The 68,296-nt window shown below is 52.7% G+C and overlaps 3 protein-coding genes, 3 pseudogenes and 1 gene segment (V, D, J or C); 3 read left to right on the top strand and 4 right to left on the bottom strand.

Moving 5' to 3' along the window:
- Positions 1-10,101: 10,101 nt before the first annotated feature.
- On the bottom strand, positions 10,102-13,654 carry LOC104020974 (trypsin II-P29-like; annotated as a pseudogene).
- Positions 13,646-17,363, top strand: LOC148055594 (trypsin I-P1-like). 2 transcript variants are annotated; one of them, XM_087757142.1, is made up of 5 exons: positions 13,646-13,969; positions 14,404-14,572; positions 15,182-15,435; positions 16,228-16,364; positions 17,109-17,363. In XM_087757142.1, exons 1-5 carry the CDS (start codon positions 13,930-13,932, stop codon positions 17,256-17,258), a joined length of 750 nt encoding a protein of 249 aa, XP_087613268.1. In that variant the 5' UTR covers positions 13,646-13,929; the 3' UTR covers positions 17,259-17,363. The 2 variants fall into 2 exon arrangements, with proteins under 2 accessions (XP_087613268.1, XP_087613267.1); XM_087757141.1 differs by lacking the exon at positions 13,646-13,969 and having other exon boundaries at positions 14,102-14,572.
- An 8,081-nt stretch (positions 17,364-25,444) lies between these two features.
- On the bottom strand, positions 25,445-34,995 carry LOC148055593 (trypsin II-P29-like; annotated as a pseudogene).
- LOC148055592 (trypsin I-P1-like) lies at positions 34,987-38,704 on the top strand. Its single transcript, XM_087757168.1, has 5 exons — positions 34,987-35,310; positions 35,745-35,913; positions 36,523-36,776; positions 37,569-37,705; positions 38,450-38,704. The coding sequence occupies exons 1-5, from the start codon at positions 35,271-35,273 to the stop codon at positions 38,597-38,599; spliced, it is 750 nt and encodes a 249-aa protein (XP_087613294.1). The 5' UTR covers positions 34,987-35,270; the 3' UTR covers positions 38,600-38,704.
- A 7,260-nt stretch (positions 38,705-45,964) lies between these two features.
- Positions 45,965-46,731, bottom strand: LOC148055591 (T cell receptor beta variable 14-like). The segment is given in 2 exon segments: positions 45,965-46,278; positions 46,689-46,731. Coding segments are annotated over 2 exon segments (357 nt in total).
- An 11,206-nt stretch (positions 46,732-57,937) lies between these two features.
- On the bottom strand, positions 57,938-61,910 carry LOC148055590 (trypsin II-P29-like; annotated as a pseudogene).
- A 537-nt stretch (positions 61,911-62,447) lies between these two features.
- LOC148055589 (trypsin I-P1-like) lies at positions 62,448-66,321 on the top strand. The gene is made up of 5 exons (XM_087757180.1): positions 62,448-62,927; positions 63,362-63,530; positions 64,140-64,393; positions 65,186-65,322; positions 66,067-66,321. The coding sequence occupies exons 1-5, from the start codon at positions 62,888-62,890 to the stop codon at positions 66,214-66,216; spliced, it is 750 nt and encodes a 249-aa protein (XP_087613306.1). The 5' UTR covers positions 62,448-62,887; the 3' UTR covers positions 66,217-66,321.
- The last annotated feature ends 1,975 nt before the right edge of the window (positions 66,322-68,296 follow it).

The raw sequence follows: 68,296 nt of genomic DNA, 5'->3' as shown, positions 1-68,296 counted from the left end.
GGAGGAAAGTGAGGGGCAGAGAAATGAGGGAAGGCAGTGAGAAGAAGAAGAAAGGAGGGTCAAAAGGTGATTCAGAGATGGGAAAGAATAGGAAAGAAATTAGTGGTCAGGCAGAAGACAGACAGAGGATCCCACCACTTTCCTTAAGTAGACAGAGCTGCGGGGCAAGAGGGAAAAATGGGGTAGTGTCAACTACAGGGCTGTGTCTGTGCTGGGGACAGATCCCTGTTTGCATGGAAAGCTTTGGGCTGTGCTGCTCCAGCTTTTGAGTCACTGTGGGTCTTGCTCAGCACAGAAATATGTGCCTGAGTCGTTGAGTAGAGCGTGATCTGTCGCCACAGATAAGCGGGAGCCCTTAGTCCCATTACTCTGGAAGTGGTTGCTGAATTCCTTCTCAATCTCTGCCTTGCCACCTTCCAGTGAGTATACAACCAACTGCAGAGTGGCACCCTTCCCCGTGGGCAACTTGTACCAGTACATATTGGGGAATGCATTCCCTGTTTGGGAACAGTGCAGAGTCACAGGGTCTCCCACTCGGACAACTGTGTCTGGCGATTGCTGAAGGGCCTGGCCTGGAAAGCGAAGGGAAGAGATGTTAGAAGTGAAATGCATTGAAGGGGACATGAAAACACATCCTTGAAGTAAGACATGGGATGAGGTGGCATAAGGATGTCAGCAAGCTATGGGACAGTGTCCCGTTTCTCTGAGAGAGACACATAGGAGAGAAAAAACCCCCACAAACCAGCTTCAAAGACACTAATAAATCTGTTTTGAAATATAACGACTCCAGTACTCTCAACTGATGTATTAAAATGGGACAGAAAAACCAGATTTGTAGCTCTCTAGAGTCTTCTGCGTTAAGAGGTTGAGGAAAAGCTCACCTGTTTATTGCCCATCCTCCCCCTAGAATCTGCCTTGGGGAATGGGGCACTGCCAGCAACTGGGCACACAGCTGAGGCAGCAGCAGTGGCTCCAGTGCAGCTGCTGAAGGGGAAGGGAAGCTCACTTACCCACGGGGGCCAGGATGGCTACAAGGAACCAGTGGAGAACCATGGAGAATGGCCACCTCCTTCCAGCAACCTGCCTGTGGTGGCAGCACAGGCACAGAGATGTGTGAAGAGGAACGGTTGAGAGAGGAAGAGACACATCTCTTGGCGGGTGGGCAGGGCAGTGAGAGAGCGCCTGAAATGTGAGAAGGCAGTTGACTGGCTGGGAACAGTGGGGAATGGCACCTGCATGCAGGCGTGAGGTGCATGTACCCTGCTCCACTGACTTCCTGCTGTGTGGGAGTGTGTGTGTGTGTGTGTGTGTGGGAGTGTGTGTGTGTGTGGGAGTGTGTGTGTGTGTGTGTGCGCCCCTCAGCTGAGTTTCCTCTCTAGACACCCTCATGCTCCCAGACTCCCAGCCCTGCAAGCTGCAATGTGGAATCTTCTCCACTTATTGCAGTGCTGATCCTCATGTTGCCCAGCTATGGGGAAGACTGCTGACCTGTCATCTTCATGTTCTGGCTAAAGGGCTATTCCATACCATATGACATCATGCTCAGTAGAGGAGCTGGGGGGGAATTGGCCAGGAGGGGGGAGCCGCTGCTTGGGGACGTCTGGACATCGGTCGGCGGCTGGTGAGCAATTGCCTCATGGATCACTTGCATTATTATTACTCCTATTACTACTCTGCTATTTTATTTTACTTCAGGTATTAAACTGTTCTTATCTCAGCCCATGAGTGTTCTCACTTTTACCCTTCCAGTTCTCTCCCCCATCCCACTGGGGAGGGGGAAGTGAGCAAGCGGCTGTGTGGTGCTTAGTTGCTGGCTGGGGTCAAACCACAACAACTGGCACTGCCTCTTGGGAGACTGCCCAAGGGAGGGATTTCTGAGGAGAAGGGTATTCACTGTGGGATATGCTGGCAGAGACTTGCCTTCTCCTTGCCAGAGAAGAGCTGATGCTCTCCTCTTTGTAGCGTTCTGCAAAGGAGCAGCAGGACGAGGATGGACAGAGCTGGAAAAAATCCTGCCACCTTGTCTACGTGGGGCACAGCCTTGTTCACCAATGCAAGGCTGTGGGAAATCACTGCAGGCAGGAAGTGAGGCTTGCAGTTTGTGTCCGTGGACACACTCTCTGTGTGTCAGAAGCCTGACAGAGCCTCTACACATCTGTGCTGTGCTGTGCTGTGCTGTGCTGTGGGCCTAGCAAGGCACGGCAGCGGGAGGCCGGCCCATAGGAGAGAGCAAGTGATCCGGCTGCTCAAGGCTGTCATGGGCTTTGCAGTGAAGCTGTTCCCCTGTGTCCTTTTAGCAGAAGGGTGCAGCAACTCCTCCAGCTCCCAGACCCTCTGTTGCAGGTCCAAGAGTGTCCCATTGCATTCATTTCCTCAAACTGCCTAGAGGAGATTCAGGAATGACCCCAGATTCCTCAAAAGAAAAGGGAGAAAGGAAGAAAGAGCGTGGGCTAAGTAGTGCAGGCAACAGGAAGAAACCCCTCACAACACCCCCAGCACTCCAGCTGAGAGGAGGCCCTGCTTGATGTGTCCGTGGGAAGGGTCTCCATTTCCCATGGGGTTCCCTGGGACGTGCAAGTGGCAGGGCAGTGCTTTGGGAGCCTTGCAGAACACATGGTATTCGAGGAGTTAGTGATCTCGAGCAGGCCATGCCTGCTCTGTTAGGCCTTGTGCTTAGGGCTTGAGAAGCCCGTATGTTAGCATGAGAAGCTGCAGTGTGGGAGCTGCTGGAGTGCCTGTCGTGGTTTAACCCCAGCCAGCCACTAAGCACCACACAGCTGCTTGCTCACTTCCCCCATCCCACGGGGGAGAGAACTGGAAGGGTAAAAGTGAGAACACTCATGGGCTGAGATAAGACCAATTTAATACCTGAAGTAAAATAAAATAACGTAGTAGTAGTAATACTACTACTACTACAATAATAGTATAGAAAGCAAGTGATATGCTCTACAATTGCTCACCAGCCACTGACTGATGCCCAGCTCATCCCCGAGCAGCGATCTCTGTCCCCTGGCCAACTCCCCCCAGCTCATCTACTGAGCATGACGTCATATGGGATGGAATAGCCCTTTAGCCAGTCTGCCTCAGCTGTGCTGGCTATGCTCCCTCCCCGCTTCTTGTGCACCGGGCAGAGCATGGGAAGATGAAAAGTCCTTGACCAGTGTAAGCACTACTTAGCAACAACTAAAGCATCAGTGTGTTACCAACATCATTCTCCTCCAAAATCCAAAACACAGCACCGTACCAGCTCCTAGGAAGAAAGCTAACTCGATCCCAGCTGAAACCAGGCCATGCCACATGCCAGCCTGTGCCGCGCACTGGTGCGTGTTAGGAGGGAGGTAACACTCTAACCTGCCAGGAAACTTTCTGTTAGCCGCACAGCTGGCTGACATAATCTGTAATTGATACAGTATCTTTGGGAAAGGTAACCTGTATGTGGCTGAAGGCGTGGAAGGTAGTGATCCTGACGCAGAGACCACTGTGCCTGGGGGAGTTAGGGATCCACACAACAGTTAAGCCGAGTAGCCTGTGCTGTGCTGTGCTGCATGTGCCATGCGTCCCTCAGGCCTGTGCTGTGCTGCACATATCCCTTGGCCACAGGATAACCTCAGACAGGTCATTGTAACGGGGGAGCTTGTGGGCAGCTCCCACTTGGCAGCGGCTATTATGCCACCTGCCTGGCCTTGCCTTTATGTAAAGGTGCCCCAAGAACTTCTCACGTGAACATCCTTTCTCTTTGACAGCGAGAATGATGAGCAGGGTTGGCTGGAGTTAAATGAGAGGACGTCTGTGGAGTGCAGGTGGAAGAGAGACAGCAGGAAGAAGGTGGGGAGAGAAAGGGAGGCAGAGAGGGGAAGGAGGGTTGACGGAAGTGAATACAATGTAAATGAGAGTGGAACGAAGAGGGAGGCAAGGAGGAGTGGGGTGGCAAGGAGAGAAGGCAGGACAAATAAACTCAGAGAGTCTGAGAAGCGGAGGAAGGGAAGGCTAGGAAGCAGAGGAGGTACTGAGAGGAAAGGGGTCATCCTGCCTTGCACAGCACCGGCAAGGAGGAAAGCAGGCCCCTTCTGTGCAGGGGGAGGTTTGTGCTCAGCTCCCTCAGCAGCCTAGCCACTGTGTTTTACTCTCAGCACAGTAATACATGCCGGAGTCATTGAGAAAGGCATGCTCTATCAAGAGGGTCATCCCGTCTCCTTGTATCTCGCTGCTCTTGAAATGGCTTCGGAAATCCTCCTCAACATTTGCTTTACCACCTTCAAATGCAAAAGCCACTAGGCTCAGTCTGGAGTCCTTCCCCAAAGGCAGCTTGTACCAGTCCATAGCTGTGTTGGAGGATTTCTTCTTGGAGCAGCTCAGATTCACAGACTGGCCTTGTTGTATGACTGTGTCTGGGGACTGGTCGAGAGCCAACGCTGGAAGGGAAAAGGAGGAAGGTTGAGGAGGAGGAAAAAATGGGAAAAGGTGAACTAGGCACTGTGGGTTGGTAGCGAAGAGGGTGAGAAGGAACAGGACAGGCTAGGGAGCAGCGGGAGGGGTGGGACAGCTCTTCAGATCATCAGGTGCGTTTCCACTCTCTCTCCCATAGACAAGAAACATTCCTGGGCAGTTTGTGTCCACCAGAGGAAGCATTTGGGAGTTGTGCACAGGAGAAAAACCAGACAGCCATTGGTGGAGCTTCAGGGATTCCTGCCCACCTCATTGATTGCCCATCCTCAGCACAGGAAGCTTTGGGGAAGAGAGCGCTGCCAGCAATGGGGTACGCGGCTGGGACAGCAGCAGTGGAATCGCTGTAGGTGCTCAGGGGCGAGTTGAGTTCACTTACCCATAGGAGCCAGCATGGCCACAAAGAACCAGCAGGGAACCATGGGGGAAAAGCCCCTGTCCTTTCAGGGACCTGCCTGTCGTAGCTGCCCAGAGATATGTGAAGAGGAAGCACTGAGTGAGGATGAGACACATTGGGGTTGGGCAGGACGTGAAATGTGAGAAAGGATTGCCTGGCTGAGAACACCGGGGAATGACGCACACAAGCACATGAAAGTATAAGCCCTGCAGAGGTGTGTGTGTGGGGGGGCAGTGCGGAGGGGAGAAGGAGGTTGCATGGACAGAACTATGCTGAGGTTGCATGGGAGTCTGAGTGTGCGCAAGGCAGAGGGATGCTGAGAGTTGCCCTTCTCCTTCTGAAGTCCTTGAGAGCTGGAGGAATGAGGTATGAAGGACACAGATAGGTCCCTTGCATTTCCCCATGTATTTTCCTTTGTTCCCCCGGCCATGGCTGGTTCTTTTTTTTTTTTTTTTTTTTCTTTTTCTCCCCTGGCTGGGTGAGGGCTCTCTTTCTCTCTGCAGTACTGTGAGCACAGCAGTTAAGGTCAGTGAGAGGCAGGACCAGGAAAGACACCATACCAGCGCAAGCGTTCTGCCTGCTGAGGACTCTCACGGGCTTTGCAGTGAAGCACTTGCCCCATCCCTTTCTCTGAAGAGCAAAACAGTGCCTGCAGCTTCCAGCTTCTCTCCTGCAGGGAACTGTGAATCCCACGGCAGTTAGTCTCTCTTACTCTCTGCAGCAGAGCTGGGAATGTTGCTGAACATCACAAAGGAAAGAGTGCGATGGGGGTCTCAGCTGCCAGACACTCTCCCTACCCATAACCCCTCTCATCCTGGGACCAGGACGGGTAGGAAAAAAGCAGGCCAGGACTCCCTTCACTGGCTGCTTTCCCCAGCTCTCTTTCCTCCAGAGAGGGACTGCAGGGACAGGAGCTGCTCCACGTCCTGAGCCTTTGCCCACTCCAGCCAGGCTGGTCACACACATGCTTGAGTACTGGAGGTGCCACAGGCTGGTGCAGTGATCACTGTGACGGGGATGGGAGCTACGTGAGGGGTCAGTGTGTGTGTGTGTGTGTGGTGCGTGTGCGCACACGTGTGTGTATGTGCGCATGCATGCATCTCTGTGTGTGTGTGTGTGTGTGTGTGTGTGTGTGTGTGTGAGTGTGTGTGTGCGTGCAGGGCTCCCTCCAGCCCTGGCCCAGCAGAGCTGGTGAGAGGGGTAGGAGAGGAAGGTAAATGCCTGGGAAGAGCCCAGGGACAGTCAATGTGCTGGCGTGGGAAGGAAGGAAGAAAGAATCGCATGTGGCCCAAAGGGGGAGGCCCGAGGGAGAAGGGGTGCTGAGGATTGGAGCCAGGGTGGCCTCTCCCTCCGCCTTCCTTGCTGACAGGCAGTAGCCCACGTTCCTCCAGAGATGGTTCGTCCCTGGGACCTGGGGCCTAGCTGGGGAGAGCCTTGGGTGTCTCAGCCTGGTGCTGCCTCTGGGGCAAGGGCTTCTGGCAGCTCTGCTTCAGGAGCACACTTTGTCTGGCAAATTCAAGGAGCGCTCAGGGACTGAGAGCATCTGTGTCATCGCCCCCTCTGCCCTGTGAATCAACCTGCCCAAAGCGGTTTCCTTTTCTGGCAGGATTGAGCTTGTCCTCCGGAGGGGTGTGGGGGTGCCGCTGGGATGCAGCCGCTGAGACCACTAGGGTCTTGAAAGCAGCTGTACAGTGCAATTTCATTGACTCCTGCTCTACCCGTGACCCCTTTCCAGTGAAAGGCATGGGGAAAACTGTACGCAGGTGCTAAGCAGGAGACGCTGGATCAACAGGTGGAGACTGTGGTGTTGCACAGTTGTCTTGCGTGCCAGACAGCATCTCCCTCTCCCCACAGCTCCAGCATGAGCTGAAGCACCCGTGACCGCGCCTATGCCTCACACTCCATGAAGGATATCTCAGCTGCTCACCTTGGTGGACTGTGAAAATATAGCCGAGCATCAGCTTCCCCTGGGGACTTCCACTCTCTTTTGCTCTTCAGCACCACTGGAGCTAAAGCAGAGTAGGCAAGTCAGGGCAGCCCTCTTGTCTTGCGACAAGCAGCAGGGGATGCAGTGGGTGGGCCAGGCCAGATGCTAGGAAACAGCAGAGCTTCCCAACAATCCCTTCTGAAACCTCTCGGGGACTTTCTCGTCCTGGTCACCAGGGCCATCCCATGGCTCACCTGGGATGTCTGCTGCTGTGGGCAGGGACAACTCACAATGTAGCTCCTCTTGCCTCCCTCACCCCTTTAAGCCACAGACCCCACTGCCTGCCAATACAAGGCAGGTGGAGAGACAGCCAATGCGAGTGACTCCAGGGAATTCCTGGGTTGCCTCCTCCTGGAGGTTTGTGATCTTGATAAGCCCGTGTCCCAGATAGCTGGCGTTGTGGCTTGCAAGCTTGTGACTCCCACAAGGTTCCCAACAAATTCAAATGTAGAAATTGCACATCAGCCCTCCTCATCCTCCCCCCCCAACCACACCACCCCCCCCCCTCCCGAGTTGCTCTGGTCTCTGTGCTCACCAACGGGCCTTGGTTTCCCATCTGTGGTTCTGCGCAAACTCAGAGCCCCATGGCTCCACGCTGAAGGGAGTGGAGAGCTACACATGGAGGAGGCGGAGGCCTGAGTTTGTCTTTTGGGGATGAGAAATGGGGAGGCAGTGGCATAAAAGGGATGCATCCCTGTTTGAGCCATGGCTGTTTCAGCCGTGCACATGAAGACTCCTCAGATGTGTTGCATCCACCCCTCCTTTCCATTGAGCCTGAGAGGCCTGGCCTCCAGTGCCCGCCAAGCTTATTTACCTCATGCTGCAGTGAAGTGGTTATTTTTCTTCTTTTCTCTGAGGATTTTGTGGATCTGGGAGTGGGAAGGACTGCCTCGATGCTGTCTTTCTCAGCCTACTCCTGGGAAGGCAGGCGTGTCTGCAGATTAGAGCCAGGGCAAGCGGCCCAGACACCCACCTGCTTTTTCTTGGAGGGCAGTGGGTTTGGGGAATTAGCGCAGGGCATGCCTGGATGTCGGGTTCCCTGAGGAGGAGGGGGTTTGCAGCCAGCTGAAGGAAAAGCCTCCCACAGTCACTTTTGGGGAAAGGGTCGGGGGCTATTTTTTAACTAACCAATGGGGTTGAGGTGGCAGGTGAGCATAGATCCCCCTCTTGGCTGGGGGAGCTTATGTCAGGCGAGGGCGGCAGAGGGTTTTGGGAACCTAGGGGTTAATGGGTGACCAGGGACAACGGTTTGGCGGGGCGGGGGTGGGGCGGGCGTTGTGCCTGGGACTCAGCTTTTGGAGCATCTCAGTGAGGTGCCGGATGCCTGCTGAGCCGGGGCTGGAAGCCCCTCCGCACACCTGGGAGGAGCTGGGTGCGGGTCGGGGACGTGAGGGGAGTGACAGGCACACAGGGCGGCAGAGAGTCCTGCTCTTGCAGCAGTTACCGGTGCTACCTCGTGGCCAAACTCTTAACTGCACCGGTCCAACCATGCATTCGCTTTCCTGGGGTTCAGTTATGGGACAAATAAACCGCCCGGTACATTAAATGGGAGAGTTGTCTGCACTCCGCCTCAAATCTGCAGCTCTGCTGCAGATTTCAGTTCTCCTTCTGCAGATTTTAGTTGTCCTTCTCTAAGCCTATACTCTTTCCCCAGCAGACTGTCAGTAGCTTTGACGGCAACGCCGGAGGGTCTGGTGGATTCTACAGCATAGCGTAAGTTGAAACGGAGTTTCTGCTTGGGTTAATATTAGCCAGTGTCCCCACACGCAGAACGCAGCCCAGAGGTAGCCAAGCAGTGGCGGAAGAATGCACAATAGCTGGATCAAGTCAGCTCCAAAACGCTAACCTGCTTGGTGCAAAGCTTAAATGGGAATGCTCCAGAAAATGCTGGGAGAATACAGCTGACTCCTCCACACCTCTCTGGAAAAAAAAGAAAAAATCCCCTGGAGAAGCTATTCTGTGCAGAGGCTGAGCTTCTGGTGGAGGGGGACTGAAGGCATGCGACTAGGGAACTGGAAACCTGAAAGGCACGCTACTTGAGGTCTGGGGACCCTAGGGACACAGGACCTGAGCCACGGGCCTCATGGAGAAGGGACCCAGGCACACGTGACTCCCGGGATCACGGGATCCGCGGATATATTACCTGCAAACACGGGATCCATGGGCAGGACTATGCCATTTCCAACCGAGTGGTCTAATAAAAGCCCCCTGATTCTTCATTCCCTCTGTCCCATGGCCGCAGAGCAAGAACATGTCTTTCTCTCACCAAGAACGGCTATGGAGAAGCCCAGATGTCTGTGAATATGGACGACCATCTGCCCCTGCGCTTGGTTTCAGCCAGCTGCATCGCACCTGGAGTGAGTGGGGGACCCCACTTCTGAAACTGGGGAAGAGCTGGGCGGTCAGAGGTGCAGGTGGGAAGGGACCCTTGGCAGGTCCCAGTCTTGGAGCGGGCTCTCTGTAGTGTTTTCAGCCTTGTCCCCTGGCATCTGAGTTTTGCCTGCTGCCCCTTGCTCCGTCACTCGGAATAACTGAGCTCTGGTGTCTCCTGAGTTGATCCTGGATCTTCTTGGACCCTCTGGGCTACAATGACCCACCTCAACCACCCCAAAGCCTCTCCCTCTCTCCTTCCCTCTCCCCCTCCCTCTCCTTGTTTCCCAGTCCCTTCTCCACCAAAACCGGATGCTGGATCTTAGGCGCCACAGCCTCCCTTGGCCACACTCCTCTCTAGATGCCCGGGTTCTGGGCGTTGGACAAGGAAGAAAGAGGAGGGCAGGAAAAAAAAAAATCTACCAAGGCAACTGGAGAATTTCCAGGACGCAGGGAAATTTCACTCAAAGGCTGGAGAAGGGAATGTGCATCACCGTAAGTTGCTCTCTGGATCAGATTTAAAGATTTATCCAAGCAACACAGGAACCAGCTATAGGGGAAGGAAGGCAGAGGGGATCTCTACCTGAGCATCCTTTCTGGGAGATCCTCGTCCCTGAACGCAAGAGGAGCCATCTGGAACGAGGTGCTCTGAGGAGTCTTTATGTTGCCTAGGAAAGCTAGGTATTTGGCTTCCCAAGCAAGCCCCTTCCAGAACTAGGGACCATTAGGGCCAATGTTCCCATGATTAAAGCCCCACCCTCGCTTCCCATCTCAGCCTGCACAAGAACAACACAGCAGCACTGTCCGATAAAGCCACCTTCTAACAGACGTCTTTGACAGGTCAGCCCTGACCTGACCCTTCCCATCCTGCTCAGAAAGGACTGAGCTCCTCCCAGGACGCCCTCTATGCTCCAGCAAATGAAGGGATGAGCTTGGGTACCTCTCCAAACTGTCTTGCAGGACTTTGGCAGCCCTGACTATCCCTCTCTGGGTCGTGGGAAACACCCTGGCAGAGGCATGGGAGCAGAGAAAGACAGCACCCCTTCTTTGCTGACCTCCCCTACCCCCAACAGTTCACTGTTACTGCAGTCAGTGCCCAGCAGATGTGGCTGGACCTGCTAGTTTGGCTGAAGTCCGCTCTCTATCAAAACTCTGCTGGAAGGGTACTGTGTCACAACAGAAAACCTGGAGAGGAGGAAGCCTACGCACACTCTGCCAAGCTCTGACTTCTTACACTGTGCAGCCTGAGGCACCCTGCGGTGTGTGACCCAGGGCTCTGTGCAGACATCAGTGCTTACCTGGCAGGAGTCTTTCCCACCATCCAGGAATCCTACACACATCGCGTTGCTAGTGATCTGGCCTGGGTGAGCCTCCTGGCACTTTTGGTTACTCAGAACTGGAGCTCTCAGTCACCGGAGAACCTGAGGGAAACTGGCTGCCGGGGCAGCAGCGAAAATTAGGTTTCCTCTTGGGACTCAGCACTGTCAGCGAACAGAAAGACCTGTAGACCTATATGCGAGAGCCATCCAGCAAAGCAGGGCAACCCTTGACGTGCATGAGCAAATGCGAAGGGCATTGTTGACTGAGGCACACTGGCAGGGCAGTTTGGGGAACTCACAGGCAGAACATGGAAAGGCTGCAAAGCAGGAGTGAAATGTACACGGAAGTCATGAACGTGGCGCTGAAGCCGGAGAAGTGTGACCAGGTACCTGCAACATGCACTGATACTCACAGCCACTGCTCAGTGTGTTTCCTCACCTTGAAAAAGGCACTCGGGACCCTCCTTGGCACAGGAGCTGGGCAGAGCTGTGGGTTGAATGTCAGCACTGCAGTCCATGGTGGTGGCCAGCTTGATCAACACAACGCCGGTATCAAGGCTTCTTGAATCGTATCTAGGATGGTGAATGATTAACGCGGCACGCCTGACTAGTTCACTGTCTTCCTTCACGTAATGTTGCGCTCTCCCATCCTGCCATACTTGCGTATGGCTGCAAAATTACCAGCAGGGAAGAGCAGCAGTTAACCATGGGTAGAACAGCTTGGTGCCACACGGGGCCTGGCAGACCCTCGGAAGAGAGTCAGGGAGCGTTGGCCTAATGAAAAGTGTATGTGTCACAGAGCTCTAGGAGCTTCCCGATTTTATGAAAGACAGAGTCTGGAGAGTCTTGCTAGTTGGCGTCCTGTCCGACGGATCCCCCGCTGGCAACCGTGGCAATGGTGCGAGCATAGATGGATCACCTCAGACACCTCGAGCAATGCTTAGGGAAAGAAGGTTACATTTCCTATTGCAGAGGAGCATGATCCTTGATCTGTGCTCTCTCTGCAGAGGTATGCCCGAAATTCAGGACAAGGAAGATCCATGGAGAAAGTCTGGAGGAATGAAAAAGAAGGGAATAGTAACGGTAAGCCACGTGGGCGTGCAAGTATGCACAGAAAGGCATGTTAGGATGCACAGAAAAGGATGCCAAGACTGCAGGACTATTGGAAAGATCATGTAACGCAGTGAGACACAAGGCAGTGTTTCGCCTTTGGTGTCAGGTACACCATGCATCGCCACCTTGGATTCTCTTCTTTTGCTAAGCACCATATTGCAAATCGGGTGGCTTTGCAAGGTTTGACTGGAATCCAGATACACGACCCAATCCCTACGTATGATTTCTAGCAGTGAGCAGCTGAGAGGACCCACTGGCTGTTGATGAACGAACCGCCACAGAAGTGATACCCGGCATTCAAGGACACTGGTAGGGAACGGAATGCTCGAGGCAATTGCAGCCTCCCACAATCTTGTCATCACCGGCATCCCCAGGAAAAGCAACTGAGAGAAAGAGGACTGAGTGTCACGGCACCAGGTCTGAATCCCTTCTCTTGAAGTGTAGCAGCAGCCAATGAGCTACAGGGGAATTAGCAAGAGCCAAAAGAGTGTGAAACTTGAGAAGCCTTCACAGCAGCTCCTGAAATATCCTCCGGAGTTCTCTCTGTGCTACGCTGAAGCAGGAGGCTTTGTCTTTAGCACCCGGAGTCAGAAAGAGAACAGAAAAGCAGAAGCTGCCAAAGAACTTCACAAACGAAAAGCGCGCAGCCTTCACACGGGCACCCTCACTTCCGTGGCACCTTTGGAACAGGAAGCAACAGCTGGGTCATGGTGGGAAGCGCACGGCGCACATTTGCGTGGGCTGGGAAATGGAAAATGGCCAATGCAGTTGGGAGTGCCAGCAGAATTTTAATTTGCTGGGGGGAAGCCAGGGGTGAGCAAGAGGGGAAGGAAGCCCTGGTAGTGAAGAAATCGGAGAGAACATGAGGGCTCTGCCGAGTTGGAGGCTGACGTTATAGCAGAATGTAAGAAAGAACACGAAAGGGATTTGTTGAAACCGCTAGAACAGTGGCCTCCAAGCAGTTTGCATCACGCACGCCTATTGGTAAAACATTTTTGAGGATGCACCCCCAGTCCAGGTGTATTTAGTGACTGATAATTATATACGTATAGTACTGAAGTTCTAATGTTTTCTTCCCACACCCCAGTGCATCGTCTTGCGCACCCCCAGGGCTGCATGCACCCCACTCTGGAGACCGCTGCACTGGAACATGGTAAACCGGGAGCCTGTCTCTGACCGTCGACTACAGATGCAAAGAGCAGAAGATGCAAAACCCTTCCGCACACCCTCCCCTGGCCTCTAGCAACTGGGGACTTGATGTTCCTAGGTCAGACGGGATGTCTTTCAACCAGCTCCCCCCAGGCAGGAGAGACTTGGGAAGAGAGAATCAGCGGTCCCTCCCCCAGCGAGCTCTGTGAGATGTACGAGGACTAGCCGCAGAAACTCCTCCGCTTTATGCTCCTGGGAAGCTTTATCTCCGTCAGCCCACGGTCTCACCAGGTTTCCCTTTCCCAGGATCTTGCATCAGCCTGGACAAATGTATTTACTTGATCTGAGTCCAGTGATGATACAGCTGACTGAAATACTTGCACTAGGAACATGGATTCCTAGAAATGCAAGCTGCCATTGCTTGTCCATTGATAATATCTCATGCCATTTCAGCATCTCAAAGCATAGGGCTTCTGTTTACAGTCACTTGAGGTTATCCCACGTCTTGCAGGAGCTAACATGATGAAGTTGGAAGCTGCTTGGGAAACGATTATTCCTCAAACGCATTAAGCGCTAGCAAACCCAGCATAATGACAGAAGTTAGCACTCCTTCAGATGAAGGATTTGAGAAGATCTCATTAGTTGTGTTCACAGGATTTTTGTTCGTACGCATTACATCCATAAACATCGATGTTACACTGAAATTCGTCTGCTGCAAGAAGCGTCTTACAGTCCGTTACCTCCAATAGTCAGCTTCCGGTAAAAATATGCACTTTTAAGAATGACACCATGAGCACAGAGGAATCTCCAAGGGGTTTGAGGGTTGCTCTCAACAGGTGCTGCGTACAAGACCGAGACAGGCAAACACCTACACATCTTGCAAAGCCCAAATGTATTTTTAAATGGAAGGCTGCCCTCTGAAATAATGTAAAATACCTCGCTGTCTTAGGAAAGGTTTATGATTAACCGATACATTATTTGTGCTTTCTACCAGTGGCTGGTAAAGCCCACTTTTGGATCTTCAAATTTTCCACTGTGTACTTTTTGTCTGGAGAAAACCTTGGACTAGAGATAAGGCCATTTCAAGAAATGTATTTCTAGCAGCTCACGCTTCCAGTCCCCCAGCCTGGGCTTGAGGCTGTGTCAAGATCATGAAATACATACTGTTTCTCACCTTTGTTGGTGTGGCTGGTGAGTACATTTCTTCCTTCTATTTGTGTACTTTATAAGGAAGCTCGTTTTCTGAGCAAATTTGCAAGGTAGTCTGTTGGGGGAAAGTGAAGTCCAGTTTCAACTAGCAAAAGTTCTAAGGCAGAGCACTGCAACTTCTTTTGACTGCTGCCTGGTCATAATTGCTTGTGTCACAAAATGCCTTCATAGCAGCTCTTGAGCCAGGAACACTGACATGTGTCCATAGCTTCAAAAAAAGCCTTAAGGGCTGTGAAGTCTAAAGATAACACCTCTGGCCCAGGAAGTCCCAAAGCTGCTGTACATTTTTGGACTATGGGCGAGTGCTACCGTGAGTTTTTATAGAAGGAGAGCCACAAGTGAGATGCTTCCGTCGGTCAGAGGGGCACAAGATTCCTTATGCCACGTGTTGACATATGCCACTTCTTATCTCCCAGTTGCCTTCCCCCTCAACGCTGATGATGACGACGACAAGATTGTGGGAGGCTACACCTGTGCAGCGAACTCTGTCCCCTATCAGGTGTCCCTGAATTCTGGGTATCACTTCTGTGGAGGCTCCCTCATCAACAGCCAGTGGGTCCTGTCAGCTGCTCACTGCTACAAGTCGTGAGTGGAAAACATATGTTCTTCCGTAACCTACTTCTTTCTTCCAGTTTGCTTCTAGCAGGGATTCTGAGCTGTGGGATCCAAATCCGTAAGTGGCTCCGTTCTGACAGGACACAAGCAAGGAATGGGTGGCTCGTTCAGGAAGCTGGGCTGAGGCATCATAAGGGGTTTTCCACTTGTGCCAATGCTTCTGCGAATGCAGAGCAGTGTCTGAAAGGACAGCGTGATAATCTAGCAAGGAGTTATGGGCTGTGATTTCTTATAAATTGCATTAATCTCGCTACAACTTAGTCACTGGAGAACAGGGAGAGGAGCGAGGTCAGGGTGATTGCAGCTTGCCTTTCTCCAGACTGTTTCTAGAAAGCACTGTTATCCATTCAGCTTGTCCCAGCTCAAGAAAATAAGCCTGCAGAAATTCACCACCACCTGCACTGGGAGTGGGTAAGATGTCAGTGTAGATCCGTGGGGCTTATTGCAGGGCAAGAAAGACAACCTGCATGGAAACAGCTACTACCATAGCGATGTTGAAGCGAGTGCATACAGTGACAGGGAGGTTCCTCATAACCTCTCGGTAGCAGTAAAGTCTGTGCCATTCCTTCTCTTTTCCAGTCGCATCCAAGTGCAGCTCGGGAAGCATAACCTGGCACTCACAGAGTCGTCACAGCAGTTGATTAATTCAGCTGAAGTCATCCGCCACCCTGGCTACAGCTCCAGAACACTGGACAATGACATCATGCTCATCAAGCTTGCCAAACCAGCCCGGCTCAACCGAGCTGTCCAAACAATTCCTCTGCCTACCAGCTGTGTGACCCCAGGCACCACATGCCTAATCTCTGGCTGGGGCAACACACTCAGCAGCGTCAGTGAGTACTCTGTGGGAACGTACAGCATCACGAGGGCCCGGGAGACACTCTGAGACCTCACAATTATCTCCAAACAGTACAGGGTAAAGCAGAGAGAAGCGCTGTGGGACAGGCCTTTTGGAGTGACCGGTCTCTGGCGGACGGTAACCATTCCGCTGCTTCAAAGGCAAGCCTTTATAAGGTGCTTCCTCTTGTTCTGTCTCACGAACGTGGAATCACTTCAGTCATCCATGTGCCGCTCGCCAGGATGTTCACGCTGCCATAAATTTTGTGGCCTGGCGCTACCAGCTGTGCCCCAGCTGGTAGCATTGCCGAGCACTAGCGATGTAACTAACGTCAATGGAGTTGTCAGTGCTCTGAGAACAAGATCAAAATCTGTGACTGTGGATCTAAGAGATCCATTCTCTTCCATCGACGGTCAGAGGTGTGGATGGTGGCTGGTGTCTAGTCCGCTGAGGACAACTAAACCTGCACCAGAGGAGAGGATGGTTTTCCCGAGGCTCAGGTTTCCTCCAGCATACGTGCTATCAGAGTAGCTCTTAGCTCCACACTTGCCAACTGATGATTGGTATCAGAAGAATTAACGTGGCTGCAGTGTAGAACGGGGGACCCATGGGTAGAATCTGTTCCGTCTAAAGAAAAGGAATCCATGCTGCAATTACCATTCAGAGGAAAAATGACGCCTGCTAAAAGAGGATGTTCAGGGATTACGTTTCTGCTAGGAAAGATCTTCTCCGGGCTCTGGAACGAACTCAGAGGTGTCCTCAACCATCTCTCCCTCTTTTCTTGTAGATCCGTATCCAGATACCTTGCAGTGCCTGAAGGCTCCTGTACTCACCTCAAGCGAGTGCACCGAAGCCTACCCTGGGCAAATTACCAAGAACATGATATGTGTAGGATTCATGGAGGGAGGGAAAGACTCCTGCCAGGTAAAACATCTGCCTCTCCTTTCCCATATGTTTCTCTCCTGCCTGTTGCTAGTAGAAGAGGCCATCATAGTAGAGAATCTGCGGTATTCACTGCACTGGCACGTCCGAAAGCTCTTTTCTTGAGCAACAGTGGAGGCTTAGGGGGAGAGTTGCTTATTGAGCGAGGCTAGGTTTTTTCCACTCAGTTAGTCATTGTCCCTTTTTTGAGGCAGCGAAGACCTCTGCCCTAACTCTCCACAAGCAGACTATGCCACCTCCTGCGCCTTAGGCTATTTAAGACGGAGGAGTGCTGCACCAGAGAGTCAGTAGTAATGACGGTGACTTCAGAGCTTCGGGCACAAATGTTAGTTTTGGACTGACGGAGAATGAAATAGCCAGCATGCCAAGATCCAGGCAGCCTGGAAAATGAACACACCTGACAATTGCTCTGCATTTTACATGCGCCTAGCTCCGTGGCAATATTTGGCAGAATAATGGTTAAGACACACCTATCCTAAGCGTCTGCCAAGGCCTGCGTCCCTCAGAACCAGGCAGCTTACTCATCCTTAGCTGCGGTGCCCTTGGAGCTAAAGTAAGGCACAGTAGCATCAGGTGTAGAGCGGTAATCAGAAATGACCTTTGTAGAACTTCCGTGTAGAAAAAGCCCAGTGGAGCTCCCTGGAATGTTCTGGGATCTCTGGGATCTCTGGCTCATCACCTAGGCGGACACCATTTGCTGAATATCCGTATCCTTTATGTGCGCAGGGAGATTCCGGCGGCCCAGTAGTCTGCAACGGGGAGCTCCAGGGCATTGTGTCCTGGGGTATTGGATGTGCGCAGAAAGGCTATCCCGGGGTTTACACTAAGGTTTGCAATTATGTCTCCTGGATTGAAGAAACCATGTCTGCCAACTGAGACACTCTTGTTCTGCGTGACCTGCTGCTTCTCCTCATCTTCTTCTTCTGTTTTGGGACTGGACATACAAAAAATATCAAAAAGTAAAGGCTTTCAGGCACCCCTTCTTTGTGCACCGTTTCTCTGGGTACTTCCCTAGGCTATGGTATGGAGGACAGAGGCAGGGAATGTCACTCTGCGGAAGACATTTACTCTTTTCAGCACCTCTCAACTAGCAGGATCTCGGAACATTTTGCAGCAACTTTTTTGCTCAGGTAACTGGTCGTGCTGGGCTTGCTTCGTTTTCCTGGAAGAGTCAAAAGGACAGAGGTGTTCCTGGGTTCTGGTTTTCACTTCTCCTAACCCCAGCTGGCACTGGAACAGAGAGTCCATGAAAAAGTTGGCTGCCAAAGTTGCCAATGGGCTGTGTAGCTGTCTCCTAGAGAAGAGAAGGGAAATAGAGAATTTGAGTGAAAGAAAAGGATAGAAAAAGCAGCGAGTAGGTGAAACGGGGAGAAATGTAAAAGAAATCGGACACTGGAGGAAAGGGAGGGAGAGAAGGAGAGCAGGGCATGAAGGAACAAGTGCCATTTGCCTACCGAGAGGTTTGTGCCCGGCTCTCTCAGATGCTTAGTCGCTGAGGTATTTCTTAGGAGAGTGATAGGTGCCTGAGTCATTGGGATAGGCGCAATATAGGAAGAGGATCAGACGGTAGCTTTGTGTCCCATTGCTCTGGAAGCACTTGCTGAATTCCTTCTCGGCATCTGCCCTTGTCCAGAAGAAGCCCTGAGCTGTAGCCTGGCATCCTTCCCTTCAGCCTGTTTTCACCTGGAGACAGAGTTCTCACCCGGGAGCAGCTGAAAGTCACAGGCCCCTGACCTGTGATTCCCTCACCCTGTCTTCCTCTTCAGAGTTTCCGTGTGCTGTGACTCACAGAATCATAGAATCGTTTGGGTTGGAAGGGACCTTTAAAGGTTGTCTAGTCCAACCGCCACCCTCCCCCGCAATGAGCAGGGACATCTTTAATGAGATGAGGCTGGTCAGAGCCCCGCCCAACCTGACCTTGAATGTTTGCAGGGATGGGGCATCTCCCGCTTCTCTGGGCAAGCTGTTCCAGTGTTCCACCACCCTCATTGTAAAAAATGGCTTCCTTGTCTCCAGTCTAAATCTACCCTCGTTTAGTCTAAAACCATTACCCCTTGTCCCCGTTGCTGGGGGAGGAGTGGCTGGAGAGCTGTCTGGCGGAAAAGGACGTGGGGGTGTTGGTTGACAGCCGCCTGAACATGAGCCAGCAGTGTGCTCAGGTGGCCAAGAGGGCCAATGGCATCCTGGCCTGGATCAAGAATAGTGTGGCCAGCAGGACCAGGGAGGTGAGAGTGCCCCTGTAGTTGGCACTGGTGAGGCCGCACCTCGAGTCCTGTGTTCAGTTTTGGGCCCCTCACTACAAGAAGGACATGGAGGTGCTGGAGCGTGTCCAGAGGAGGGCAACGAAGCCGGTGAAGGGTGTGGAGCACACGTCTTATGAGGAGCGGCTGAGGGAAGTGGGGTTGTTTAGCCTGGAGAAGAGGAGGCTGAGGGGAGACCTTATTGCTCTCTCCAACTACCTGAAAGGAGGTTGTAGCGAGGTGGGGGTCGGTCTCTTCTCCCTAGTAACGAGTGATAGGATGAGAGGAAACGGCCTCAAGCTGCGCCAGGGGAGGTTTAGGTTGGACATTAGGAAAAACTTCTTCACCGAGAGGGTGGTCAAGCATTGGAACAGGCTGCCCAGGGAAGTGGTTGAGTCTCCATCCCTGGAGGTATTTAAAGAACGGATAGATACGGTGCTTGAAGACATGGTATAGATGGACTTGGCAGTGAGAGGTTAATGGTTGGACTCGATGATCTTAAGGGTCTTTTCCAACCTGGACGATTCTATGATTCTATGATTCTATCACAACAGGCCCTGCTAAAAAGTTTGTCGCCATCTTTTTTATAAGCCCCCTTGGAACCCAGATTTCACATTCTCTTTGTGCTGAGGAGCGAACAAACTTGTGCCTTCCTCCCCCCAGGCTGAGAGCTCTGGATAGGATCATGAAGTGGGGCTAGGGCTTCTCCACCAAGCCCAGGTGAACACACACACATGGCCCAGGGCAGGATCATGGGATCTTCCCAGGGGGATTATGGGATTAATCCCCAAGTGGATTATGACCTCTCCTCCTCTGGGGAAGCTATCTGTGCCCTAAAACCGGGTGACATGAGTGCAGAGCAGCCAGTTCGCAGGCTGGACCTGTGTGGGCAGAGGTTTGGGCTGATAGCTGAACATTGGCCCTGCGCAGGGGTCTCGAGTGGCCCCTGCTTCACACTGGGCAAAGGGCGACATCCACTTGCCTTCCCAGGGCAAAGGCAGGTTCAACGGCAGCATGGTGGTCAACAAGGCTTTGAATGGCCAGGATGCAAGTGGCACGTGGGAGGGACCCCCGGCCTTGGTTCCTCCTCCTGCCCCAAGGGGCACAGAGGGGGCACCCATCCCATCCTGAGCTAAGGAGAGAGGGAAGAGGGGGTGCGGGCAGCCAGGCTGGGTTGGTCTGGTCCAGAGAGGTCCAAGTAGAGTGGAGTGCAGCCCCAGTGGCTGAAAGAGAGCTGAGCTCTTGTGTGTGGTGGAGTAAGGAGCACTGGACGTAAGTCCAGGCTTGAGGACACTCACATTGGACAAATCCTGGGGCCCTGATCTAAGACTGGAATCCTGCGTGATGGGACCCCACTAGGATAATCTCTTTGAAATCACAGGGGGTTTTTAAGAACCCCAGAACTGGTTTCAGCAAAGGTGTTCACCTCTAACACCTGAACCATGACATGGTCTGCGTAGGGAAAAGGGAGAGCGGGCACCTTCCTTCCACAGAGAGTAACTTTCTGTCCCCTTCTTCCCGTCACCAGACAGGGTTAACACACCTTTGTCTGTCTTGGCAGGACTGCAGTGGAGAACCAGCAGTCTCGGTGAGTAAGACAAAGACCCTCTCATCCCAACATTCCCCCAGTCTTCTTGAAAGCTGTACTGCCCTGGGGAATGCACCAAAGGCTCACAGAGGTACTTGGCGAGGGTGGTATCCAAGGGTTTCCAGTCTGCCCTCCGCTCAGGTAAGGGCTGGCTCTAGAACTGGAGCAGGTCTCCCCGGGCCTGGACCAGGGCAGTCTGGAAAGTTTCCCCAGATGCAAACCACTCCTTTGAAGACCAGGCCCTGTCCCAGGGCTGCCTCGCTCCTCTGGCAAAGGGTTTGTCCCTCTGCCTCAGCAGAATTTCCCCGTCCCAGCTTGTGCCCATCACCTTTCAGTCCTTTCCTGGGCACCTCCAAGAAGAGTCTGTCTCTAACGCGTCCTCAGCTCCCTCCGGGGAATGAGAGGCTGCAGGTAATGCTCCCCTGCCTTCTCGTCTTCTGGCCGGACAAACCCACAACCCTCAGCCTCTCCCCACCTGCCCTGTGCTCCAGTGCTCACCGTCTCCAAGAGCCCGCTCCCAGACATCCCCCTTGTCCTGGGGACACGAGTTGGCTCCAGTCCACCGCTGTGGCCTCCCCCGTGTGGAGCAGGGTGGGAGAATGATGCCCCTCCTGGCCCTGACACCTCCATTCTGCCTAGCAGAGCCAAAGGTATGGTGGGTTGTTGCCACAGAGCACCTTGTGGCTCCTCACCTACAGGACCGTGCTCCGTCCCTGCGTACCTTTGAGACTTGACCTACATCGCAGACCTCGGTGTTTGGGTCACAGGGCAGTGGCACGACTCGGAGAGCCTGATGCACAGCAGCGTGCCCATTCCCTGGCGACTGGTGCAGACAAGGAACCAGCGCGCACACAGAAGTGCTCGGTGGCATGGTCCTGCTGGCGCTCTGGTGCTGAGACCCAGGTTACCAGTGAGGCACCTGTACTCTCGGCAACCTTGGCTTTCCAGCTGGTGGAGAAGGGCTGTGTGAACTGGTCCACATCCTGCTTACCCATGAGCTGGCGTAACAGGCTGAAAGGAGAAGAAATGGCAGTGGCTGTAGGAAAGAGGAGGGGGACAGGTGTGAGAGAGGACAGAGAAGAAAGGGGAAGGGGAGAGAGAGAAAGCGAGTAGAGGAGGAAAGTGAGGGGCAGAGAAATGAGGGAAGGCAGTGAGAAGAAGAAGAAAGGAGGGTCAAAAGGTGATTCAGAGATGGGAAAGAATAGGAAAGAAATTAGTGGTCAGGCAGAAGACAGACAGAGGATCCCACCACTTTCCTTAAGTAGACAGAGCTGGGGGGCAAGAGGGGAAAATGGGGTAGTGTCAACTACAGGGCTGTGTCTGTGCTGGGGACAGATCCCTGTTTGCATGGAAAGCTTTGGGCTGTGCTGCTCCAGCTTTTGAGTCACTGTGGGTCTTGCTCAGCACAGAAATATGTGCCTGAGTCGTTGAGTAGAGCGTGATCTGTCGCCACAGATAAGCGGGAGCCCTTAGTCCCATTACTCTGGAAGTGGTTGCTGAATTCCTTCTCAATCTCTGCCTTGCCACCTTCCAGTGAGTATACAACCAACTGCAGAGTGGCACCCTTCCCCGTGGGCAACTTGTACCAGTACATATTGGGGAATGCATTCCCTGTTTGGGAACAGTGCAGAGTCACAGGGTCTCCCACTCGGACAACTGTGTCTGGCGATTGCTGAAGGGCCTGGCCTGGAAAGCGAAGGGAAGAGATGTGAGAAGTGAAACGCATTGAAGCGGACATGAAAACACATCCTTGAAGTAAGACATGGGATGAGGTGGCATAAGGATGTCAGCAAGCTATGGGACAGTGTCCCGTTTCTCTGAGAGAGACACATAGGAGAGAAAAAAACCCCACAAACCAGCTTCAAAGACACTAATAAATCTGTTTTGAAATATAACGACTCCAGTACTCTCAACTGATGTATTAAAATGGGACAGAAAAACCAGATTTGTAGCTCTGTAGAGTCTTCTGCGTTAAGAGGTTGAGGAAAAGCTCACCTGTTTATTGCCCATCCTCCCCCTAGAATCTGCCTTGGGGAATGGGGCACTGCCAGCAACTGGGCACACAGCTGAGGCAGCAGCAGTGGCTCCAGTGCAGCTGCTGAAGGGGAAGGGAAGCTCACTTACCCACGGGGGCCAGGATGGCTACAAGGAACCAGTGGAGAACCATGGAGAATGGCCACCTCCTTCCAGCAACCTGCCTGTGGTGGCAGCACAGGCACAGAGATGTGTGAAGAGGAACGGTTGAGAGAGGAAGAGACACATCTCTTGGCGGGTGGGCAGGGCAGTGAGAGAGCGCCTGAAATGTGAGAAGGCAGTTGACTGGCTGGGAACAGTGGGGAATGGCACCTGCATGCAGGCGTGAGGTGCATGTACCCTGCTCCACTGACTTCCTGCTGTGTGGGAGTGTGTGTGTGTGTGTGTGTGGGAGTGTGTGTGTGTGTGTGTGAGTGTGTGTGTGTGTGTGTGTGTGCGCGCCCCTCAGCTGAGTTTCCTCTCTAGACACCCTCATGCTCACAGACTCCCAGCCCTGCAAGCTGCAATGTGGAATCTTCTCCGCTTATTGCAGTGCTGATCCTCATGTTGCCCAGCTATGGGGAAGACTGCTGACCTGTCATCTTCATGTTCTGGCTAAAGGGCTATTCCATACCATATGACATCATGCTCAGTAGAGGAGCTGGGGGGGAATTGGCCAGGAGGGGGGAGCCGCTGCTTGGGGACGTCTGGACATCGGTCGGCGGCTGGTGAGCAATTGCCTCATGGATCACTTGCATTATTATTACTACTATTACTACTCTGCTATTTTATTTTACTTCAGGTATTAAACTGTTCTTATCTCAGCCCATGAGTGTTCTCACTTTTACCCTTCCAGTTCTCTCCCCCATCCCACTGGGGAGGGGGAAGTGAGCAAGCGGCTGTGTGGTGCTTAGTTGCTGGCTGGGGTCAAACCACAACAACTGGCACTGCCTCTTGGGAGACTGCCCAAGGGAGGGATTTCTGAGGAGAAGGGTATTCACTGTGGGATATGCTGGCAGAGACTTGCCTTCTCCTTGCCAGAGAAGAGCTGATGCTCTCCTCTTTGTAGCGTTCTGCAAAGGAGCAGCAGGACGAGGATGGACAGAGCTGGAAAAAATCCTGCCACCTTGTCTACGTGGGGCACAGCCTTGTTCACCAATGCAAGGCTGTGGGAAATCACTGCAGGCAGGAAGTGAGGCTTGCAGTTTGTGTCCGTGGACACACTCTCTGTGTGTCAGAAGCCTGACAGAGCCTCTACACATCTGTGCTGTGCTGTGCTGTGCTGTGCTGTGCTGTGCTGTGGGCCTAGCAAGGCACGGCAGCGGGAGGCCGGCCCATAGGAGAGAGCAAGTGATCCGGCTGCTCAAGGCTGTCATGGGCTTTGCAGTGAAGCTGTTCCCCTGTGTCCTTTTAGCAGAAGGGTGCAGCAACTCCTCCAGCTCCCAGACCCTCTGTTGCAGGTCCAAGAGTGTCCCATTGCATTCATTTCCTCAAACTGCCTAGAGGAGATTCAGGAATGACCCCAGATTCCTCAAAAGAAAAGGGAGAAAGGAAGAAAGAGCGTGGGCTAAGTAGTGCAGGCAACAGGAAGAAACCCCTCACAACACCCCCAGCACTCCAGCTGAGAGGAGGCCCTGCTTGATGTGTCCGTGGGAAGGGTCTCCATTTCCCATGGGGTTCCCTGGGACGTGCAAGTGGCAGGGCAGTGCTTTGGGAGCCTTGCAGAACACATGGTATTCGAGGAGTTAGTGATCTCGAGCAGGCCATGCCTGCTCTGTTAGGCCTTGTGCTTAGGGCTTGAGAAGCCCGTATGTTAGCATGAGAAGCTGCAGTGTGGGAGCTGCTGGAGTGCCTGTCGTGGTTTAACCCCAGCCAGCCACTAAGCACCACACAGCTGCTTGCTCACTTCCCCCTCCCCCGTGGGATGGGGGAGAGAACTGGAAGGGTAAAAGTGAGAACACTCATGGGCTGAGATAAGACCAATTTAATACCTGAAGTAAAATAAAATAACGTAGTAGTAGTAATACTACTACTACTACAATAATAGTATAGAAAGCAAGTGATATGCTCTACAATTGCTCACCAGCCACTGACTGATGCCCAGCTCATCCCCGAGCAGCGATCTCTGTCCCCTGGCCAACTCCCCCCAGCTCATCTACTGAGCATGACGTCATATGGGATGGAATAGCCCTTTAGCCAGTCTGCCTCAGCTGTGCTGGCTATGCTCCCTCCCCGCTTCTTGTGCACCGGGCAGAGCATGGGAAGATGAAAAGTCCTTGACCAGTGTAAGCACTACTTAGCAACAACTAAAGCATCAGTGTGTTACCAACATCATTCTCCTCCAAAATCCAAAACACAGCACCGTACCAGCTCCTAGGAAGAAAGCTAACTCGATCCCAGCTGAAACCAGGCCATGCCACATGCCAGCCTGTGCCGCGCACTGGTGCGTGTTAGGAGGGAGGTAACACTCTAACCTGCCAGGAAACTTTCTGTTAGCCGCACAGCTGGCTGACATAATCTGTAATTGATACAGTATCTTTGGGAAAGGTAACCTGTATGTGGCTGAAGGCGTGGAAGGTAGTGATCCTGACGCAGAGACCACTGTGCCTGGAGGAGTTAGGGATCCACACAACAGTTAAGCCGAGTAGCCTGTGCTGTGCTGTGCTGCATGTGCCATGCGTCCCTCAGGCCTGTGCTGTGCTGCACATATCCCTTGGCCACAGGATAACCTCAGACAGGTCATTGTAACGGGGGAGCTTGTGGGCAGCTCCCACTTGGCAGCGGCTATTATGCCACCTGCCTGGCCTTGCCTTTATGTAAAGGTGCCCCAAGAACTTCTCACGTGAACATCCTTTCTCTTTGACAGCGAGAATGATGAGCAGGGTTGGCTGGAGTTAAATGAGAGGAAGTCTGTGGAGTGCAGGTGGAAGAGAGACAGCAGGAAGAAGGTGGGGAGAGAAAGGGAGGCAGAGAGGGGAAGGAGGGTTGACGGAAGTGAATACAATGTAAATGAGAGTGGAACGAAGAGGGAGGCAAGGAGGAGTGGGGTGGCAAGGAGAGAAGGCAGGACAAATAAACTCAGAGAGTCTGAGAAGCGGAGGAAGGGAAGGCTAGGAAGCAGAGGAGGTACTGAGAGGAAAGGGGTCATCCTGCCTTGCACAGCACCGGCAAGGAGGAAAGCAGGCCCCTTCTGTGCAGGGGGAGGTTTGTGCTCAGCTCCCTCAGCAGCCTAGCCACTGTGTTTCACTCTCAGCACAGTAATACATGCCGGAGTCATTGAGAAAGGCATGCTCTATCAAGAGGGTCATCCCGTCTCCTTGTATCTCGCTGCTCTTGAAATGGCTTCGGAAATCCTCCTCAACATTTGCTTTACCACCTTCAAATGCAAAAGCCACTAGGCTCAGTCTGGAGTCCTTCCCCAAAGGCAGCTTGTACCAGTACATAGCTGTGCTGGAGGATTTCTTCTTGGAGCAGCTCAGATTCACGGACTGGCCTTGTTGTATGACTGTGTCTGGGGACTGGTCGAGAGCCAACGCTGGAAGGGAAAAGGAGGAAGGTTGAGGAGGAGGAAAAAATGGGAAAAGGTGAACTAGGCACTGTGGGTTGGTAGCGAAGAGGGTGAGAAGGAACAGGACAGGCTAGGGAGCAGCGGGAGGGGTGGGACAGCTCTTCAGATCATCAGGTGCGTTTCCACTCTCTCTCCCATAGACAAGAAACATTCCTGGGCAGTTTGTGTCCACCAAAGGAAGCATTTGGGAGTTGTGCACAGGAGAAAAACCAGACAGCCATTGGTGGAGCTTCAGGGATTCCTGCCCACCTCATTGATTGCCCATCCTCAGCACAGGAAGCTTTGGGGAAGAGAGCGCTGCCAGCAATGGGGTACGCGGCTGGGACAGCAGCAGTGGAATCGCTGTAGGTGCTCAGGGGCGAGTTGAGTTCACTTACCCATAGGAGCCAGCATGGCCACAAAGAACCAGCAGGGAACCATGGGGGAAAAGCCCCTGTCCTTTCAGGGACCTGCCTGTCGTAGCTGCCCAGAGATATGTGAAGAGGAAGCACTGAGTGAGGATGAGACACATTGGGGTTGGGCAGGACGTGAAATGTGAGAAAGGATTGCCTGGCTGAGAACACCGGGGAATGACGCACACAAGCACATGAAAGTATAAGCCCTGCAGAGGTGTGTGTGTGGGGGGGGGGCAGTGCGGAGGGGAGAAGGAGGTTGCATGGACAGAACTATGCTGAGGTTGCATGGGAGTCTGAGTGTGCGCAAGGCAGAGGAATGCTGAGAGTTGCCCTTCTCCTTCTGAAGTCCTTGAGAGCTGGAGGAATGAGGTATGAAGGACACAGATAGGTCCCTTGCATTTCCCCATGTATTTTCCTTTGCTCCCCCGGCCATGGCTGGTTCTTTTTTTTTTTTTTTTTCTTTTTCTCCCCTGGCTGGGTGAGGGCTCTCTTTCTCTCTGCAGTACTGTGAGCACAGCAGTTAAGGTCAGTGAGAGGCAGGACCAGGAAAGACACCATACCAGCGCAAGCGTTCTGCCTGCTGAGGACTCTCACGGGCTTTGCAGTGAAGCACTTGCCCCATCCCTTTCTCTGAAGAGCAAAACAGTGCCTGCAGCTTCCAGCTTCTCTCCTGCAGGGAACTGTGAATCCCACGGCAGTTAGTCTCTCTTACTCTCTGCAGCAGAGCTGGGAATGTTGCTGAACATCACAAAGGAAAGAGTGCGATGGGGGTCTCAGCTGCCAGACACTCTCCCTACCCATAACCCCTCTCATCCTGGGACCAGGACGGGTAGGAAAAAAGCAGGCCAGGACTCCCTTCACTGGCTGCTTTCCCCAGCTCTCTCTCCTCCAGAGAGGGACTGCAGGGACAGGAGCTGCTCCACGTCCTGAGCCTTTGCCCACTCCAGCCAAGCTGGTCACACACATGCTTGAGTACTGGAGGTGCCACAGGCTGGTGCAGTGATCACTGTGACGGGGATGGGAGCTACGTGAGGGGTCAGTGTGTGTGTGTGTGTGTGTGTGTGGTGCGTGTGCGCACACGTGTGTGTATGTGCGCATGCATGCATCTCTGTGTGTGTGTGTGTGTGTGTGTGTGTGTGTGTGAGTGTGTGTGTGCGTGCAGGGCTCCCTCCAGCCCTGGCCCAGCAGAGCTGGTGAGAGGGGTAGGAGAGGAAGGTAAATGCCTGGGAAGAGCCCAGGGACAGTCAATGTGCTGGCATGGGAAGGAAGAAAGAATCGCATGTGGCCCAAAGGGGGAGGCCCGAGGGAGAAGGGGTGCTGAGGATTGGAGCCAGGGTGGCCTCTCCCTCCGCCTTCCTTGCTGACAGGCAGTAGCCCACGTTCCTCCAGAGATGGTTCGTCCCTGGGACCTGGGGCCTAGCTGGGGAGAGCCTTGGGTGTCTCAGCCTGGTGCTGCCTCTGGGGCAAGGGCTTCTGGCAGCTCTGCTTCAGGAGCACACTTTGTCTGGCAAATTCAAGGAGCGCTCAGGGACTGAGAGCATCTGTGTCATCGCCCCCTCTGCCCTGTGAATCAACCTGCCCAAAGCGGTTTCCTTTTCTGGCAGGATTGAGCTTGTCCTCCGGAGGGGTGTGGGGGGTGCCGCTGGGATGCAGCCGCTGAGACCACTAGGGTCTTGAAAGCAGCTGTACAGTGCAATTTCATTGACTCCTGCTCTACCCGTGACCCCTTTCCAGTGAAAGGCATGGGGAAAACTGTACGCAGGTGCTAAGCAGGAGACGCTGGATCAACAGGTGGAGACTGTGGTGTTGCACAGTTGTCTTGCGTGCCAGACAGCATCTCCCTCTCCCCACAGCTCCAGCATGAGCTGAAGCACCCGTGACCGCGCCTATGCCTCACACTCCATGAAGGATATCTCAGCTGCTCACCTTGGTGGACTGTGAAAATATAGCCGAGCATCAGCTTCCCCTGGGGACTTCCACTCTCTTTTGCTCTTCAGCACCACTGGAGCTAAAGCAGAGTAGGCAAGTCAGGGCAGCCCTCTTGTCTTGCGACAAGCAGCAGGGGATGCAGTGGGTGGGCCAGGCCAGATGCTAGGAAACAGCAGAGCTTCCCAACAATCCCTTCTGAAACCTCTCGGGGACTTTCTCGTCCTGGTCACCAGGGCCATCCCATGGCTCACCTGGGATGTCTGCTGCTGTGGGCAGGGACAACTCACAATGTAGCTCCTCTTGCCTCCCTCACCCCTTTAAGCCACAGACCCCACTGCCTGCCAATACAGGGCAGGTGGAGAGACAGCCAATGCGAGTGACTCCAGGGAATTCCTGGGTTGCCTCCTCCTGGAGGTTTGTGATCTTGATAAGCCCGTGTCCCAGATAGCTGGCGTTGTGGCTTGCAAGCTTGTGACTCCCACAAGGTTCCCAACAAATTCAAATGTAGAAATTGCACATCAGCCCTCCTCATCCTCCCCACCACCACTCCCCACCCCCCCCTCCCGAGTTGCTCTGGTCTCTGTGCTCACCAACGGGCCTTGGTTTCCCATCTGTGGTTCTGCGCAAACTCAGAGCCCCATGGCTCCACGCTGAAGGGAGTGGAGAGCTACACATGGAGGAGGCGGAGGCCTGAGTTTGTCTTTTGGGGATGAGAAATGGGGAGGCAGTGGCATAAAAGGGATGCATCCCTGTTTGAGCCATGGCTGTTTCAGCCGTGCACATGAAGACTCCTCAGATGTGTTGCATCCACCCCTCCTTTCCATTGAGCCTGAGAGGCCTGGCCTCCAGTGCCCGCCAAGCTTATTTACCTCATGCTGCAGTGAAGTGGTTATTTTTCTTCTTTTCTCTGAGGATTTTGTGGATCTGGGAGTGGGAAGGACTGCCTCGATGCTGTCTTTCTCAGCCTACTCCTGGGAAGGCAGGCGTGTCTGCAGATTAGAGCCAGGGGAAGCGGCCCAGACACCCACCTGCTTTTCCTTGGAGGGCAGTGGGTTTGGGGAATTAGCGCAGGGCATGCCTGGATGTCGGGTTCCCTGAGGAGGAGGGGGTTTGCAGCCAGCTGAAGGAAAAGCCTCCCACAGTCACTTTTGGGGAAAGGGTCGGGGGCTATTTTTTAACTAACCAATGGGGTTGAGGTGGCAGGTGAGCATAGATCCCCCTCTTGGCTGGGGGAGCTTATGTCAGGCGAGGGCGGCAGAGGGTTTTGGGAACCTAGGGGTTAATGGGTGACCAGGGACAACGGTTTGGCGGGGCGGGGGTGGGGCGGGCGTTGTGCCTGGGACTCAGCTTTTGGAGCATCTCAGTGAGGTGCCGGATGCCTGCTGAGCCGGGGCTGGAAGCCCCTCCGCACACCTGGGAGGAGCTGGGTGCGGGTCGGGGACGTGAGGGGAGTGACAGGCACACAGGGCGGCAGAGAGTCCTGCTCTTGCAGCAGTTACCGGTGCTACCTCGTGGCCAAACTCTTAACTGCACCGGTCCAACCATGCATTCGCTTTCCTGGGGTTCAGTTATGGGACAAATAAACCGCCCGGTACATTAAATGGGAGAGTTGTCTGCACTCCGCCTCAAATCTGCAGCTCTGCTGCAGATTTCAGTTCTCCTTCTGCAGATTTTAGTTGTCCTTCTCTAAGCCTATACTCTTTCCCCAGCAGACTGTCAGTAGCTTTGACGGCAACGCCGGAGGGTCTGGTGGATTCTACAGCATAGCGTAAGTTGAAACGGAGTTTCTGCTTGGGTTAATATTAGCCAGTGTCCCCACACACAGAACGCAGCCCAGAGGTGGCCAAGCAGTGGCGGAAGAATGCACAATAGCTGGATCAAGTCAGCTCCAAAACGCTAACCTGCTTGGTGCAAAGCTTAAATGGGAATGCTCCAGAAAATGCTGGGAGAATACAGCTGACTCCTCCACACCTCTCTGGAAAAAAAAGAAAAAATCCCCTGGAGAAGCTATTCTGTGCAGAGGCTGAGCTTCTGGTGGAGGGGGACTGAAGGCATGCGACTAGGGAACTGGAAACCTGAAAGGCACGCTACTTGAGGTCTGGGGACCCTAGGGACACAGGACCTGAGCCACGGGCCTCATGGAGAAGGGACCCAGGCACACGTGACTCCCGGGATCACGGGATCCGCGGATATATTACCTGCAAACACGGGATCCATGGGCAGGACTATGCCATTTCCAACCGAGTGGTCTAATAAAAGCCCCCTGATTCTTCATTCCCTCTGTCCCATGGCCGCAGAGCAAGAACATGTCTTTCTCTCACCAAGAACGGCTATGGAGAAGCCCAGATGTCTGTGAATATGGACGACCATCTGCCCCTGCGCTTGGTTTCAGCCAGCTGCATCGCACCTGGAGTGAGTGGGGGACCCCACTTCTGAAACTGGGGAAGAGCTGGGCGGTCAGAGGTGCAGGTGGGAAGGGACCCTTGGCAGGTCCCAGTCTTGGAGCGGGCTCTCTGTAGTGTTTTCAGCCTTGTCCCCTGGCATCTGAGTTTTGCCTGCTGCCCCTTGCTCCGTCACTCGGAATAACTGAGCTCTGGTGTCTCCTGAGTTGATCCTGGATCTTCTTGGACCCTCTGGGCTACAATGACCCACCTCAACCACCCCAAAGCCTCTCCCTCTCTCCTTCCCTCTCCCCCTCCCTCTCCTTGTTTCCCAGTCCCTTCTCCACCAAAACCGGATGCTGGATCTTAGGCGCCACAGCCTCCCTTGGCCACACTCCTCTCTAGATGCCCGGGTTCTGGGTGTTGGACAAGGAAGAAAGAGGAGGGCAGGAAAAAAAAAATCTACCAAGGCAACTGGAGAATTTCCAGGACGCAGGGAAATTTCACTCAAAGGCTGGAGAAGGGAATGTGCATCACCGTAAGTTGCTCTCTGGATCAGATTTAAAGATTTATCCAAGCAACACAGGAACCAGCTATAGGGGAAGGCAGGCAGAGGGGATCTCTACCTGAGCATCCTTTCTGGGAGATCCTCGTCCCTGAACGCAAGAGGAGCCATCTGGAACGAGGTGCTCTGAGGAGTCTTTATGTTGCCTAGGAAAGCTAGGTATTTGGCTTCCCAAGCAAGCCCCTTCCAGAACTAGGGACCATTAGGGCCAATGTTCCCATGATTAAAGCCCCACCCTCGCTTCCCATCTCAGCCTGCACAAGAACAACACAGCAGCACTGTCCGATAAAGCCACCTTCTAACAGACGTCTTTGACAGGTCAGCCCTGACCTGACCCTTCCCATCCTGCTCAGAAAGGACTGAGCTCCTCCCAGGACGCCCTCTATGCTCCAGCAAATGAAGGGATGAGCTTGGGTACCTCTCCAAACTGTCTTGCAGGACTTTGGCAGCCCTGACTATCCCTCTCTGGGTCGTGGGAAACACCCTGGCAGAGGCATGGGAGCAGAGAAAGACAGCACCCCTTCTTTGCTGACCTCCCCTACCCTCAACAGTTCACTGTTACTGCAGTCAGTGCCCAGCAGATGTGGCTGGACCTGCTAGTTTGGCTGAAGTCCGCTCTCTATCAAAACTCTGCTGGAAGGGTACTGTGTCACAACAGAAAACCTGGAGAGGAGGAAGCCTACGCACACTCTGCCAAGCTCTGACTTCTTACACTGTGCAGCCTGAGGCACCCTGCGGTGTGTGACCCAGGGCTCTGTGCAGACATCAGTGCTTACCTGGCAGGAGTCTTTCCCACCATCCAGGAATCCTACACACATCGCGTTGCTAGTGATCTGGCCTGGGTGAGCCTCCTGGCACTTTTGGTTACTCAGAACTGGAGCTCTCAGTCACCGGAGAACCTGAGGGAAACTGGCTGCCGGGGCAGCAGGGAAAATTAGGTTTCCTCTTGGGACTCAGCACTGTCAGCGAACAGAAAGACCTGTAGACCTATATGCGAGAGCCATCCAGCAAAGCAGGGCAACCCTTGACGTGCATGAGCAAATGCGAAGGGCATTGTTGACTGAGGCACACTGGCAGGGCAGTTTGGGGAACTCACAGGCAGAACATGGAAAGGCTGCAAAGCAGGAGTGAAATGTACACGGAAGTCATGAACGTGGCGCTGAAGCCGGAGAAGTGTGACCAGGTACCTGCAACATGCACTGATACTCACAGCCACTGCTCAGTGTGTTTCCTCACCTTGAAAAAGGCACTCGGGACCCTCCTTGGCACAGGAGCTGGGCAGAGCTGTGGGTTGAATGTCAGCACTGCAGTCCATGGTGGTGGCCAGCTTGATCAACACAACGCCGGTATCAAGGCTTCTTGAATCGTATCTAGGATGGTGAATGATTAACGCGGCACGCCTGACTAGTTCACTGTCTTCCTTCACGTAATGTTGCGCTCTCCCATCCTGCCATACTTGCGTATGGCTGCAAAATTACCAGCAGGGAAGAGCAGCAGTTAACCATGGGTAGAACAGCTTGGTGCCACACGGGGCCTGGCAGACCCTCGGAAGAGAGTCAGGGAGCGTTGGCCTAATGAAAAGTGTATGTGTCACAGAGCTCTAGGAGCTTCCCGATTTTATGAAAGACAGAGTCTGGAGAGTCTTGCTAGTTGGCGTCCTGTCCGACGGATCCCCCGCTGGCAACCGTGGCAATGGTGCGAGCATAGATGGATCACCTCAGACACCTCGAGCAATGCTTAGGGAAAGAAGGTTACATTTCCTATTGCAGAGGAGCATGATCCTTGATCTGTGCTCTCTCTGCAGAGGTATGCCCGAAATTCAGGACAAGGAAGATCCATGGAGAAAGTCTGGAGGAATGAAAAAGAAGGGAATAGTAACGGTAAGCCACGTGGGCGTGCAAGTATGCACAGAAAGGCATGTTAGGATGCACAGAAAAGGATGCCAAGACTGCAGGACTATTGGAAAGATCATGTAACGCAGTGAGACACAAGGCAGTGTTTCGCCTTTGGTGTCAGGTACACCATGCATCGCCACCTTGGATTCTCTTCTTTTGCTAAGCACCATATTGCAAATCGGGTGGCTTTGCAAGGTTTGACCGGAATCCAGATACACGACCCAATCCCTACGTATGATTTCTAGCAGTGAGCAGCTGAGAGGACCCACTGGCTGTTGATGAACGAACCGCCACAGAAGTGATACCCGGCATTCAAGGACACTGGTAGGGAACGGAATGCTCGAGGCAATTGCAGCCTCCCACAATCTTGTCATCACCGGCATCCCCAGGAAAAGCAACTGAGAGAAAGAGGACTGAGTGTCACGGCACCAGGTCTGAATCCCTTCTCTTGAAGTGTAGCAGCAGCCAATGAGCTACAGGGGAATTAGCAAGAGCCAAAAGAGTGTGAAACTTGAGAAGCCTTCACAGCAGCTCCTGAAATATCCTCCGGAGTTCTCTCTGTGCTACGCTGAAGCAGGAGGCTTTGTCTTTAGCACCCGGAGTCAGAAAGAGAACAGAAAAGCAGAAGCTGCCAAAGAACTTCACAAACGAAAAGCGCGCAGCCTTCACACGGGCACCCTCACTTCCGTGGCACCTTTGGAACAGGAAGCAACAGCTGGGTCATGGTGGGAAGCGCACGGCGCACATTTGCGTGGGCTGGGAAATGGAAAATGGCCAATGCAGTTGGGAGTGCCAGCAGAATTTTAATTTGCTGGGGGAAGCCAGGGGTGAGCAAGAGGGGAAGGAAGCCCTGGTAGTGAAGAAATCGGAGAGAACATGAGGGCTCTGCCGAGTTGGAGGCTGACGTTATAGCAGAATGTAAGAAAGAACACGAAAGGGATTTGTTGAAACCACTAGAACAGTGGCCTCCAAGCAGTTTGCATCACGCACGCCTATTGGTAAAACATTTTTGAGGATGCACCCCCAGTCCAGGTGTATTTAGTGACTGATAATTATATACGTATAGTACTGAAGTTCTAATGTTTTCTTCCCACACCCCAGTGCATCGTCTTGCGCACCCCCAGGGCTGCATGCACCCCACTCTGGAGACCGCTGCACTGGAACATGGTAAACCGGGAGCCTGTCTCTGACCGTCGACTACAGATGCAAAGAGCAGAAGATGCAAAACCCTTCCGCACACCCTCCCCTGGCCTCTAGCAACTGGGGACTTGATGTTCCTAGGTCAGACGGGATGTCTTTCAACCAGCTCCTCCCAGGCAGGAGAGACTTGGGAAGAGAGAATCAGCGGTCCCTCCCCCAGCGAGCTCTGTGAGATGTACGAGGACTAGCCGCAGAAACTCCTCCGCTTTATGCTCCTGGGAAGCTTTATCTCCGTCAGCCCACGGTCTCACCAGGTTTCCCTTTCCCAGGATCTTGCATCAGCCTGGACAAATGTATTTACTTGATCTGAGTCCAGTGATGATACAGCTGACTGAAATACTTGCACTAGGAACATGGATTCCTAGAAATGCAAGCTGCCATTGCTTGTCCATTGATAATATCTCATGCCATTTCAGCATCTCAAAGCATAGGGCTTCTGTTTACAGTCACTTGAGGTTATCCCACGTCTTGCAGGAGCTAACATGATGAAGTTGGAAGCTGCTTGGGAAACGATTATTCCTCAAACGCATTAAGCGCTAGCAAACCCAGCATAATGACAGAAGTTAGCACTCCTTCAGATGAAGGATTTGAGAAGATCTCATTAGTTGTGTTCACAGGATTTTTGTTCGTACGCATTACATCCATAAACATCGATGTTACACTGAAATTCGTCTGCTGCAAGAAGCGTCTTACAGTCCGTTACCTCCAATAGTCAGCTTCCGGTAAAAATATGCACTTTTAAGAATGACACCATGAGCACAGAGGAATCTCCAAGGGGTTTGAGGGTTGCTCTCAACAGGTGCTGCGTACAAGACCGAGACAGGCAAACACCTACACATCTTGCAAAGCCCAAATGTATTTTTAAATGGAAGGCTGCCCTCTGAAATAATGTAAAATACCTCGCTGTCTTAGGAAAGGTTTATGATTAACCGATACATTATTTGTGCTTTCTACCAGTGGCTGGTAAAGCCCACTTTTGGATCTTCAAATTTTCCACTGTGTACTTTTTGTCTGGAGAAAACCTTGGACTAGAGATAAGGCCATTTCAAGAAATGTATTTCTAGCAGCTCACGCTTCCAGTCCCCCAGCCTGGGCTTGAGGCTGTGTCAAGATCATGAAATACATACTGTTTCTCACCTTTGTTGGTGTGGCTGGTGAGTACATTTCTTCCTTCTATTTGTGTACTTTATAAGGAAGCTCGTTTTCTGAGCAAATTTGCAAGGTAGTCTGTTGGGGGAAAGTGAAGTCCAGTTTCAACTAGCAAAAGTTCTAAGGCAGAGCACTGCAACTTCTTTTGACTGCTGCCTGGTCATAATTGCTTGTGTCACAAAATGCCTTCATAGCAGCTCTTGAGCCAGGAACACTGACATGTGTCCATAGCTTCAAAAAAAGCCTTAAGGGCTGTGAAGTCTAAAGATAACACCTCTGGCCCAGGAAGTCCCAAAGCTGCTGTACATTTTTGGACTATGGGCGAGTGCTACCGTGAGTTTTTATAGAAGGAGAGCCACAAGTGAGATGCTTCCGTCGGTCAGAGGGGCACAAGATTCCTTATGCCACGTGTTGACATATGCCACTTCTTATCTCCCAGTTGCCTTCCCCCTCAACGCTGATGATGACGACGACAAGATTGTGGGAGGCTACACCTGTGCAGCGAACTCTGTCCCCTATCAGGTGTCCCTGAATTCTGGGTATCACTTCTGTGGAGGCTCCCTCATCAACAGCCAGTGGGTCCTGTCAGCTGCTCACTGCTACAAGTCGTGAGTGGAAAACATATGTTCTTCCGTAACCTACTTCTTTCTTCCAGTTTGCTTCTAGCAGGGATTCTGAGCTGTGGGATCCAAATCCGTAAGTGGCTCCGTTCTGACAGGACACAAGCAAGGAATGGGTGGCTCGTTCAGGAAGCTGGGCTGAGGCATCATAAGGGGTTTTCCACTTGTGCCAATGCTTCTGCGAATGCAGAGCAGTGTCTGAAAGGACAGCGTGATAATCTAGCAAGGAGTTATGGGCTGTGATTTCTTATAAATTGCATTAATCTCGCTACAACTTAGTCACTGGAGAACAGGGAGAGGAGCGAGGTCAGGGTGATTGCAGCTTGCCTTTCTCCAGACTGTTTCTAGAAAGCACTGTTATCCATTCAGCTTGTCCCAGCTCAAGAAAATAAGCCTGCAGAAATTCACCACCACCTGCACTGGGAGTGGGTAAGATGTCAGTGTAGATCCGTGGGGCTTATTGCAGGGCAAGAAAGACAACCTGCATGGAAACAGCTACTACCATAGCGATGTTGAAGCGAGTGCATACAGTGACAGGGAGGTTCCTCATAACCTCTCGGTAGCAGTAAAGTCTGTGCCATTCCTTCTCTTTTCCAGTCGCATCCAAGTGCAGCTCGGGAAGCATAACCTGGCACTCACAGAGTCGTCACAGCAGTTGATTAATTCAGCTGAAGTCATCCGCCACCCTGGCTACAGCTCCAGAACACTGGACAATGACATCATGCTCATCAAGCTTGCCAAACCAGCCCGGCTCAACCGAGCTGTCCAAACAATTCCTCTGCCTACCAGCTGTGTGACCCCAGGCACCACATGCCTAATCTCTGGCTGGGGCAACACACTCAGCAGCGTCAGTGAGTACTCTGTGGGAACGTACAGCATCACGAGGGCCCGGGAGACACTCTGAGACCTCACAATTAACTCCAAACAGTACAGGGTAAAGCAGAGAGAAGCGCTGTGGGACAGGCCTTTTGGAGTGACCGGTCTCTGGCGGACGGTAACCATTCCGCTGCTTCAAAGGCAAGCCTTTATAAGGTGCTTCCTCTTGTTCTGTCTCACGAACGTGGAATCACTTCAGTCATCCATGTGCCGCTCGCCAGGATGTTCACGCTGCCATAAATTTTGTGGCCTGGCGCTACCAGCTGTGCCCCAGCTGGTAGCATTGTCGAGCACTAGCGATGTAACTAATGTCAATGGAGTTGTCAGTGCTCTGAGAACAAGATCAAAATCTGTGACTGTGGATCTAAGAGATCCATTCTCTTCCATCGACGGTCAGAGGTGTGGATGGTGGCTGGTGTCTAGTCCGCTGAGGACAACTAAACCTGCACCAGAGGAGAGGATGGTTTTCCCGAGGCTCAGGTTTCCTCCAGCATACGTGCTATCAGAGTAGCTCTTAGCTCCACACTTGCCAACTGATGATTGGTATCAGAAGAATTAACGTGGCTGCAGTGTAGAACGGGGGACCCATGGGTAGAATCTGTTCCGTCTAAAGAAAAGGAATCCATGCTGCAATTACCGTTCAGAGGAAAAATGACGCCTGCTAAAAGAGGATGTTCAGGGATTACGTTTCTGCTAGGAAAGATCTTCTCCGGGCTCTGGAACGAACTCAGAGGTGTCCTCAACCATCTCTCCCTCTTTTCTTGTAGATCCGTATCCAGATACCTTGCAGTGCCTGAAGGCTCCTGTACTCACCTCAAGCGAGTGCACCGAAGCCTACCCTGGGCAAATTACCAAGAACATGATATGTGTAGGATTCATGGAGGGAGGGAAAGACTCCTGCCAGGTAAAACATCTGCCTCTCCTTTCCCATATGTTTCTCTCCTGCCTGTTGCTAGTAGAAGAGGCCATCATAGTAGAGAATCTGCGGTATTCACTGCACTGGCACGTCCGAAAGCTCTTTTCTTGAGCAACAGTGGAGGCTTAGGGGGAGAGTTGCTTATTGAGCGAGGCTAGGTTTTTTCCACTCAGTTAGTCATTGTCCCTTTTTTGAGGCAGCGAAGACCTCTGCCCTAACTCTCCACAAGCAGACTATGCCACCTCCTGCGCCTTAGGCTATTTAAGACGGAGGAGTGCTGCACCAGAGAGTCAGTAGTAATGACGGTGACTTCAGAGCTTCGGGCACAAATGTTAGTTTTGGACTGACGGAGAATGAAATAGCCAGCATGCCAAGATCCAGGCAGCCTGGAAAATGAACACACCTGACAATTGCTCTGCATTTTACATGCGCCTAGCTCCGTGGCAATATTTGGCAGAATAATGGTTAAGACACACCTATCCTAAGCGTCTGCCAAGGCCTGCGTCCCTCAGAACCAGGCAGCTTACTCATCCTTAGCTGCGGTGCCCTTGGAGCTAAAGTAAGGCACAGTAGCATCAGGTGTAGAGCGGTAATCAGAAATGACCTTTGTAGAACTTCCGTGTAGAAAAAGCCCAGTGGAGCTCCCTGGAATGTTCTGGGATCTCTGGGATCTCTGGCTCATCACCTAGGCGGACACCATTTGCTGAATATCCGTATCCTTTATGTGCGCAGGGAGATTCCGGCGGCCCAGTAGTCTGCAACGGGGAGCTCCAGGGCATTGTGTCCTGGGGTATTGGATGTGCGCAGAAAGGCTATCCCGGGGTTTACACTAAGGTTTGCAATTATGTCTCCTGGATTGAAGAAACCATGTCTGCCAACTGAGACACTCTTGTTCTGCGTGACCTGCTGCTTCTCCTCATCTTCTTCTTCTGTTTTGGGACTGGACATACAAAAAATATCAAAAAGTAAAGGCTTTCAGGCACCCCTTCTTTGTGCACCGTTTCTCTGGGTACTTCCCTAGGCTATGGTATGGAGGACAGAGGCAGGGAATGTCACTCTGCGGAAGACATTTACTCTTTTCAGCACCTCTCAACTAGCAGGATCTCGGAACATTTTGCAGCAACTTTTTTGCTCAGGTAACTGGTCGTGCTGGGCTTGCTTCGTTTTCCTGGAAGAGTCAAAAGGACAGAGGTGTTCCTGGGTTCTGGTTTTCACTTCTCCTAACCCCAGCTGGCACTGGAACAGAGAGTCCATGAAAAAGTTGGCTGCCAAAGTTGCCAATGGGCTGTGTAGCTGTCTCCTAGAGAAGAGAAGGGAAATAGAGAATTTGAGTGAAAGAAAAGGATAGAAAAAGCAGCGAGTAGGTGAAACGGGGAGAAATGTAAAAGAAATCGGACACTGGAGGAAAGGGAGGGAGAGAAGGAGAGCAGGGCATGAAGGAACAAGTGCCATTTGCCTACCGAGAGGTTTGTGCCCGGCTCTCTCAGATGCTTAGTCGCTGAGGTATTTCTTAGGAGAGTGATAGGTGCCTGAGTCATTGGGATAGGCGCAATATAGGAAGAGGATCAGACGGTAGCTTTGTGTCCCATTGCTCTGGAAGCACTTGCTGAATTCCTTCTCGGCATCTGCCCTTGTCCAGAAGAAGCCCTGAGCTGTAGCCTGGCATCCTTCCCTTCAGCCTGTTTTCACCTGGAGACAGAGTTCTCACCCGGGAGCAGCTGAAAGTCACAGGCCCCTGACCTGTGATTCCCTCACCCTGTCTTCCTCTTCAGAGTTTCCGTGTGCTGTGACTCACAGAATCATAGAATCGTTTGGGTTGGAAGGGACCTTTAAAGGTTGTCTAGTCCAACCGCCACCCTCCCCCGCAATGAGCAGGGACATCTTTAATGAGATGAGGCTGGTCAGAGCCCCGCCCAACCTGACCTTGAATGTTTGCAGGGATGGGGCATCTCCCGCTTCTCTGGGCAAGCTGTTCCAGTGTTTCACCACCCTCATTGTAAAAAATGGCTTCCTTGTCTCCAGTCTAAATCTACCCTCGTTTAGTCTAAAACCATTACCCCTTGTCCCCGTTGCTGGGGGAGGAGTGGCTGGAGAGCTGTCTGGCGGAAAAGGACGTGGGGGTGTTGGTTGACAGCCGCCTGAACATGAGCCAGCAGTGTGCTCAGGTGGCCAAGAGGGCCAATGGCATCCTGGCCTGGATCAAGAATAGTGTGGCCAGCAGGACCAGGGAGGTGAGAGTGCCCCTGTAGTTGGCACTGGTGAGGCCGCACCTCGAGTCCTGTGTTCAGTTTTGGGCCCCTCACTACAAGAAGGACATGGAGGTGCTGGAGCGTGTCCAGAGGAGGGCAACGAAGCCGGCGAAGGGTGTGGAGCACACGTCTTATGAGGAGCGGCTGAGGGAAGTGGGGTTGTTTAGCCTGGAGAAGAGGAGGCTGAGGGGAGACCTTATTGCTCTCTCCAACTACCTGAAAGGAGGTTGTAGTGAGGTGGGGGTCGGTCTCTTCTCCCTAGTAACGAGTGATAGGATGAGAGGAAACGGCCTCAAGCTGCGCCAGGGGAGGTTTAGGTTGGACATTAGGAAAAACTTCTTCACCGAGAGGGTGGTCAAGCATTGGAACAGGCTGCCCAGGGAAGTGGTTGAGTCTCCATCCCTGGAGGTATTTAAAGAACGGATAGATACGGTGCTTGAAGACATGGTATAGATGGACTTGGCAGTGAGAGGTTAATGGTTGGACTCGATGACCTTAAGGGTCTTTTCCAACCTGGACGATTCTATGATTCTATGATTCTATGATTCTATCACAACAGGCCCTGCTAAAAAGTTTGTCGCCATCTTTTTTATAAGCCCCCTTGGAACCCAGATTTCACATTCTCTTTGTGCTGAGGAGCGAACAAACTTGTGCCTTCCTCCCCCCAGGCTGAGAGCTCTGGATAGGATCATGAAGTGGGGCTAGGGCTTCTCCACCAAGCCCAGGTGAACACACACACATGGCCCAGGGCAGGATCATGGGATCTTCCCAGGGGGATTATGGGATTAATCCCCAAGTGGATTATGACCTCTCCTCCTCTGGGGAAGCTATCTGTGCCCTAAAACCGGGTGACATGAGTGCAGAGCAGTCAGTTCGCAGGCTGGACCTGTGTGGGCAGAGGTTTGGGCTGATAGCTGAACATTGGCCCTGCGCAGGGGTCTCGAGTGGCCCCTGCTTCACACTGGGCAAAGGGTGACATCCACTTGTCTTCCCAGGGCAAAGGCAGGTTCAATGGCAGCATGGTGGTCAACAAGGCTTTGAATGGCCAGGATGCAAGTGGCACGTGGGAGAGACCCCCGGCCTTGGTTCCTCCTCCTGCCCCAAGGGGCACAGAGGGGGCACCCATCCCATCCTGAGCTAAGGAGAGAGGGAAGAGGGGGTGCGGGCAGCCAGGCTGGGTTGGTCTGGTCCAGAGAGGTCCAAGTAGAGTGGAGTGCAGCCCCAGTGGCTGAAAGGGAGCTGAGCTCTTGTGTGTGGTGGAGTAAGGAGCACTGGACGTAAGTCAAGGCATGAGGACACTCACATTGGACAAATCCTGGGGCCCTGATTTAAGACTGGAATCCTGCGTGATGGGACCCCACTAGGATAATCTCTTTGAAATCACAGGGGGTTTTTAAGAACCCCAGAACTGGTTTCAGCAAAGGTGTTCACCTCTAACACCTGAACCATGACATGGTCTGCGTAGGGAAAAGGGAGAGCGGGCACCTTCCTTCCACAGAGAGTAACTTTCTATCCCCTTCTTCCCGTCACCAGACAGGGTTAACACACCTTTGTCTGTCTTGGCAGGACTGCAGTGGAGAACCAGCAGTCTCGGTGAGTAAGACAAAGACCCTCTCACCCCAACATTCCCCCAGTCTTCTTGAAAGCTGTACTGCCCTGGGGAATGCACCAAAGGCTCACAGAGGTACTTGGCGAGGGCGGGATCCAAGGGTTTCCAGTCTGCCCTCCGCTCAGGTAAGGGCTGGCTCTAGAACTGGAGCAGGTCTCCCCGGGCCTGGACCAGGGCAGTCTGGAAAGTTTCCCCAGATGCAAACCACTCCTTTGAAGACCAGGCCCTGTCCCAGGGCTGCCTCGCTCCTCTGGCAAAGGGTTTGTCCCTCTGCCTCAGTAGAATTTCCCCGTCCCAGCTTGTGCCCATCACCTTTCAGTCCTTTCCTGGGCTCCTCCAAGAAGAGTCTGTCTCTAACGCGTCCTCAGCTCCCTCCGGGGAATGAGAGGCTGCAGGTAATGCTCCCCTGCCTTCTCGTCTTCTGGCCGGACAAACCCACAACCCTCAGCCTCTCCCCACCTGCCCTGTGCTCCAGTGCTCACCGTCTCCAAGAGCCCGCTCCCAGACATCTCCCTTGTCCTGGGGACACGAGTTGGCTCCAGTCCACCGCTGTGGCCTCCCCCGTGTGGAGCAGGGTGGGAGAATGATGCCCCTCCTGGCCCTGACACCTCCATTCTGCCTAGCAGAGCCAAAGGTATGGTGAGTTGCTGCCACAGAGCACCTTGTGGCTCCTCACCTACAGGACCGTGCTCCGTCCCTGCGTACCTTTGAGACTTGACCTACATCGCAGACCTCGGTGTTTGGGTCACAGGGCAGTGGCACGACTCGGAGAGCCTGATGCACAGCAGCGTGCCCATTCCCTGGCGACTGGTGCGGACAAGGAACCAGCGCGCACACAGAAGTGCTCGGTGGCATGGTCCTGCTGGCGCTCTGGAACTTGGAGCCCCTCACGCACAGAAGCGTGCTGAGACCCGCGTTACCAGTGAGGCACCTGTACTCTCGGCAACCTTGGCTTTCCAGCTGGTGGAGAAGGGCTGTGTGAACTGGTCCACATCCTGCTTACCCATGAGCTGGCGTAACAGGCTGAAAGGAGACGAAATGGCAGAGGCTGTAGGAAAGAGGAGGGGGACAGGTGTGAGAGAGGACAGAGAAGAAAGGGGAAGGGGAGAGAGAGAAAGCGAGTAGAGGAGGAAAGTGAGGGGCAGAGAAATGAGGGAAGGCAGTGAGAAGAAGAAGAAAGGAGGGTCAAAAGGTGATTCAGAGATGGGAAAGAATAGGAAAGAAATTAGTGGTCAGGCAGAAGACAGACAGAGGATCCCACCACTTTCCTTAAGTAGACAGAGCTGGGGGGCAAGAGGGGAAAATGGGGTAGTGTCAACTACAGGGCTGTGTCTGTGCTGGGGACAGATCCCTGTTTGCATGGAAAGCTTTGGGCTGTGCTGCTCCAGCTTTTGAGTCACTGTGGGTCTTGCTCAGCACAGAAATATGTGCCTGAGTCGTTGAGTAGAGCGTGATCTGTCGCCACAGATAAGCGGGAGCCCTTAGTCCCATTACTCTGGAAGTGGTTGCTGAATTCCTTCTCAATCTCTGCCTTGCCACCTTCCAGTGAGTATACAACCAGCTGCAGAGTGGCACCCTTCCCCGTGGGCAACTTGTACCAGTACATGGCTGAGAATGCATTCCCTGTTTGGGAACAGTGCAGAGTCACAGGGTCTCCCACTCGGACAACTGTGTCTGGCGATTGCTGAAGGGCCTGGCCTGGAAAGAGAAGGGAAGAGATGTGAGAAGTGAAACGCATTGAAGGGGACACGAAAACACATCCTTGAAGTAAGACATGGGATGAGGTGGCATAAGGATGTCAGCAAGCTATGGGACAGTGTCCCGTTTCTCTGAGAGAGACACATAGGAGAGAAAAAACCCCCACAAACCAGCTTCAAAGACACTAATAAATCTGTTTTGAAATATAATGACTCCAGTACTCTCAACTGACGTATTAAAATGGGACAGAAAAACCAGATTTGTAGCTCTCTAGAGTCTTCTGCGTTAAGAGGTTGAGGAAAAGCTCACCTGTTTATTGCCCATCCTCCCCCTAGAATCTGCCTTGGGGAATGGGGCACTGCCAGCAACTGGGCACACAGCTGAGGCAGCAGCAGTGGCTCCAGTGCAGCTGCTGAAGGGGAAGGGAAGCTCACTTACCCACGGGGGCCAGGATGGCTACAAGAAACCAGTGGAGAACCATGGAGAATGGCCACCTCCTTCCAGCAACCTGCCTGTGGTGGCAGCACAGGCACAGAGATGTGTGAAGAGGAACGGTTGAGAGAGGAAGAGACACATCTCTTGGCGGGTGGGCAGGGCAGTGAGAGAGCGCCTGAAATGTGAGAAGGCAGTTGACTGGCTGGGAACAGTGGGGAATGGCACCTGCATGCAGGCGTGAGGTGCATGTACCCTGCTCCACTGACTTCCTGCTGTGTGGGAGTGTGTGTGTGTGTGGGAGTGTCTGTGTGTGTGTGTGTGCGCGCCCCTCAGCTGAGTTTCCTCTCTAGACACCCTCAAGCTCACAGACTCCCAGCCCTGCAAGCTGCAATGTGGAATCTTCTCCGCTTATTGCAGTGCTGATCCTCATGTTGCCCAGCTATGGGGAAGACTGCTGACCTGTCATCTTCATGTTCTCTAACTGTTCTCTTTCTCCAAAGGGAGATCTCAAGGAGAGAAAAGGCTGCCTTTGGCTCTGCATTGGTGTCCTGCTTTCAGCTGGGTTAGAGTTAATTTTCTTCCTAGTAGCTGGCACAGTGCTGTGTTTTGGATTTTGGAGGAGAATGATGTTGGTAACACACTAATGCTTTAGTTGTTGCTAAGTAGTGCTTACACTGGTCAAGGACTTTTCATCTTCCCATGCTCTGCCCGGTGCACAAGAAGCGGGGAGGGAGCATAGCCAGCACAGCTGAGGCAGACTGGCTAAAGGGCTATTCCATCCCATATGACATCATGCTCAGTAGAGGAGCTGGGGGGGAATTGGCCGGGGCGGGGGGTGGGGGGGGGCTTTGCTTGGGGACGGGCTGGACATCGGTCGGCGGCTGGTGAGCAATTGCCTCATGGATCACTTGCATTATTGTTACTACTATTACTACTCTGCTATTTTATTTTACTTCAGGTATTAAACTGTTCTTATCTCAGCCCATGAGTGTTCTCACTTTTACCCTTCCAGTTCTCTCCCCCATCCCACTGGGGAGAGGGAAGTGAGTCAGCGGCTGTGTGGTGCTTAGTTGCTGGCTGGGGTTAAACCACGACTACTAGTGCTACTAGTAGTAGTAGTAATAATAAAAATAGTGCTACAATAATAATATAGAAAGCAAGCGCTACGCCCTACAATTGCTCACCACCCACCGTGGTGGTTCATGTCATATGGGATGGAATAGCCCTTTAGCCAGTCTGGCTCAGCTGTGCTGGCTATGCTCCCTCCCCGCTTCTTGTGCACCTGGCAGAGCATGGGAAGATGAAAAGTCCTTGACCAGTGTAAGCACTACTTAGCAACAACTAAAGCATCAGTGTGTTACCAACATCATTCTCCTCCAAAATCCAAAACACAGCACCGTACCAGCTCCTAGGAAGAAAGCTAACTCGATCCCAGCTGAAACCAGGCCATGCCACATGCCAGCCTGTGCCGCGCACTGGTGCGTGTTAGGAGGGAGGTAACACTCTAACCTGCCAGGAAACTTTCTGTTAGCCGCACAGCTTGCTGACATAATCTGTAATTGATACAGTATCTTTGGGAAAGGTAACCTGTATGTGGCTGAAGGCGTGGAAGGTAGTGATCCTGACGCAGAGACCTCTGTGCCTGGAGGAGTTAGGGATCCACACAACAGTTAAGCCGAGTAGCCTATGCTGTGCTGTGCTGCATGTGCCATGCGTCCCTCAGGCCTGTGCTGTGCTGCACATATCCCTTGGCCACAGGATAACCTCAGACAGGTCATTGTAACGGGGGAGCTTGTGGGCAGCTCCCACTTGGCAGCGGCTATTATGCCACCTGCCTGGCCTTGCCTTTATGTAAAGGTGCCCCAAGAACTTCTCACGTGAACATCCTTTCTCTTTGACAGCGAGAATGATGAGCAGGGTTGGCTGGAGTTAAATGAGAGGACGTCTGTGGAGTGCAGGTGGAAGAGAGACAGCAGGAAGAAGGTGGGGAGAGAAAGGGAGGCAGAGAGGGGAAGGAGGGTTGACGGAAGTGAATACAGTGTAAATGAGAGTGGAACGAAGAGGGAGGCAAGGAGGAGTGGGGTGGCAAGGAGAGAAGGCAGGACAAATAAACTCAGAGAGTCTGAGAAGCGGAGGAAGGGAAGGCTAGGAAGCAGAGGAGGTACTGAGAGGAAAGGGGTCATCCTGCCTTGCACAGCACCGGCAAGGAGGAAAGCAGGCCCCTTCTGTGCAGGGGGAGGTTTGTGCTCAGCTCCCTCAGCAGCCTAGCCACTGTGTTTCACTCTCAGCACAGTAATACATGCCGGAGTCATTGAGAAAGGCATGCTCTATCAAGAGGGTCATCCCGTCTCCTTGTATCTCGCTGCTCTTGAAATGGCTTCGGAAATCCTCCTCAACATTTGCTTTACCACCTTCAAATGCAAAAGCCACTAGGCTCAGTCTGGAGTCCTTCCCCAAAGGCAGCTTGTACCAGTACATAGCTGTGTTGGAGGATTTCTTCTTGGAGCAGCTCAGATTCACGGACTGGCCTTGTTGTATGACTGTGTCTGGGGACTGGTCGAGAGCCAACGCTGGAAGGGAAAAGGAGGAAGGTTGAGGAGGAGGAAAAAATGGGAAAAGGTGAACTAGGCACCGTGGGTTGGTAGAGAAGAGGGTGAGAAGGAACAGGACAGGCTAGGGAGCAGCGGGAGGGGTGGGACAGCTCTTCAGATCATCAGGTGCGTTTCCACTCTCTCTCCCATAGACAAGAAACATTCCTGGGCAGTTTGTGTCCACCAAAGGAAGCATTTGGGAGTTGTGCACAGGAGAAAAACCAGACAGCCATTGGTGGAGCTTCAGGGATTCCTGCCCACCTCATTGATTGCCCATCCTCAGCACAGGAAGCTTTGGGGAAGAGAGCGCTGCCAGCAATGGGGTACGTGGCTGGGACAGCAGCAGTGGAATCGCTGTAGGTGCTCAGGGGCGAGTTGAGTTCACTTACCCATAGGAGCCAGCATGGCCACAAAGAACCAGCAGGGAACCATGGGGGAAAAGCCCCTGTCCTTTCAGGGACCTGCCTGTCGTAGCTGCCCAGAGATATGTGAAGAGGAAGCACTGAGTGAGGATGAGACACATTGGGGTTGGGCAGGACGTGAAATGTGAGAAAGGATTGCCTGGCTGAGAACACCGGGGAATGACGCACACAAGCACATGAAAGTATAAGCCCTGCAGAGGTGTGTGTGTGTGGGGGGGGCAGTGCGGAGGGGAGAAGGAGGTTGCATGGACAGAACTATGCTGAGGTTGCATGGGAGTCTGAGTGTGCGCAAGGCAGAGGAATGCTGAGAGTTGCCCTTCTCCTTCTGAAGTCCTTGAGAGCTGGAGGAATGAGGTATGAAGGACACAGATAGGTCCCTTGCATTTCCCCATGTATTTTCCTTTGCTCCCCCGGCCATGGCTGGTTCTTTTTTTTTTTTTTTTTTTCTTTTTCTCCCCTGGCTGGGTGAGGGCTCTCTTTCTCTCTGCAGTACACTCACATTGGACAAATCCTGGGGCCCTGATCTAAGACTGGAATCCTGCGTGATGGGACCCCACTAGGATAATCTCTTTGAAATCACAGGGGGTTTTTAAGAACCCCAGAACTGGTTTCAGCAAAGGTGTTCACCTCTAACACCTGAACCATGACATGGTCTGCGTAGGGAAAAGGGAGAGCGGGCACCTTCCTTCCACAGAGAGTAACTTTCTATCCCCTTCTTCCCGTCACCAGACAGGGTTAACACACCTTTGTCTGTCTTGGCAGGACTGCAGTGGAGAACCAGCAGTCTCGGTGAGTAAGACAAAGACCCTCTCACCCCAACATTCCCCCAGTCTTCTTGAAAGCTGTACTGCCCTGGGGAATGCACCAAAGGCTCACAGAGGTACTTGGCGAGGGCGGGATCCAAGGGTTTCCAGTCTGCCCTCCGCTCAGGTAAGGGCTGGCTCTAGAACTGGAGCAGGTCTCCCCGGGCCTGGACCAGGGCAGTCTGGAAAGTTTCCCCAGATGCAAACCACTCCTTTGAAGACCAGGCCCTGTCCCAGGGCTGCCTCGCTCCTCTGGTAAAGGGTTTGTCCCTCTGCCTCAGCAGAATTTCCCCGTCCCAGCTTGTGCCCATCACCTTTCAGTCCTTTCCTGGGCACCTCCAAGAAGAGTCTGTCTCTAACGCGTCCTCAGCTCCCTCCGGGGAATGAGAGGCTGCAGGTAATGCTCCCCTGCCTTCTCGTCTTCTGGCCGGACAAACCCACAACCCTCAGCCTCTCCCCACCTGCCCTGTGCTCCAGTGCTCACCGTCTCCAAGAGCCCGCTCCCAGACATCTCCCTTGTCCTGGGGACATGAGTTGGCTCCAGTCCACCGCTGTGGCCTCCCCCGTGTGGAGCAGGGTGGGAGAATGATGCCCCTCCTGGCCCTGACACCTCCATTCTGCCTAGCAGAGCCAAAGGTATGGTGGGTTGTTGCCACAGAGCACCTTGTGGCTCCTCACCTACAGGACCGTGCTCCGTCCCTGCGTACCTTTGAGACTTGACCTACATCGCAGACCTCGGTGTTTGGGTCACAGGGCAGTGGCACGACTCGGAGAGCCTGATGCACAGCAGCGTGCCCATTCCCTGGCGACTGGTGCAGACAAGGAACCAGCGCGCACACAGAAGTGCTCGGTGGCATGGTCCTGCTGGCGCTCTGGTGCTGAGACCCAGGTTACCAGTGAGGCACCTGTACTCTCGGCAACCTTGGCTTTCCAGCTGGTGGAGAAGGGCTGTGTGAACTGGTCCACATCCTGCTTACCCATGAGCTGGCGTAACAGGCTGAAAGGAGACGAAATGGCAGAGGCTGTAGGAAAGAGGAGGGGGACAGGTGTGAGAGAGGACAGAGAAGAAAGGGGAAGGGGAGAGAGAGAAAGCGAGTAGAGGAGGAAAGTGAGGGGCAGAGAAATGAGGGAAGGCAGTGAGAAGAAGAAGAAAGGAGGGTCAAAAGGTGATTCAGAGATGGGAAAGAATAGGAAAGAAATTAGTGGTCAGGCAGAAGACAGACAGAGGATCCCACCACTTTCCTTAAGTAGACAGAGCTGGGGGGCAAGAGGGGAAAATGGGGTAGTGTCAACTACAGGGCTGTGTCTGTGCTGGGGACAGATCCCTGTTTGCATGGAAAGCTTTGGGCTGTGCTGCTCCAGCTTTTGAGTCACTGTGGGTCTTGCTCAGCACAGAAATATGTGCCTGAGTCGTTGAGTAGAGCGTGATCTGTCGCCACAGATAAGCGGGAGCCCTTAGTCCCATTACTCTGGAAGTGGTTGCTGAATTCCTTCTCAATCTCTGCCTTGCCACCTTCCGGTGAGTATACAACCAGCTGCAGAGTGGCACCCTTCCCCGTGGGCAACTTGTACCAGTACATGGCTGGGAATGCATTCCCTGTTTGGGAACAGTGCAGAGTCACAGGGTCTCCCACTCGGACAACTGTGTCTGGCGATTGCTGAAGGGCCTGGCCTGGAAAGAGAAGGGAAGAGATGTGAGAAGTGAAACGCATTGAAGGGGACACGAAAACACATCCTTGAAGTGTGACAGGGGATGAGGTGGCATAAGGATGTCAGCAAGCTATGGGACAGTGTCCCGTTTCTCTGAGAGAGACACATAGGAGAGAAAAAAACCCCACAAACCAGCTTCAAAGACACTAATAAGTCTGTTTTGAAATATAATGACTCCAGTACTCTCAACTGACGTATTAAAATGGGACAGAAAAACCAGATTTGTAGCTCTGTAGAGTCTTCTGCGTTAAGAGGTTGAGGAAAAGCTCACCTGTTTATTGCCCATCCTCCCCCTAGAATCTGCCTTGGGGAATGGGGCACTGCCAGCAACTGGGCACACAGCTGAGGCAGCAGCAGTGGCTCCAGTGCAGCTGCTGAAGGGGAAGGGAAGCTCACTTACCCACGGGGGCCAGGATGGCTACAAGGAACCAGTGGAGAACCATGGAGAATGGCCACCTCCTTCCAGCAACCTGCCTGTGGTGGCAGCACAGGCACAGAGATGTGTGAAGAGGAACGGTTGAGAGAGGAAGAGACACATCTCTTGGCGGGTGGGCAGGGCAGTGAGAGAGTGCCTGAAATGTGAGAAGGCAGTTGACTGGCTGGGAACAGTGGGGAATGGCACCTGCATGCAGGCATGAGGTGCATGTACCCTGCTCCACTGACTTCCTCCTGTGTGGGAGTGTGTGTGTGTGTGTGGGAGTGTGTGTGTGTGTGTGTGTGTGTGTGTGTGTGTGTGTGTGTGAGTGTGTGTGTGTGTGCGCCCCTCAGCTGAGTTTCCTCTCTAGACACCCTCATGCTCACAGACTCCCAGCCCTGCAAGCTGCAATGTGGAATCTTCTCCGCTTATTGCAGTGCTGATCCTCATGTTGCCCAGCTATGGGGAAGACTGCTGACCTGTCATCTTCATGTTCTCTAACTGTTCTCTTTCTCCAAAGGGAGATCTCAAGGAGAGAAAAGGCTGCCTTTGGCTCTGCATTGGTGTCCTGCTTTCAGCTGGGATAGAGTTAATTTTCTTCCTAGTAGCTGGCACAGTGCTGTGTTTTGGATTTTGGAGGAGAATGATGTTGGTAACACACTGATGCTTTAGTTGTTGCTAAGTAGTGCTTACACTGGTCAAGGACTTTTCATCTTCCCATGCTCTGCCCGGTGCACAAGAAGCGGGGAGGGAGCATAGCCAGCACAGCTGAGGCAGACTGGCTAAAGGGCTTTTCCATCCCATATGACATCATGCTCAGTAGAGGAGCTGGGGGGGAATTGGCCGGGGCGGGGTGGGGGTGGGGGCTTTGCTTGGGGACGGGCTGGACATCAGTCGGCGGCTGGTGAGCAATTGCCTCATGGATCACTTGCATTATTTTTATTACTATTACTACTCTGCTATTTTATTTTACTTCAGGTATTAAACTGTTCTTATCTCAGCCCATGAGTGTTCTCACTTTTACCCTTCCAGTTCTCTCCCCCATCCCACTGGGGAGAGGGAAGTGAGTCAGCGGCTGTGTGGTGCTTAGTTGCTGGCTGGGGTTAAACCACGACTACTAGTGCTACTAGTAGTAGTAGTAATAATAAAAATAGTGCTACAATAATGATATAGAAAGCAAGCGCTACACCCTACAATTGCTCACCACCCACCGTGGTGGTTCATGTCATATGGGATGGAATAGCCCTTTAGCCAGTCTGCCTCAGCTGTGCTGGCTATGCTCCCTCCCCGCTTCTTGTGCACCTGGCAGAGCATGGGAAGATGAAAAGTCCTTGACCAGTGTAAGCACTACTTAGCAACAACTAAAGCATCAGTGTGTTACCAACATCATTCTCCTCCAAAATCCAAAACACAGCACCGTACCAGCTCCTAGGAAGAAAGCTAACTCGATCCCAGCTGAAACCAGGCCATGCCACATGCCAGCCTGTGCCGCGCACTGGTGCGTGTTAGGAGGGAGGTAACACTCTAACCTGCCAGGAAACTTTCTGTTAGCCGCACAGCTGGCTGACATAATCTGTAATTGATACAGTATCTTTGGGAAAGGTAACCTGTATGTGGCTGAAGACGTGGAAGGTAGTGATCCTGACGCAGAGACCACTGTGCCTGGAGGAGTTAGGGATCCACACAACAGTTAAGCCGAGTAGCCTGTGCTGTGCTGTGCTGCATGTGCCATGCGTCCCTCAGGCCTGTGCTGTGCTGCACATATCCCTTGGCCACAGGATAACCTCAGACAGGTCGTTGTAACAGGGGAGCTTGTGGGCAGCTCCCACTTGGCAGCGGCTATTATGCCACCTGCCTGGCCTTGCCTTTATGTAAAAGGTGCCCCAAGAACTTCTCACGTGAACATCCTTTCTCTTTGACAGCGAGAATGATGAGCAGGGTTGGCTGGAGTTAAATGAGAGGAAGTCTGTGGAGTGCAGGTGGAAGAGAGACAGCAGGAAGAAGGTGGGGAGAGAAAGGGAGGCAGAGAGGGGAAGGAGGGTTGACGGAAGTGAATACAGTGTAAATGAGAGTGGAACGAAGAGGGAGGCAAGGAGGAGTGGGGTGGCAAGGAGAGAAGGCAGGACAAATAAACTCAGAGAGTCTGAGAAGCGGAGGAAGGGAAGGCTAGGAAGCAGAGGAGGTACTGAGAGGAAAGGGGTCATCCTGCCTTGCACAGCACCGGCAAGGAGGAAAGCAGGCCCCTTCTGTGCAGGGGGAGGTTTGCGCTCAGCTCCCTCAGCAGCCTAGCCACTGTGTTTCACTCTCAGCACAGTAATACATGCCGGAGTCATTGAGAAAGGCATGCTCTATCAAGAGGGTCATCCCGTCTCCTTGTATCTCGCTGCTCTTGAAATGGCTTCGGAAATCCTCCTCAACATTTGCTTTACCACCTATGAATGCAGAAGCCACTGGGCTCAGTCTGGAGTCCTTCCCCAAAGGCAGCTTGTACCAGTCCATAGCTGTGTTGGAGGATTTCTTCTTGGAGCAGCTCAGATTCACAGACTGGCCTTGTTGTATGACTGTGTCTGGGGACTGGTCGAGAGCCAACGCTGGAAGGGAAAAGGAGGAAGGTTGAGGAGGAGGAAAAAATGGGAAATGGTGAACTAGGCACCGTGGGTTGGTAGAGAAGAGGGTGAGAAGGAGCAGGACAGGCTAGGGAGCAGCGGGAGGGGTGGGACAGCTCTTCAGATCATCAGGTGCGTTTCCACTCTCTCTCCCATAGACAAGAAACATTCCTGGGCAGTTTGTGTCCACCAAAGGAAGCATTTGGGAGTTGTGCACAGGAGAAAAACCAGACAGCCATTGGTGGAGCTTCAGGGATTCCTGCCCACCTCATTGATTGCCCATCCTCAGCACAGGAAGCTTTGGGGAAGAGAGCGCTGCCAGCAATGGGGTACGCGGCTGGGACAGCAGCAGTGGAATCGCTGTAGGTGCTCAGGGGCGAGTTGAGTTCACTTACCCATAGGAGCCAGCATGGCCACAAAGAACAAGCAGGGAACCATGGGGGAAAAGCCCCTGTCCTTTCAGGGACCTGCCTGTCGTAGCTGCCCAGAGATATGTGAAGAGGAAGCACTGAGTGAGGATGAGACACATTGGGGTTGGGCAGGACGTGAAATGTGAGAAAGGATTGCCTGGCTGAGAACACCGGGGAATGACGCACACAAGCACATGAAAGTATAAGCCCTGCAGAGGTGTGTGTGGGGGGGGGCAGTGCGGAGGGGAGAAGGAGGTTGCATGGACAGAACTATGCTGAGGTTGCATGGGAGTCTGAGTGTGCGCAAGGCAGAGGAATGCTGAGAGTTGCCCTTCTCCTTCTGAAGTCCTTGAGAGCTGGAGGAATGAGGTATGAAGGACACAGATAGGTCCCTTGCATTTCCCCATGTATTTTCCTTTGCTCCCGCGGCCATGGCTGGTTCTTTTTTTTTTTTTTTTTTTCTTTTTCTCCCCTGGCTGGGTGAGGGCTCTCTTTCTCTCTGCAGTACTGTGAGCACAGCAGTTAAGGTCAGTGAGAGGCAGGACCAGGAAAGACACCATACCAGCGCAAGCGTTCTGCCTGCTGAGGACTCTCACGGGCTTTGCAGTGAAGCACTTGCCCCATCCCTTTCTCTGAAGAGCAAAACAGTGCCTGCAGCTTCCAGCTTCTCTCCTGCAGGGAACTGTGAATCCCACGGCAGTTAGTCTCTCTTACTCTCTGCAGCAGAGCTGGGAATGTTGCTGAACATCACAAAGGAAAGAGTGCGATGGGGGTCTCAGCTGCCAGACACTCTCCCTACCCATAACCCCTCTCATCCTGGGACCAGGACGGGTAGGAAAAAAGCAGGCCAGGACTCCCTTCACTGGCTGCTTTCCCCAGCTCTCTTTCCTCCAGAGAGGGACTGCAGGGACAGGAGCTGCTCCACGTCCTGAGCCTTTGCCCACTCCAGCCAAGCTGGTCACACACATGCTTGAGTACTGGAGGTGCCACAGGCTGGTGCAGTGATCACTGTGACGGGGATGGGAGCTACGTGAGGGGTCAGTGTGTGTGTGTGTGTGTGGTGCGTGTGCGCACACGTGTGTGTATGTGCGCATGCATGCATCTCTGTGTGTGTGTGTGTGTGTGTGTGTGTGTGTGTGTGTGTGTGTGTGAGTGTGTGTGTGCGTGCAGGGCTCCCTCCAGCCCTGGCCCAGCAGAGCTGGTGAGAGGGGTAGGAGAGGAAGGTAAATGCCTGGGAAGAGCCCAGGGACAGTCAATGTGCTGGCATGGGAAGGAAGGAAGAAAGAACCGCATGTGGCCCAAAGGGGGAGGCCCGAGGGAGAAGGGGTGCTGAGGATTGGAGCCAGGGTGGCCTCTCCCTCCGCCTTCCTTGCTGACAGGCAGTAGCCCACGTTCCTCCAGAGATGGTTCGTCCCTGGGACCTGGGGCCTAGCTGGGGAGAGCCTTGGGTGTCTCAGCCTGGTGCTGCCTCTGGGGCAAGGGCTTCTGGCAGCTCTGCTTCAGGAGCACACTTTGTCTGGCAAATTCAAGGAGCGCTCAGGGACTGAGAGCATCTGTGTCATCGCCCCCTCTGCCCTGTGAATCAACCTGCCCAAAGCGGTTTCCTTTTCTGGCAGGATTGAGCTTGTCCTCCGGAGGGGTGTGGGGGGTGCCGCTGGGATGCAGCCGCTGAGACCACTAGGGTCTTGAAAGCAGCTGTACAGTGCAATTTCATTGACTCCTGCTCTACCCGTGACCCCTTTCCAGTGAAAGGCATGGGGAAAACTGTACGCAGGTGCTAAGCAGGAGACGCTGGATCAACAGGTGGAGACTGTGGTGTTGCACAGTTCTCTTGCGTGCCAGACAGCATCTCCCTCTCCCCACAGCTCCAGCATGAGCTGAAGCACCCGTGACCGCGCCTATGCCTCACACTCCATGAAGGATATCTCAGCTGCTCACCTTGGTGGACTGTGAAAATATAGCCGAGCATCAGCTTCCCCTGGGGACTTCCACTCTCTTTTGCTCTTCAGCACCACTGGAGCTAAAGCAGAGTAGGCAAGTCAGGGCAGCCCTCTTGTCTTGCGACAAGCAGCAGGGGATGCAGTGGGTGGGCCAGGCCAGATGCTAGGAAACAGCAGAGCTTCCCAACAATCCCTTCTGAAACCTCTCGGGGACTTTCTCGTCCTGGTCACCAGGGCCATCCCATGGCTCACCTGGGATGTCTGCTGCTGTGGGCAGGGACAACTCACAATGTAGCTCCTCTTGCCTCCCTCACCCCTTTAAGCCACAGACCCCACTGCCTGCCAATACAGGGCAGGTGGAGAGACAGCCAATGCGAGTGACTCCAGGGAATTCCTGGGTTGCCTCCTCCTGGAGGTTTGTGATCTTGATAAGCCCGTGTCCCAGATAGCTGGCGTTGTGGCTTGCAAGCTTGTGACTCCCACAAGGTTCCCAACAAATTCAAATGTAGAAATTGCACATCAGCCCTCCTCATCCTCCCCCCCCAACCACACCACCCCCCCCCCCTCCCGAGTTGCTCTGGTCTCTGTGCTCACCAACGGGCCTTGGTTTCCCATCTGTGGTTCTGCGCAAACTCAGAGCCCCATGGCTCCACGCTGAAGGGAGTGGAGAGCTACACATGGAGGAGGCGGAGGCCTGAGTTTGTCTTTTGGGGATGAGAAATGGGGAGGCAGTGGCATAAAAGGGATGCATCCCTGTTTGAGCCATGGCTGTTTCAGCCGTGCACATGAAGACTCCTCAGATGTGTTGCATCCACCCCTCCTTTCCATTGAGCCTGAGAGGCCTGGCCTCCAGTGCCCGCCAAGCTTATTTACCTCATGCTGCAGTGAAGTGGTTATTTTTCTTCTTTTCTCTGAGGATTTTGTGGATCTGGGAGTGGGAAGGACTGCCTCGATGCTGTCTTTCTCAGCCTACTCCTGGGAAGGCAGGCGTGTCTGCAGATTAGAGCCAGGGCAAGCGGCCCAGACACCCACCTGCTTTTCCTTGGAGGGCAGTGGGTTTGGGGAATTAGCGCAGGGCATGCCTGGATGTCGGGTTCCCTGAGGAGGAGGGGGTTTGCAGCCAGCTGAAGGAAAAGCCTCCCACAGTCACTTTTGGGGAAAGGGTCGGGGGCTATTTTTTAACTAACCAATGGGGTTGAGGTGGCAGGTGAGCACAGATCCCCCTCTTGGCTGGGGGAGCTTATGTCAGGCGAGGGCGGCAGAGGGTTTTGGGAACCTAGGGGTTAATGGGTGACCAGGGACAACGGTTTGGCGGGGCGGGGGTGGGGCGGGCGTTGTGCCTGGGACTCAGCTTTTGGAGCATCTCAGTGAGGTGCCGGATGCCTGCTGAGCCGGGGCTGGAAGCCCCTCCGCACACCTGGGAGGAGCTGGGTGCGGGTCGGGGACGTGAGGGGAGTGACAGGCACACAGGGCGGCAGAGAGTCCTGCTCTTGCAGCAGTTACCGGTGCTACCTCGTGGCCAAACTCTTAACTGCACCGGTCCAACCATGCATTCGCTTTCCTGGGGTTTAGTTATGGGACAAATAAACCGCCCGGTACATTAAATGGGAGAGTTGTCTGCACTCCGCCTCAAATCTGCAGCTCTGCTGCAGATTTCAGTTCTCCTTCTGCAGATTTTAGTTGTCCTTCTCTAAGCCTATACTCTTTCCCCAGCAGACTGTCAGTAGCTTTGACGGCAACGCCGGAGGGTCTGGTGGATTCTACAGCATAGCGTAAGTTGAAACGGAGTTTCTGCTTGGGTTAATATTAGCCAGTGTCCCCACACACAGAACGCAGCCCAGAGGTGGCCAAGCAGTGGCGGAAGAATGCACAATAGCTGGATCAAGTCAGCTCCAAAACGCTAACCTGCTTGGTGCAAAGCTTAAATGGGAATGCTCCAGAAAATGCTGGGAGAATACAGCTGACTCCTCCACACCTCTCTGGAAAAAAAAGAAAAAATCCCCTGGAGAAGCTATTCTGTGCAGAGGCTGAGCTTCTGGTGGAGGGGGACTGAAGGCATGCGACTAGGGAACTGGAAACCTGAAAGGCACGCTACTTGAGGTCTGGGGACCCTAGGGACACAGGACCTGAGCCACGGGCCTCATGGAGAAGGGACCCAGGCACACGTGACTCCCGGGATCACGGGATCCGCGGATATATTACCTGCAAACACGGGATCCATGGGCAGGACTATGCCATTTCCAACAGAGTGGTCTAATAAAAGCCCCCTGATTCTTCATTCCCTCTGTCCCATGGCCGCAGAGCAAGAACATGTCTTTCTCTCACCAAGAACGGCTATGGAGAAGCCCAGATGTCTGTGAATATGGACGACCATCTGCCCCTGCGCTTGGTTTCAGCCAGCTGCATCGCACCTGGAGTGAGTGGGGGACCCCACTTCTGAAACTGGGGAAGAGCTGGGCGGTCAGAGGTGCAGGTGGGAAGGGACCCTTGGCAGGTCCCAGTCTTGGAGCGGGCTCTTTGTAGTGTTTTCAGCCTTGTCCCCTGGCATCTGAGTTTTGCCTGCTGCCCCTTGCTCCGTCACTCGGAATAACTGAGCTCTGGTGTCTCCTGAGTTGATCCTGGATCTTCTTGGACCCTCTGGGCTACAATGACCCACCTCAACCACCCCAAAGCCTCTCCCTCTCTCCTTCCCTCTCCCCCTCCCTCTCCTTGTTTCCCAGTCCCTTCTCCACCAAAACCGGATGCTGGATCTTAGGCGCCACAGCCTCCCTTGGCCACACTCCTCTCTAGATGCCCGGGTTCTGGGTGTTGGACAAGGAAGAAAGAGGAGGGCAGGAAAAAAAAAATCTACCAAGGCAACTGGAGAATTTCCAGGACGCAGGGAAATTTCACTCAAAGGCTGGAGAAGGGAATGTGCATCACCGTAAGTTGCTCTCTGGATCAGATTTAAAGATTTATCCAAGCAACACAGGAACCAGCTATAGGGGAAGGCAGGCAGAGGGGATCTCTACCTGAGCATCCTTTCTGGGAGATCCTCGTCCCTGAACGCAAGAGGAGCCATCTGGAACGAGGTGCTCTGAGGAGTCTTTATGTTGCCTAGGAAAGCTAGGTATTTGGCTTCCCAAGCAAGCCCCTTCCAGAACTAGGGACCATTAGGGCCAATGTTCCCATGATTAAAGCCCCACCCTCGCTTCCCATCTCAGCCTGCACAAGAACAACACAGCAGCACTGTCCGATAAAGCCACCTTCTAACAGACGTCTTTGACAGGTCAGCCCTGACCTGACCCTTCCCATCCTGCTCAGAAAGGACTGAGCTCCTCCCAGGACGCCCTCTATGCTCCAGCAAATGAAGGGATGAGCTTGGGTACCTCTCCAAACTGTCTTGCAGGACTTTGGCAGCCCTGACTATCCCTCTCTGGGTCGTGGGAAACACCCTGGCAGAGGCATGGGAGCAGAGAAAGACAGCACCCCTTCTTTGCTGACCTCCCCTACCCCCAACAGTTCACTGTTACTGCAGTCAGTGCCCAGCAGATGTGGCTGGACCTGCTAGTTTGGCTGAAGTCCGCTCTCTATCAAAACTCTGCTGGAAGGGTACTGTGTCACAACAGAAAACCTGGAGAGGAGGAAGCCTACGCACACTCTGCCAAGCTCTGACTTCTTACACTGTGCAGCCTGAGGCACCCTGCGGTGTGTGACCCAGGGCTCTGTGCAGACATCAGTGCTTACCTGGCAGGAGTCTTTCCCACCATCCAGGAATCCTACACACATCGCGTTGCTAGTGATCTGGCCTGGGTGAGCCTCCTGGCACTTTTGGTTACTCAGAACTGGAGCTCTCAGTCACCGGAGAACCTGAGGGAAACTGGCTGCCGGGGCAGCAGGGAAAATTAGGTTTCCTCTTGGGACTCAGCACTGTCAGCGAACAGAAAGACCTGTAGACCTATATGCGAGAGCCATCCAGCAAAGCAGGGCAACCCTTGACGTGCATGAGCAAATGCGAAGGGCATTGTTGACTGAGGCACACTGGCAGGGCAGTTTGGGGAACTCACAGGCAGAACATGGAAAGGCTGCAAAGCAGGAGTGAAATGTACACGGAAGTCATGAACGTGGCGCTGAAGCCGGAGAAGTGTGACCAGGTACCTGCAACATGCACTGATACTCACAGCCACTGCTCAGTGTGTTTCCTCACCTTGAAAAAGGCACTCGGGACCCTCCTTGGCACAGGAGCTGGGCAGAGCTGTGGGTTGAATGTCAGCACTGCAGTCCATGGTGGTGGCCAGCTTGATCAACACAACGCCGGTATCAAGGCTTCTTGAATCGTATCTAGGATGGTGAATGATTAACGCGGCACGCCTGACTAGTTCACTGTCTTCCTTCACGTAATGTTGCGCTCTCCCATCCTGCCATACTTGCGTATGGCTGCAAAATTACCAGCAGGGAAGAGCAGCAGTTAACCATGGGTAGAACAGCTTGGTGCCACACGGGGCCTGGCAGACCCTCGGAAGAGAGTCAGGGAGCGTTGGCCTAATGAAAAGTGTATGTGTCACAGAGCTCTAGGAGCTTCCCGATTTTATGAAAGACAGAGTCTGGAGAGTCTTGCTAGTTGGCGTCCTGTCCGACGGATCCCCCGCTGGCAACCGTGGCAATGGTGCGAGCATAGATGGATCACCTCAGACACCTCGAGCAATGCTTAGGGAAAGAAGGTTACATTTCCTATTGCAGAGGAGCATGATCCTTGATCTGTGCTCTCTCTGCAGAGGTATGCCCGAAATTCAGGACAAGGAAGATCCATGGAGAAAGTCTGGAGGAATGAAAAAGAAGGGAATAGTAACGGTAAGCCACGTGGGCGTGCAAGTATGCACAGAAAGGCATGTTAGGATGCACAGAAAAGGATGCCAAGACTGCAGGACTATTGGAAAGATCATGTAACGCAGTGAGACACAAGGCAGTGTTTCGCCTTTGGTGTCAGGTACACCATGCATCGCCACCTTGGATTCTCTTCTTTTGCTAAGCACCATATTGCAAATCGGGTGGCTTTGCAAGGTTTGACCGGAATCCAGATACACGACCCAATCCCTACGTATGATTTCTAGCAGTGAGCAGCTGAGAGGACCCACTGGCTGTTGATGAACGAACCGCCACAGAAGTGATACCCGGCATTCAAGGACACTGGTAGGGAACGGAATGCTCGAGGCAATTGCAGCCTCCCACAATCTTGTCATCACCGGCATCCCCAGGAAAAGCAACTGAGAGAAAGAGGACTGAGTGTCACGGCACCAGGTCTGAATCCCTTCTCTTGAAGTGTAGCAGCAGCCAATGAGCTACAGGGGAATTAGCAAGAGCCAAAAGAGTGTGAAACTTGAGAAGCCTTCACAGCAGCTCCTGAAATATCCTCCGGAGTTCTCTCTGTGCTACGCTGAAGCAGGAGGCTTTGTCTTTAGCACCCGGAGTCAGAAAGAGAACAGAAAAGCAGAAGCTGCCAAAGAACTTCACAAACGAAAAGCGCGCAGCCTTCACACGGGCACCCTCACTTCCGTGGCACCTTTGGAACAGGAAGCAACAGCTGGGTCATGGTGGGAAGCGCACGGCGCACATTTGCGTGGGCTGGGAAATGGAAAATGGCCAATGCAGTTGGGAGTGCCAGCAGAATTTTAATTTGCTGGGGGGAAGCCAGGGGTGAGCAAGAGGGGAAGGAAGCCCTGGTAGTGAAGAAATCGGAGAGAACATGAGGGCTCTGCCGAGTTGGAGGCTGACGTTATAGCAGAATGTAAGAAAGAACACGAAAGGGATTTGTTGAAACCACTAGAACGGTGGCCTCCAAGCAGTTTGCATCACGCACGCCTATTGGTAAAACATTTTTGAGGATGCACCCCCAGTCCAGGTGTATTTAGTGACTGATAATTATATACGTATAGTACTGAAGTTCTAATGTTTTCTTCCCACACCCCAGTGCATCGTCTTGCGCACCCCCAGGGCTGCATGCACCCCACTCTGGAGACCGCTGCACTGGAACATGGTAAACCGGGAGCCTGTCTCTGACCGTCGACTACAGATGCAAAGAGCAGAAGATGCAAAACCCTTCCGCACACCCTCCCCTGGCCTCTAGCAACTGGGGACTTGATGTTCCTAGGTCAGACGGGATGTCTTTCAACCAGCTCCTCCCAGGCAGGAGAGACTTGGGAAGAGAGAATCAGCGGTCCCTCCCCCAGCGAGCTCTGTGAGATGTACGAGGACTAGCCGCAGAAACTCCTCTGCTTTATGCTCCTGGGAAGCTTTATCTCCATCAGCCCACGGTCTCGCCAGGTTTCCCTTTCCCAGGATCTTGCATCAGCCTGGACAAATGTATTTACTTGATCTGAGTCCAGTGATGATACAGCTGACTGAAATGCTTGAACTAGGAACATGGATTTCTAGAAATGCAAGCTGCCATTGCATTAAATTGCATCACTGCATTAAATGAGAGACCTGTTTGCAGCTGGAGATGTACCCCCGGAGTGTATTTTTTTGCAAGACCCTGAAAAACCCCCTACAATAGGTCTGTGGAATGTTCAGCAGCATTGGGCAGAAGAGGGTATTTACATTTCAGGTAGGGATTTGTCATCTTAGAGAAAGGAAGGAGGGGCGGGAGGAGGTGTTCCAGTTTCAACCTGAATGCAAAGGAGTCTGTTCATCCTTCACAGCTCTCACTGAAAGGCCTGAAGGGCTGTTCTGAAGCAGTCTGTCTGTGGGATGACCTCTGAGTCGTGCATCACAAACACCTCATTTGCCTCCGTTTGAGATCAGTTTGCTCCATGAGCTGCCCTGCTGGCACGCACCCTGCAGTTCTGGGATTCACGGGAGCCTCTAGAAGGGACCCCTGAGAGGCAGTTCGGAGAATGGGAGGAACCTGGGTGAGGTACGTTCACTAGATGCCTGCCGTCAAGGACTTAGGAACGCAAGAACCACAGGAGCTACAACCCAGGAGCTTTGCTGTGAGCTCTGGCAGTAGCCTGGGAAGAGGTCAGTAGTGTCCTCTTGTTGATCTAAGCAAGTAGCACAGAGAGTCTCAGAGAGACCTTGTTCTTCAAAGAGATTACCAGCCAGCCCTATAGGATGCCTTTCCTGCTCTTAAGAATAACCGATCAGTAAAAGATCAGAGTAGATTAAATAAGTAACAAGGGAAAACAAAAGATAAGTAACAGGATAGAGGCAGGTACGGTCAAGCTTCCCAATTCAGACGCCGAATTACTGGATTTTCCTGAAATTTGGGTGGATACCAACACAAATATTAAAGCTTGTGAACAGAAGGAAAAGGAAGCTGTCCTTCATAGCCTAAGTGTTACCTAATAGGTTATTAGAGCTTTGTCTCAGGAGAAATATTGTTCTCAAGTATCTGATGACAGCCTGCCTCTATGCCAATGGCATGTTTAGGGCAAAGAAATTATAAATCCTTGGAGGAGTCCCTGGTCTTGGACTTGTCCTTTAACATGAAGGAGACTTCCCATCTGGACAGTGCCACGGTGTGTGCCAGTCCTCCAGGGCTCTCAAAAAATGCTCAAGAAAAAGAAGAGGAAGATTATTCCTGCTTAGTCTCTCATGCCATTTCAGCATCTCAAAGCATAGGGCTTCTGTTTACAGTCACTTGAGGTTATCCCACGTCTTGCAGGAGCTAACATGATGAAGTTGGAAGCTGCCTGGGAAACGATTATTCCTCAAACGCATTAAGCGCTAGCAAACCCAGCATAATGACAGAAGTTAGCACTCCTTCAGATGAAGGATTTGAGAAGATCTCTTTATTTGTGTTCACAGGATTTTTGTTCGTACGCATTACATCCATAAACATCGATGTTACACTGAAATTCGTCTGCTGCAAGAAGCATCTTACAGTCCGTTACCTCCAATAGTCAGCTTCCGGTAAAAATATGCACTTTTAAGAATGACACCATGAGCACAGAGGAATCTCCAAGGGGTTTGAGGGTTGCTCTCAACAGGTGCTGCGTACAAGACCGAGACAGGCAAACACCTACACATCTTGCAAAGCCCAAATGTATTTTTAAATGGAAGGCTGCCCTCTGAAATAATGTAAAATACCTCGCTGTCTTAGGAAAGGTTTATGATTAACCGATACATTATTTGTGCTTTCTACCAGTGGCTGGTAAAGCCCACTTTTGGATCTTCAAATTTTCCACTGTGTACTTTTTGTCTGGAGAAAACCTTGGACTAGAGATAAGGCCATTTCAAGAAATGTATTTCTAGCAGCTCACGCTTCCAGTCCCCCAGCCTGGGCTTGAGGCTGTGTCAAGATCATGAAATACATACTGTTTCTCACCTTTGTTGGTGTGGCTGGTGAGTACATTTCTTCCTTCTATTTGTGTACTTTATAAGGAAGCTCGTTTTCTGAGCAAATTTGCAAGGTAGTCTGTTGGGGGAAAGTGAAGTCCAGTTTCAACTAGCAAAAGTTCTAAGGCAGAGCACTGCAACTTCTTTTGACTGCTGCCTGGTCATAATTGCTTGTGTCACAAAATGCCTTCATAGCAGCTCTTGAGCCAGGAACACTGACATGTGTCCATAGCTTCAAAAAAAGCCTTAAGGGCTGTGAAGTCTAAAGATAACACCTCTGGCCCAGGAAGTCCCAAAGCTGCTGTACATTTTTGGACTATGGGCGAGTGCTACCGTGAGTTTTTATAGAAGGAGAGCCACAAGTGAGATGCTTCCGTCGGTCAGAGGGGCACAAGATTCCTTATGCCACGTGTTGACATATGCCACTTCTTATCTCCCAGTTGCCTTCCCCCTCAACGCTGATGATGACGACGACAAGATTGTGGGAGGCTACACCTGTGCAGCGAACTCTGTCCCCTATCAGGTGTCCCTGAATTCTGGGTATCACTTCTGTGGAGGCTCCCTCATCAACAGCCAGTGGGTCCTGTCAGCTGCTCACTGCTACAAGTCGTGAGTGGAAAACATATGTTCTTCCGTAACCTACTTCTTTCTTCCAGTTTGCTTCTAGCAGGGATTCTGAGCTGTGGGATCCAAATCCGTAAGTGGCTCCGTTCTGACAGGACACAAGCAAGGAATGGGTGGCTCGTTCAGGAAGCTGGGCTGAGGCATCATAAGGGGTTTTCCACTTGTGCCAATGCTTCTGCGAATGCAGAGCAGTGTCTGAAAGGACAGCGTGATAATCTAGCAAGGAGTTATGGGCTGTGATTTCTTATAAATTGCATTAATCTCGCTACAACTTAGTCACTGGAGAACAGGGAGAGGAGCGAGGTCAGGGTGATTGCAGCTTGCCTTTCTCCAGACTGTTTCTAGAAAGCACTGTTATCCATTCAGCTTGTCCCAGCTCAAGAAAATAAGCCTGCAGAAATTCACCACCACCTGCACTGGGAGTGGGTAAGATGTCAGTGTAGATCCGTGGGGCTTATTGCAGGGCAAGAAAGACAACCTGCATGGAAACAGCTACTACCATAGCGATGTTGAAGCGAGTGCATACAGTGACAGGGAGGTTCCTCATAACCTCTCGGTAGCAGTAAAGTCTGTGCCATTCCTTCTCTTTTCCAGTCGCATCCAAGTGCAGCTCGGGAAGCATAACCTGGCACTCACAGAGTCGTCACAGCAGTTGATTAATTCAGCTGAAGTCATCCGCCACCCTGGCTACAGCTCCAGAACACTGGACAATGACATCATGCTCATCAAGCTTGCCAAACCAGCCCGGCTCAACCGAGCTGTCCAAACAATTCCTCTGCCTACCAGCTGTGTGACCCCAGGCACCACATGCCTAATCTCTGGCTGGGGCAACACACTCAGCAGCGTCAGTGAGTACTCTGTGGGAACGTACAGCATCACGAGGGCCCGGGAGACACTCTGAGACCTCACAATTAACTCCAAACAGTACAGGGTAAAGCAGAGAGAAGCGCTGTGGGACAGGCCTTTTGGAGTGACCGGTCTCTGGCGGACGGTAACCATTCCGCTGCTTCAAAGGCAAGCCTTTATAAGGTGCTTCCTCTTGTTCTGTCTCACGAACGTGGAATCACTTCAGTCATCCATGTGCCGCTCGCCAGGATGTTCACGCTGCCATAAATTTTGTGGCCTGGCGCTACCAGCTGTGCCCCAGCTGGTAGCATTGTCGAGCACTAGCGATGTAACTAATGTCAATGGAGTTGTCAGTGCTCTGAGAACAAGATCAAAATCTGTGACTGTGGATCTAAGAGATCCATTCTCTTCCATCGACGGTCAGAGGTGTGGATGGTGGCTGGTGTCTAGTCCGCTGAGGACAACTAAACCTGCACCAGAGGAGAGGATGGTTTTCCCGAGGCTCAGGTTTCCTCCAGCATACGTGCTATCAGAGTAGCTCTTAGCTCCACACTTGCCAACTGATGATTGGTATCAGAAGAATTAACGTGGCTGCAGTGTAGAACGGGGGACCCATGGGTAGAATCTGTTCCGTCTAAAGAAAAGGAATCCATGCTGCAATTACCGTTCAGAGGAAAAATGACGCCTGCTAAAAGAGGATGTTCAGGGATTACGTTTCTGCTAGGAAAGATCTTCTCCGGGCTCTGGAACGAACTCAGAGATGTCCTCAACCATCTCTCCCTCTTTTCTTGTAGATCCGTATCCAGATACCTTGCAGTGCCTGAAGGCTCCTGTACTCACCTCAAGCGAGTGCACCGAAGCCTACCCTGGGCAAATTACCAAGAACATGATATGTGTAGGATTCATGGAGGGAGGGAAAGACTCCTGCCAGGTAAAACATCTGCCTCTCCTTTCCCATATGTTTCTCTCCTGCCTGTTGCTAGTAGAAGAGGCCATCATAGTAGAGAATCTGCGGTATTCACTGCACTGGCACGTCCGAAAGCTCTTTTCTTGAGCAACAGTGGAGGCTTAGGGGGAGAGTTGCTTATTGAGCGAGGCTAGGTTTTTTCCACTCAGTTAGTCATTGTCCCTTTTTTGAGGCAGCGAAGACCTCTGCCCTAACTCTCCACAAGCAGACTATGCCACCTCCTGCGCCTTAGGCTATTTAAGACGGAGGAGTGCTGCACCAGAGAGTCAGTAGTAATGACGGTGACTTCAGAGCTTCGGGCACAAATGTTAGTTTTGGACTGACGGAGAATGAAATAGCCAGCATGCCAAGATCCAGGCAGCCTGGAAAATGAACACACCTGACAATTGCTCTGCATTTTACATGCGCCTAGCTCCGTGGCAATATTTGGCAGAATAATGGTTAAGACACACCTATCCTAAGCGTCTGCCAAGGCCTGCGTCCCTCAGAACCAGGCAGCTTACTCATCCTTAGCTGCGGTGCCCTTGGAGCTAAAGTAAGGCACAGTAGCATCAGGTGTAGAGCGGTAATCAGAAATGACCTTTGTAGAACTTCCGTGTAGAAAAAGCCCAGTGGAGCTCCCTGGAATGTTCTGGGATCTCTGGGATCTCTGGCTCATCACCTAGGCGGACACCATTTGCTGAATATCCGTATCCTTTATGTGCGCAGGGAGATTCCGGCGGCCCAGTAGTCTGCAACGGGGAGCTCCAGGGCATTGTGTCCTGGGGTATTGGATGTGCGCAGAAAGGCTATCCCGGGGTTTACACTAAGGTTTGCAATTATGTCTCCTGGATTGAAGAAACCATGTCTGCCAACTGAGACACTCTTGTTCTGCGTGACCTGCTGCTTCTCCTCATCTTCTTCTTCTGTTTTGGGACTGGACATACAAAAAATATCAAAAAGTAAAGGCTTTCAGGCACCCCTTCTTTGTGCACCGTTTCTCTGGGTACTTCCCTAGGCTATGGTATGGAGGACAGAGGCAGGGAATGTCACTCTGCGGAAGACATTTACTCTTTTCAGCACCTCTCAACTAGCAGGATCTCGGAACATTTTGCAGCAACTTTTTTGCTCAGGTAACTGGTCGTGCTGGGCTTGCTTCGTTTTCCTGGAAGAGTCAAAAGGACAGAGGTGTTCCTGGGTTCTGGTTTTCACTTCTCCTAACCCCAGCTGGCACTGGAACAGAGAGTCCATGAAAAAGTTGGCTGCCAAAGTTGCCAATGGGCTGTGTAGCTGTCTCCTAGAGAAGAGAAGGGAAATAGAGAATTTGAGTGAAAGAAAAGGATAGAAAAAGCAGCGAGTAGGTGAAACGGGGAGAAATGTAAAAGAAATCGGACACTGGAGGAAAGGGAGGGAGAGAAGGAGAGCAGGGCATGAAGGAACAAGTGCCATTTGCCTACCGAGAGGTTTGTGCCCGGCTCTCTCAGATGCTTAGTCGCTGAGGTATTTCTTAGGAGAGTGATAGGTGCCTGAGTCATTGGGATAGGCGCAATATAGGAAGAGGATCAGACGGTAGCTTTGTGTCCCATTGCTCTGGAAGCACTTGCTGAATTCCTTCTCGGCATCTGCCCTTGTCCAGAAGAAGCCCTGAGCTGTAGCCTGGCATCCTTCCCTTCAGCCTGTTTTCACCTGGAGACAGAGTTCTCACCCGGGAGCAGCTGAAAGTCACAGGCCCCTGACCTGTGATTCCCTCACCCTGTCTTCCTCTTCAGAGTTTCCGTGTGCTGTGACTCACAGAATCATAGAATCGTTTGGGTTGGAAGGGACCTTTAAAGGTTGTCTAGTCCAACCGCCACCCTCCCCCGCAATGAGCAGGGACATCTTTAATGAGATGAGGCTGGTCAGAGCCCCGCCCAACCTGACCTTGAATGTTTGCAGGGATGGGGCATCTCCCGCTTCTCTGGGCAAGCTGTTCCAGTGTTTCACCACCCTCATTGTAAAAAATGGCTTCCTTGTCTCCAGTCTAAATCTACCCTCGTTTAGTCTAAAACCATTACCCCTTGTCCCCGTTGCTGGGGGAGGAGTGGCTGGAGAGCTGTCTGGCGGAAAAGGACGTGGGGGTGTTGGTTGACAGCCGCCTGAACATGAGCCAGCAGTGTGCTCAGGTGGCCAAGAGGGCCAATGGCATCCTGGCCTGGATCAAGAATAGTGTGGCCAGCAGGACCAGGGAGGTGAGAGTGCCCCTGTAGTTGGCACTGGTGAGGCCGCACCTCGAGTCCTGTGTTCAGTTTTGGGCCCCTCACTACAAGAAGGACATGGAGGTGCTGGAGCGTGTCCAGAGGAGGGCAACGAAGCTGGCGAAGGGTGTGGAGCACACGTCTTATGAGGAGCGGCTGAGGGAAGTGGGGTTGTTTAGCCTGGAGAAGAGGAGGCTGAGGGGAGACCTTATTGCTCTCTCCAACTACCTGAAAGGAGGTTGTAGTGAGGTGGGGGTCGGTCTCTTCTCCCTAGTAACGAGTGATAGGATGAGAGGAAACGGCCTCAAGCTGCGCCAGGGGAGGTTTAGGTTGGACATTAGGAAAAACTTCTTCACCGAGAGGGTGGTCAAGCATTGGAACAGGCTGCCCAGGGAAGTGGTTGAGTCTCCATCCCTGGAGGTATTTAAAGAACGGATAGATACGGTGCTTGAAGACATGGTATAGATGGACTTGGCAGTGAGAGGTTAATGGTTGGACTCGATGACCTTAAGGGTCTTTTCCAACCTGGACGATTCTATGATTCTATGATTCTATGATTCTATCACAACAGGCCCTGCTAAAAAGTTTGTCGCCATCTTTTTTATAAGCCCCCTTGGAACCCAGATTTCACATTCTCTTTGTGCTGAGGAGCGAACAAACTTGTGCCTTCCTCCCCCCAGGCTGAGAGCTCTGGATAGGATCATGAAGTGGGGCTAGGGCTTCTC

The sequence above is a fragment of the Nipponia nippon genome, unplaced genomic scaffold, assembly GCF_047370975.1.
Source record: "Nipponia nippon isolate SJK-2023a ecotype South Korea unplaced genomic scaffold, ASM4737097v1 scaffold_2, whole genome shotgun sequence".
Classification (NCBI taxonomy): Eukaryota; Metazoa; Chordata; class Aves; order Pelecaniformes; family Threskiornithidae; genus Nipponia; species Nipponia nippon.
This window is presented reverse-complemented; position numbering and strand designations above follow the sequence as displayed.

Excerpts from the sequence above, each read along its gene's own strand:
- LOC148055589 (XM_087757180.1), top strand. The coding sequence starts at position 62,888 with ATGAAATACATACTGTTTCTCACCTTTGTTGGTGTGGCTG. Across the intron at positions 62,928-63,361 it reads CACCTTTGTTGGTGTGGCTG|TTGCCTTCCCCCTCAACGCT; the intron begins GTGAGTACATTT and ends CTTATCTCCCAG. Across the intron at positions 64,394-65,185 it reads CAACACACTCAGCAGCGTCA|ATCCGTATCCAGATACCTTG; the intron begins GTGAGTACTCTG and ends CTTTTCTTGTAG.
- LOC148055594 (XM_087757141.1), top strand. The coding sequence starts at position 14,331 with ATGCTTCCGTCGGTCAGAGGGGCACAAGATTCCTTATGCCACGTGTTG. Across the intron at positions 15,436-16,227 it reads CAACACACTCAGCAGCGTCA|ATCCGTATCCAGATACCTTG; the intron begins GTGAGTACTCTG and ends CTTTTCTTGTAG. Across the intron at positions 16,365-17,108 it reads GAGGGAAAGACTCCTGCCAG|GGAGATTCCGGCGGCCCAGT; the intron begins GTAAAACATCTG and ends TTATGTGCGCAG.
- LOC148055592 (XM_087757168.1), top strand. The coding sequence starts at position 35,271 with ATGAAATACATACTGTTTCTCACCTTTGTTGGTGTGGCTG. Across the intron at positions 35,914-36,522 it reads GCTGCTCACTGCTACAAGTC|TCGCATCCAAGTGCAGCTCG; the intron begins GTGAGTGGAAAA and ends TCTCTTTTCCAG. Across the intron at positions 36,777-37,568 it reads CAACACACTCAGCAGCGTCA|ATCCGTATCCAGATACCTTG; the intron begins GTGAGTACTCTG and ends CTTTTCTTGTAG.